Genomic DNA, 72089 nt, shown 5'->3' on the forward strand with positions numbered 1-72089 from the left:
TTTTGCATTAGCGTCAACCAGGCTGTCAGCATTCTATACCTCCTAGGGCAGTATCTCCCAAAGTCACAACCATCTGAAGGGGAGGGGAGGAGGTTCTGGTAAAAATTCAGATTCCTGGACCCACCCCATATCTACCAAAATAGACAATCTGGGTGATGGGAACCTGTAAGGTATATTTTTAACTAGTACCCTGGATGATTCTTTTGAAAAACAAATTTTGAGAACCATTGTCCTATGAGCTAGGAAAGAGTTGTCAGGGCAAAGGAGGAATCATCAAGGTGACTAAGAGGCTGGTTTCTGGCCAAATAAAAGTCCAGCCTTCTGGCTTCCATCCCCAGTAAGAGGTTCCACTTACTGACACTCTACTCTGTGTCATGATTTGTCCTAGTCACTGCATATGCATGGTTTCATTACTCTTCACAGCAACCCTGGGAAGTAGATATTGTTCCCATTTTACATATGAGAAATCTGAGGGTCCAATTAAATAACTGTCCCTGGGCTATGACCTTGCCTTTGACCCAAATTCCAGCTGAGTTCTGCTTGACTCCAAAGCCAGGCTCCTGTCTGGCCATCTCACCACTTCCAAATTGGAGCCTGCCGCTTCTCCAAATGATCATGGGGGCAATTACATAATCTGAGCTGGCTCTGTGTAGGGAATCCTAATCCTGTTCTCCAGAGGGTTCTGGGGTTTTCTTCTTCCTCGATTCTGAATTAGGCATCAATGAAGCTGCAAAGAGGGTGGGTGAATCACATTCCAACCTCCATTTAAAATTACTCGGGGAGAAGGAATTATGGCAGGCATGGTTTCTGTTGGTCTCTTGATTCTCCTCATTTTTCACAGAGGCTCTTGAAAGCTCTTCTGCCCCTGCACTTGGCTCAGAAGCTTCTGTTTTTGCCCCCAAACCAGTAGGAACCTATCAGAAAGCCTGCAACAAGAGATGCCTGCACTAATCCATCCAGGGAGGCCCTGACGGAAGCAGCCCGAGTGTTGTTCTTATCATAAATATTTTAAAAATTAATAGCTTGAATGAAAGGTGAACAAGCACATGGTGTTTCATATCTGGATGCTCTTGAATCATCTGGCAGCCATTTCTTTCTTTCTAATGGATTGCTTTTACATGTCCTGGTCATCATTCTTCTGTTGACAACCGTTGTTTGGATCAAATAGGCTAATGAAAACTGCTAGATAGAGACAGACCACGGCAGGGGTGGAGGAAGTCTCAGATCAGGCTGATCATTCAAAGGGTGCAGAGAGGGTGGCTGATCTTTTAGAAATATATGATGCTCCCCCACATCTTTTCTCTTTATCTTTCCCAGTAGCTGTTGGACCCCAACCTGCCCGTCTTAATTTCATATCCATGTCTCAGAGTGCATTTGTCACCCATGTGAGGCAGTCCTGGCTAGAAGGCAAAGACCTGAGTTCAAATCCCAGATCAATCACTCATAGCTTTGTCTCCTTGGGCAAGGTAAATAACTTCTCTGAGCCTCAGTTCCTGTTTTGGTTTGCTAAAGCAGCTGGAATACAATATATCAGAAATGGAGACTTATTAAGTTACAAATTTACAGTTCTAAGGCCATGAAAATGTCCAAATTAAGGCATCAAGAGGAAGATACCTTCTCAGAGGAAAGGCTGCTGGCATCCGGGGTCCTCTGTAACATGGGAAGGCACATGGCGATGTCTGCTGGTCCTTCTCTCCTGGGCTCTGGTTTCATTGCCTGTCTCCAAAACGTCCCTCCAAAATGTCTCTGTGCTTTCTGAGTTTCATCTGTCTTTCACCCTCTCATAAAGGACTCCAGCAAAGGAATTAAGAACCACCCTGAATGGGCTGGGTCACATCTCCATGGAAACAACCTAATCAAAAGGTCCCACCCAACAATAGATCTGTCCCCACAAGAATGGATTAAAAGAACATAGTCTTTTCTGGGGCACGTAACAGCTCCAAACCAGCACAGTTCCCTTATCTGTAAAATGGAGACAATAATGATACAGTAAATTTTTAGAACAGCTAAAGGTAAACAATTTTTTTTTTAATTTCACATAAGCAATCATCACAGGGCCTCACTCACAGTAAGTGCTCAACAAATATTTCTTGAGCGTGTACTATGTGCTAGACACTATTCAGGCACTGGAGATAATTGTGGTGACCAAAAACAGAGTCCCTGCCCTCAGAGAGCTTATAAATTAGTAGAAGAGACAGAAATGAACAAATAAGCATATATTTCCTATATACCACCCTTAGAGAAAAGTTCTATGAAGCAGAATAAAGCAAGGTGAGATGAAAGAGACTGTCAGGGAGGGGAGGTGAGAATGCTGTTATTAACAGGGTGATCAGAGATTTCTCTCCAAAAGTAACATTTGAGAAGACATGTAAATGAGACGAGGGAATAAGGCAGATGGATAACTGGGGGAAGAGAGTTCCAGGCATAAAGAAGAGCAAGTGCAAAAACCCTGAGGCTGGACCATGTTTCATTATTTGGAGAACAGCAAGGAATCCAGTGTGGTTCAAGGACAGTGAGCCGTGGGGAGAACCAAGAGGCCAAAAATAAGTCAGAGATAGAGATGATAGATGATAGATACATAGACAGATGAAGATAGAGAGATGATTGATAGATATGACATTATAGAAGATAATTAGATAGATATGATAGATTAGATAGACAGACAATAGATAGATAGATTAGATAGACAGATAGACAGAAAGGAGATAAACAGACTAAATCCATTCATTTATTCATAGCAACTTCACATCTTGGATGGAACTCTTCTAGATACTATGACAGATGCAAAGATGATCCAGACAGAGAATTTATCTTGAAATAAAGAAAAAATAGTTAAATGATAGCATATTAAATTTCACCAGGAAAAATAAGATTTGTTTTAAAAAAAAAAGAATATATCAGAAGAGCAAATCTTACATTTCAATAGTAGCTATCTCTAGATGATTAGATTACAGGCTGAATTAAGTCTTTTCTCCAAACATTCTACAATGCACATGGATCTCTTTCATATTAAGAGAGAAAAAAAATAAGAAGTTGTTGTTAGGTTTTGCTTGTTTGTCTATAATCAAGAAGAAACAGTCCACATGTTTAAGAAGGAGAACAAGAATTTTCTAGACCTCACTGGTACTTGGTTGTTAACCCAAAGGAAAGAACTTCTAGTGGTGGAATTTCAGGTATTGTGGCAGGTGGATGGAGGTGGCATTTGGTCTTCATCGTGGCCTTTCTTATGGACTTTTCCTTTCAGCTACTAGAACATCATCAAGGAAGCCTTAGGATCACTTTCAAAAAGGCTCTCTCTCTCTCTCTCTCTCGGCTCAGAGTCCCTATTCCGTAAGGGAGTTACATTTGGGAGATCTCCTTTCTCCTTCCATTTCTGGTCCCCTTTGTTTGGTAGGAAATACATTTCGACCCATGTCTTTCCCAAAGTTATCAGCCTTGGAGCCCTGGAGCCCCAGCCCAGTCCCAGGCAGATGTCTGTCTGGCTTCCTCATGGCAGACACTGGTGTGGAGGCTGAGGGTCATCCTAGAGACCATGATGAGCTGGTGAGCAGAAATGTCAGGGTCCCTGAGATTTTCAAATTGGGTTTTAGATGTGTTCTGAGATTCTAAAGCACCTTATGATAGTGTGATGGTTTGAAGCTGCATGTACCCCAGAAAAGATTATGTTCTTAAAATGAATCCATTTCCTTGGGTGTGGCTCCATTCTAAGTAGGATTTTTTGGTGGATAGGATCCTAAGTTAAGACGTGACTCACCTCATTCATGGAGTCTTTTATAAGAAGATAAAAGTCACAGGGAAGATACAGAAAAAAGCCATAAAGAAGCTGAGAGAGATAAGTAAGAAGCTGAGGCAATGAAACCTGAGAGAAAAGGACCAGCAGACGCCATGTGGCAGAGGAGCTGAGGATCGCCAGTAGCCAGTCTTCAGCACCTCTTGATGCCTTGATTTGGACATTTTCAGGGCCTCAGAACTCTAAGTTTATGAGTTAATAAATCCCCATTGTAAAAGCCAACTCATTTCCTGTGTATTGCATTTCAGCAACCTTAGCAAACTTATACGAATGGTCATAAAGAAGGATCTGGAGTAAGGGGTGGGCAGCAAGCTGGAAGAGGGCATTACTAACAACCATCATCCTCTTCCTCATTGGTATTTATTGAACACTTGCTATGTGCCAGAAACCATGCCAGGCACTTTACATACATTTTCCCATTTAACACTCACAACAACCCTGGGATGTAAATAATCTTATCCCCTTTTTGAAGATGAGGAAATTGAGACTCAGGAGAGGTTAGATAATTTTCCCAAGGTAACATGATTAGAGGGGGGTGTTTGTTGTTGAGCCAGAAATGCAAATCCGTCAGACTGGAAATCCTCATCTCTTTTTCTATGGCAGTCACTTCCAGTCTGGGCACTGATTGTTATTCATCTACATCCGAATAAGACATTCAGTTTCAATTTTACTCCCTTTGAATAAAACAGGAATCTTGGCTTCTGAAGACCATTTTTGTCTGGCATTAGTTTCTTTAGGATGACATCCTGTATTTGGTACGGAGTCATGGGCTGTTGTGAGACTCAAATGAAATGGTGCCCATAAAACGCTTTGCTCAGAGCTGGGCACATAGAAAGCTCGCTGTCTACTAGCTTCCACTATTATTTTGTTGCTCCCTCAGTCCCCAGGACTCACTGCTACTCCTTACCTTTGTAGGCAGTGGGAATAATTTTCAAAAAGATACATATTCTGATGGTTTCTTAGATTCTGGTGCTGCCAGTTTTTTTTGCAGGAGCATCTGTTGCCATTTCAGGTGACCACATTCTGAGTGTTCTGTAGGTGTGACACTGATGTCCCCAAGTCTCTAAGCTCTTGAGCCAGCTCGCTATCACTGAGCTTTCATGTCACAACACGAAAATGACAAGGTGGTGACTGGTGCTCCAGTAAGAAGCTCCAGCAAGTTTCTACATCAGATCCTCTAAATGGGAAAAGGTGCCAGGAAGAGCCATGGAGTTTAAGAGATCACATCTGGAGTCAGGCAAAGCAGGGTATGAATCTTGACTCTGCATTCCAGCTGTGTGACCTTGGGTGAGTTACCTAACATCTCTGAGCCTCTGTTGCATCTGTTTAACAGAGATAGTTACAGCTTTGTTAAGAGAGTTAGATGATACAATGGTTGTTAAGTGCTTAACGCAGAGCCTGGCCCATAGGAAACACTAAATTATTGTTAAATACAATATTGTATTGTTAAATACAAAAAACAATTAAAACTTCACTATTAAATTTGTTTTGCAGTTAATAAACAATGACTGTGTATGACATTTCTTCCCCCATGGATCAAGCTGACATTTAATGGATTTGATCAAATCAGTTGTTGGAGTCTGGTTCAGTTCAGGGTACCCTGGTAGACATAGAGACGGGGGCTTGGCTAGTCTGGAGGCCATCAAACTTAGGGATGTGTGCCAACAGAGCACACAAGATGAAATATCTGAAAAGTCTATTTGAAATGTTTAGATAGAAAGTAATTCGGCAAGGAGACAGAATCAGGAGAGCCAACCCCTTCTGTGCCTTGGTTTCCCCATCTGAAGGAGAAGGGAGCTGCACTGCATGCTGATCTCTTGCATCTCTGCCTTCCATGAGTTAGGGAGTCTGATTCTGCAAGGACCATCTGAGCAGCTCTGTGCGTGCCTCCTGCTACTCTTACTTCTGCATGGGCTGGAAAAAATGGCATCTGATGCCCCTCTTGGGGTAGAGTTTTGCAGGGGGCAGGGCTAATGCAGACCTACCAGCGAGGGCTCTGCTCCAACCCACCGTCAGCCTCCCTATGACCCACCAATTCCAACGTCTCCAGCCCCCACAGCACACAACCACAGAAGACAGACTTCCACCTGGGGATCCCAGGACTTGCAGAGAGGAGAAATCACTAACAGATTTCTGTCCTGTCAGCTTCCAGCATAAACTATCCGAAGTATTCCGAAGAAAAATTTTTTATTTCTCCCACAGCTTTGCAGGTTCCAGGGGAGAAAAAACTGACAATAAAATTTGGCTTTTATTCGCAGTGAAAACTAGTTTTGGGATTAAGGAAACATCGCCACCTGGTGGAACGATAGAGAAAAAAGATATAGAAATGGCTAGACTAGGAGTGATGACCCCAAACAGGTGAAGTTCGCAGAATCCCAAAAGGGAAGAAACTAGAGCTTGGACCCAATTCGCTAACTTCACTGAGTAATGGAAATGTGATGATTTGTGACCATCAGGACTGGAACCCAGATCTACTGGCCCCTTATATGAGTAGCTCACCCTTTCCCCTGTCTACAACCCCTGCCCCAACATATATACACCACATATTTTAGTCTATTAATAGTTGAGGCTGGCAGGATCAGGGTCATTTTCATCCTTAATGTTCCCCCTTGATTTTTTTAAAAAAACTAATTTTATGGGAGGCAGGAGAGGAAGAAGCTTTCAACCCCCTAAAGGATTTACAAGAATAAAGAGGAAGCAGAACAGAAACCAGAGGGAAAGAGCAGGGATTGTTTGGAGGATGGGAGAATTCTGTTTTAGGTTTGTTTATGTTTCCAGCCCAAGAGTAAGGGCCTGTGATGGGGCTTGGTTTAGTCATCTCATCCTCATTACTCTCAGGCCATCAAGAAATATTAGACACAATAGTGGGGGATGCTTTCACGTCTGTTCAGTGAGATGATTATAGAAAACCTCGTTATTTATGCATAGTGTGGAAAGCCATAATTGTGCAAATTGAACCTTATTATTAGCACAGCCATTTTCACCTCTTATATTTGCATAGCATTTGGCAGGCAGTTCACTGTGCACTTCAACATATTTTAAATTATTTAATCCTAACAAACATCCTTTGGTGGGAATTATTAGTCATCACAGATAAGGAAATAGGGGCTCAGAGAAGTCAAGTCAATTTCCTGAGATTCCACAGCTATAAATGGCAGCACTGAGACTTGAAAGAAGCCAGGAGACTTGATATTTAATCTACTGTGCACCAGGTAAAGGTACAAAGTGCTTCCAATGCAAAACATCATAGTTTCTCTCCTTGTGGGGAGCAGCAAGAGAGCATCCACTTGCTCCTTTGTTCTTCCACACTGATGACCCCAGAGGCACCCAGTCCTATTGTAATTTCATTGATGGCAAGAAATACCAGAGAGCCACATGACATAGGTTTTAATTTTAAATTGACATGGAGAAATTTTGACTCTGAGAACCACTGACATAGCAGGGTGCCTCACCACCACGGAGGCCCCCAGCATCTGCCAGGAAGGCCTTTTATCCACCCCCCGCCTAAATGATTTCTGAATTACCCTTTGGTAAGTACCCAGGCAGACAGGACTCCTCGTGCCATCTCATTTCATAAATGCTGCATCACCTTTGCTGAGTGCTCATCTCTAAACATCAGGGCCCAAAGCTGAGTTCTTGACCACTTCTTTTCTAATCTCATCTCCCTCCATTTGAGGGGTAATCTACTCTCATTCCTTTAAATGCATCTCTATATTGATAATTCCTACAATATATACGCACAACCCCAGCCTCTCCCTCTGCACTCATACTCATATGTGCAGCTCCCTACCCAACATCTGCACTTCAATATCTAATGCATCAAAACTAGCAGGTCCAACAGCCAAACTCTTGGTTTTCCTCTACCTCTAACCCCTCCATTCACAAGCTTTCCTATCTCAGTAAATGGAAATTCCCTCCCTTCAGTTTCGTGGGCCAAAAACTCTGTGAATGTCCCTGGATTCCTCTCTTTCTCTCACAACCCATGCCAACCCATCTGTAAATGCTGTTGGCTCTGCCATCGTGTCATATCTAGAATTTGACTACTTCTCATTGCCTCCGTTGCTACCCAGCCACCTTCTCCTGGACCCTTGCAATAGCCTCTTACCTGGTCTCCCTGCACAGCAACCAGAGTTTTCCTTTTAAGATGTAAGTCAGATCATAATATCCCTTGTTCAAAACCTTCCAAGGGATTCACATCCTCCCCCAGAACCACTACATGATGTAGCCGCACTCACCTCTCTAGCCCGACTCCTACCACTCCTGCTTTGCTCCCCACATTCCAGCCATATTGGTGTTTTTGGTCCCACCCCACCAGAAATGTAAGATCCATAAGAATAGGGGCTTCATTTTATTCCTTGCTATAGCCCTGTACCTAGACAAGGTCCAAAACATAGAAGATGCTCAATAAATACTTGATGAAATATGAGTGCCTTTTCCTTTGGCCTGGTCGCTCGTTAACACCGTCAGTCCAGAGCCTAAGCCGATTCCCTCCTGCTGCACTTTCACTCTACTCCTCCTTACACTGTGTTCCACGGCAAAGGAGCTCTGTGCTCACCAGGGGCTTCACAGGACCCCCTCCCAGCCCCACTCGAGGACTGTTATGCAAGTGCCCCTCCAGCCTCCCAGCCTTCTCCTCCAGGTACTGTTTCTCAATGTGTTATCTTCCCATTGGCAAGTCTGCTGCCACCACCCTTCCTGGTGGCAGATGGTAGAGCCATCCAGGAACTGCGAACACACTGACTGATGATACACCAGGTGTGCTCAAGTGTCAGCCAAGACCACACACAGCGGGAGCCAAAGGTTCTGGATATTTACCAACAGCCATAATGGGTTCTTGATCTTTCTCCCCAAAGTCTCTGAGACATCTGCCTCACCTCATGCACAACTGTGAGCTTTAGATAAGGGGAAGAGCAGGGGAGGTAGGAGCTAAAATGAAGAAGAGAGAAGAGGAGAAGGTTTGGGGAGAAATTAGAAGCACCTAGGTACAAGCCTGGGCTCATGTTGAACTGTAGGAGAAGACTAACCTCCTTGCGGGGACTGAGGTGTTGGCACCCTAGAAATCCAAAAGTACCCCTCACACCTACAATGTTACCAGATGTTCTCTGAGCTGAGCCTTGGGACAATGAGAACCCTTTTTCAAAATGCAAACATTCCCAGAAGTGACAAAATAATCAGCTATCAATCATTTATGCCTTACTGTAAATTATACAGCTGTTTGATACCAATTCTATTAAGGAAATAAGAGTATTGGTGGGAAGTCGAAGAAAGAGAACAAGATTGTTTCAAGAACAAGTAGGGCAAAAAATGGGGTCCCTAGAAAGCCAGAAGACCACTGAAAGGACACAGAATACTTTGGGAAGGGAGAGAGGGGCTGGGAAGAAAGGAGCTTTCTGCTGGAGATAGGAAAACAAGGTAAAAAAAAAAAAAAAAAAGAAAAGAAAAGAAAATGACTTTTCTAACTCATGAGAGCCAATTGTTGAATTTTCAGAAATTTTGTGAACCAGTTGTTATACCCCATTGTTAAACATTAAATTATATAAACTTACCCTGGGATAAAAGGGTGTACAGGCAACCTGCTCACCCTGACACAGAGAAAGAAGCAGCTTTTGTGTATTAGAAAGAACACTGGCATTGCCACCGTAAGACCTAATTTCAGAGCCCTCCTCTGCTCCGTGTGACCTTGAGCAAGCCTCTCAGCTACACACCTCCCAAGTCCCTCCACTCCTCTCCATCTCCGCTGCTGCCGTCTCACACAGGCAGCCGTCATCTTTGGTTCTGATGCCTAGAGCAGCCTTCTCTCGGTCTCCCCATGCCCACTCTTGTCCCCTCCAATGTAATCATTCCCCAAAATCCAAAATGAGTTTTTACAAAATAGATTTCATCACTTCGTTCCAACATTCAAAACCCTTCTTTGCCTTTGCATGTCCTTCAAGATAATGTGAGTACAACAGAGCATACAAACCCATCGTGATCTCGTCCCTGACCTGGTCACTGTCGAGATTTCTGCCACACCATTCCACTCTGCTCCACCCACCTTGGCCTTTCCATTCCCTCCTGCCTCTCAGCCTTCGCTTGTGATGTTCTCTCCCTCTCTCCCTTCCTTACCCTACAAGTGATCTGGATTACTCTTGCTTCATATCTTATAGCCTAACACATGGCGCCTCAAGAAAACCACTTCTGAGCACCCAGATCAGAGAAGCTGCCCTTTCTATCCAGAAGTATCTTATACTTCTTTTTTATGGCACTTATCTCAAATTTAATAAGCAATTTGTGAAATTATTTGTTTATCATCCGTTGCCCTTGACTAGACTGGAAGCGCCATGAGACCAGGGACACATTTGCCTGTCCCTGCAATAGTCCCACCAACTAGCACAGTGTCTGACACATAGTAGGTGTTCAGTAAATGTGTTTAATGAATAGCTAGAGATGCTTTATTTCTCTGAGATGGTTTCCTCACTTACACATAGCAATAATGCCCACTTCACAGGATTGTCATGAGGATTTAAGTCAGATAACCCATGGTAAAGCCCTAGCATGGTGTCTTGTGGTGGTAGGGGGGGGGAGGGGGGGGGACACAATAATAAATGTTTGTTGAATGACTATAAGCACTAAAGCTTCTAAGATGGCACCTCTTTTAATGTGTCTAATATAAGGACTAGGTTAGTAATTAACACCTGTGAAGGTTTCTTTATTAGGTGATTAATGCAATTTAAACCTTGGGGGTTGAGGCTAAGGTATTATTAAGACATGTGCTGTTGACTGACATTTGCTGGGCTAGGACCGTGGCCTGGTGCCAAACCAGGACACACAGTAATGTTGTCCCAAGGGAAGTGTTCACCCTGAGCTCGGGACACAGTCAGAAGGGAGGCTAACATAGAAAGTTGAGAAATTCAAGGAGAATTCTGGTTTGCAGATAACAGCACAACTGTGCTTCCAGCCTGGTAACTTCAGCCAAGGACTCAAAAAATTTATCTCCATTGTATTCTTTTTCAGTAAGTTACTAGGTGGTGTGCTCAATCACAGCAAGAGAATAAACCAGAAGATAGAAAGACATGGGATCCAGGACACAGTTGGTCCAAAATGGGAAATAGGAGACTAGAATTCCTGGGATGGTGGAGATGGGAAAACCCAGGGAGACAGCTGAAGATCCAGCCTGAATGGTCTCCACCTGGCCAGGTGGGAGGGCCCTGGGCGAGATGTCAACAGTGGAAAAGATAGACACAGTGGACTATCTGATGGGAGGGTCTTATTGAGATGTTTACAGTTCTGACTATAACTATAACTGGAGTTGGGAGGAAAATTGGTGACAGGCATTTAGAAAACCAAGCAAAGAAAAAATGAGGTAATTGTGAACTTTGTAGGGGGGCCACTGAGGAGTAGTAAAAGAAAGCAAATATAATCCTAACACATTATGTGGTTCAGTTGAGAACAATGTTTAGAGTATTTTGAGTATTTGTAATAGCTACAACATAAATACTAACTTAACCAAAAATGGTAACATCACTAACTAGAGAAAGAGGAAGGGGAATTGTGTGTATAGATGAAGAGGGCACCATAAGTGACGTAAGTTCTTATTTCAGTGGCCACAAACTCAATAGATAATGAATAAATAGTAATAGATGTATACATGAATAAATAATAGAAAAAGTCAGAAAAGCCATTTAAGCATATTATTAAGAAATAGGGAGATAAAGACCAGAAGCAACAACTAAAAGAATTGACGTACAGGCTGCTAAGGGAGGGAGTTACGACTACTGTTGTTCATTATAAGCCTATAGAACTATTTGAATTTTTTAAGCTACAAAAATACACTCCTTGATTAAAAAATTAAATACATTTAAAAGAAGCAAAGAAAGAGATGTGGTATAATGTTAACAGTGTTTAAGTGATTTTTTTTAATTTCAGTATTTCTCAAGATTTTTTTTTAAATGCTCACCTTTATATTTTATATGGGAAAAAAATAAAATCAGATTTTAAAGAACTTAAAAGAACATCAGACTTAAGCAGGAAAAGAAATCAGAAAATGTAGCCTGGAGAGAATTTGTGGAAGGAGAAAGGAAATTTGTCAGATGGGTTGCGTGTGGTTAATCCTCGGCAGTTCATCCCAGTCACGTGTTTGACATTGGTCCAGAGAACCCCTTTCCCTCTCCCACATCCCCACCAGCCACAGCCCCCATCCCCAAATCACATTAGCATCCACGTCTTCCAAATCACAGAGCCCCAGGTGTTGTCTGCCCCACCCACTCACTGTATCCCAGGGTGGAATCCATGGGTAGTGTGTGTATGTGTGCGTGTGTGTGTGCACGTGTGTGTGTTTCCTTTATTCTGACATGTTGCTATCAACAAGAGTCACAGCACATGTTGCACCTGTGTAGTTCTCCTTTACTGCACCCAGCACAAGTATTTAATAAACATTCGGAGGAAAAGGGAGTAAAACTGCATGGTTAAGCATGTGGGCCCTGACATCTCTTAGACATGATTCAAATCCTAGTTCTACACCTCCAAGCTCCTGGCTATAGGACCCCTGGGCAAGTTGCTGGGTTTCCTCTCCTATAAAACCAGGTGAGTAAAAGAACCCACCTCACCAGGTTGTAGTGAGGATTAATTGAGATAATGCAGAGTGCTTGGGACATCTTAATTGCCCAATAAATGCCAGCTGTTTTTATCATCTGCTCTTTCTTGGGGTACGCCATATAGGGAAGCCACCACAGTCAGTCAGTCTTGGCACGCACATCATTGACACACTCAACCCCATTTTCCCTAACTAATATTTATTTGGATTTCAACACTGTTGAAAACATAGTTAATGGCACTAAAAGGATTACAACAAAAAAACAGCAAGTCCCTGTTTCCCTACTCTCACCTCCCAATTCCCACCCCTAGAAGCAAACACTTTCACTTCTTTTAGTTTTTCTTCTTGTATTTGCATCCATATTTCTCAGTAATGCACATATACTGCTATTCTTTTACACGTCAGTTTTAAACATTAGAGCAAATGAAGATTTAAACTCTCTTACACCCCACCACCCCTATGCCTTCTTCCAAAAAATCACAACTTTGGGTTAAATCGGTAATCAGTGTTTGCACTTTAATGACTATACACACATTTAATATTCACCAATTAGTCAAGCAATACCATGATGGTATTTCCTTTCTTGAATGCTTTTTCTATTTCTCCAGGTATTAACAGTTGCCTTGTTTAGTTTTCATTTGCTTGGTTTTCTTTTGGCCTTTTACCATTTTTTAGAAATGTTTCAATGTCTCGGTTACACATATGTTTAGACTACTTTCCAAATGCTGAAGTCGATCAGCTATTCCTTTTGTTTCTTCTCCTGGTGCCTTCCCTCCTGGAATATCTGTCCCCTGTCATCCTGGGCATGTTCTCTGGGACCCTCTCTGGCTGTGCTCCTGTATCAGCATCCCTATTTCCCAAAATCCATTTCTTCCACTTTCATGATTTATGTCCTTGTTCCCCTACTCCATGAAATTGATTGCATAGGTGGTAAAATTTTGGAGATCTCATTTCCTAATAACATTTTAACTTCTCCCTCACATCCAGGGTTTCAGTGGAGCTGGGTATAGGATTTTAGGTTGAAAATCGTTAGAAATTTTAAGGTGTTACTCCTTTTCTTTTAGAATCCAACATTGCTATAGAGAAATCTGATGCCATTCTGAGTCCAAGTCCTTTTTATGTCGCTGTTTTTTCCCTCCAGAAGTCTTTAGGATCTTCTTTTTGTCCCTGCTGTTCTATAATTTCACAGGAAAGGGTCTCCATTATATTTTTTAAAATCCATTTTTCTGGGTACCTGATGGGCCTTTTCAATCTGGAGATGTGTGACCTTTTGTTCTGGAAATTTTTCTTATATTTCTCCCTTCCTTTCCTCGATCTTCTAGAACTTCTTTTGGTCAGACACAGAACCTCCTGTGGTGACTCTCTCTTGGATTTCTTTTTTTTAACTCCAATATCTTACTGTTTCAACTTTATCTTCCAAACTTCTGTTTTGATTTTTAATGTGCCTTTCATATATATTTTTAATTTCCAGGTACTCTTTCCTCTTCTCTGATTAACCTGTTTCCATGATCACTTGTACTTCTTTTAGGGATATGTGTTCCTTTATGTCTCTGAAGGATAATAATCATATGAAGGTTTTTATTTTTTAGGTTATTTTCTTCTCCCTGCCATTTCTCTGCTCTTCTCACGAACCACTTCCTTTTTGCTCTTTACTTGTTTTCTTCTCTCTTTCATGTTGGAAATGCCATCAACGGTGATCCTTGTCTTTTCATACGTGAGACCAAGGTCTATAAAACTGATTAAAACTCTGGGTGCACAGTGAGGGCCTGACCAGTGGGCTTCCCTGGAAACAATCAGGTGATGAGCTGTCTTCACTGGGGAGTTCTCAAAAATAAGGATCTGGGGATGTTTTCTCCTGGACAAGTCCACTTCCCCAGCAAGGAATCTTCCAGTTTCCTTCTGGAGCAGGGTATAGGGCCAGAGGGCGGGGGTCTGTCTCACCTGTAGACTTGCACTCTCAGGTTGGTATTGCATCCTGCACGGGCTGCCTGGAGGTCTCCCCACGCAACAGAGGGGGCAGGCAATAAAGTCTCCTGGTTGACTGCCATGGGACAAAAAGACCTTAGCATGCAAATCCTCAATATTCTGACTTTTGGCAAGTCCCCCTGTTTACTGCTACTTACTGTAGTACCTGGTATCTCCAAGCTTCTCCATTCTGAGCAGCAATGCAGCTTGTTTCTCGCTGGTCCAACCCACACCCCCTCCAGTCACTTAGGTTATTGCTCTCTCCACTCTGGGAAGTCCACTTCTCCATTAGTCCTCCGTATTCAAAAACGTCTTGAAATCTCTTACCCATTAATGGCTCCTGTTCCCTCTTACTCTAGGTCCTTGTCTGTTTCTACTTTCTTTAAAACTGAGGTAAAATTTACATAGCATACAACACACCATTTTTATCATTTAAAAGTGTACAGTGCAGTGGCATTTAGGACATTCACAATGTTGTGCAACCATCACGTCTGTGTAGTTCCAAATCATTTTCATCGTCCTCAAAGGAAATCTCATATCCGTTAAGCAGTTACTCCCCATTCCCTACTCCCCCTCAGCCAGCCCCTGGCAATCGCCGAGCTATATTCTGTCTCTATGGATTTGCCTATTCTGGATTTTTCATATAAATGGGATCATACCATAGATGAACTTCTATATCTGGCTTCATACACTTAGCATAATGTTTTTGAGGTTCATCCATGTTGTAACATGTATCAGTACTTCATTCTTATTATGACTGAATAACATTCTACTGTATGGAGATGCCACATTTTGTTTGTCCAGTCATCAGTTAATGGATGTGTTTCTACTCTTTCATTCCTTTCCTATCAGGAGGGTGGAGTGGGGTTGGGAAGGTGGGGGGGGCGGTGACAAATGTGGATGGTCAGTCTGCCAAGTTTAGCCAGAACAATGCTACCAAGCATTGATGCAAGCTTCATCTTACAAACCAGACAGCAGCCTTTCATTTTCCCCTCTGTTTTAAAAATAAGCTCCATGAAAGTCCTCGTTAGAGTGACCATAACAAGGATGCAGTCCATCCCATTAGTGTCATGAGTAGAAATGTCTTCTTCTTCCCTGGCCTGAGATCTCTCAGCCAGCTGAGAAGAAAACTTCCAAAAATGTGCCTGAGAAGGCAATCCCAAATTGTTTGGAATACCATGACTGGTTTCTTAATGGGTAAGTATGTATTGGCCCCAGGAATATTTAGAAGTAAGTTTAGAATGGATACAAAGTATTTTATATATATAGAATAATGTTTTTGCTTTAAAGAATAACTCTTGTACAGTTAGTATTTTAGGGATGTATAATCTTGTGCCGCAGATAGATTCCAACCCCTAAAATCAGAGCCAAGTAATTTTGAGACACAGGCAATGCCCACTTGGAGAATTGGCATGAAGAGGTGAGTGTTTATTCTTAGATGTTACTGCTCATTTTCAGACTGTCTTGGGTGGATATAATGTCATCTACAGAAGAATTTTAAAAATAAAAGGTTATGAGACACTACCGTGTTGGGAATGTGCTAAAGAGATTGATTCCCAAGTCAAGACCTAGAAAGAAAAAGATTGGGGAAGTTACATTGCAGTCCTAATATTAGACTCTTGAATTTCTTAAAAATATAAAATCTGAACTGCTCTAGGAGAAGGTGAGGCATATTCTCAAAAGTCTAGTCAACAGGGGTCATGGGAAGACACAAGCCCCTAGAAGAAGAGCTTAAGGCAAATTCTTATTGTAACTCAACTACCTTTTAACACCTCGAGAAACATCCCTAACCCTCCTTCATCCTGATCACAGAAAGGAGAGTCTTTTCTCTGCAGCTTACTTGGGATCACCACTCGAATAGGGATTGAGTTCTTCCAAAGAGCCCTCTGAGTTCATGTGGGGTGCAGAGGTAACAGAGCTGAGTGGCAGATTTCCTGGGCAAGTGCATTCCAAGCTCCTCTGCCTGACCAGGTGTGGGGATTAGCCCCAGTTCTGCACAAGCACGTGAGTGCTCTCCCTACAACATCTACCCCTGCTCACGACAAGAAGGGCATCGGCCTCATTTTGCATAAGGACTCAGAGGACCCCACTCTGTAGGTTTCTAGCACTCTGGCCCCAGTCCTCAGCGGCTGAAAGGCAGGTTACTTGGCATGAGCACCAAATAGCTACAGCCAGATGAGTGGCCCTGCAATAGGCAGAGCTCCAGTCTGTCTAATGGGCCTATGTGCAAGCAAGTAAACCTCCAGGGCCCACAGAAAGACAGGCTCAAGAGCCCAAGAAGATGGCACACCAGCAAAACAGATCAGCAAGGCAGAGGCCGGGAAGGGAGACAAGGCACAACAGGTTAATCAGCATTTTTGTCAGGTGGCTAAGGAAACAGAACGGCTCTTAGCAAAGGCAAACACAAGTATTGATGATGTAGTTCAGGTAAGTTCTGTAAAAAGATGGTATTCATCACCCCCAATATAACCAACCCTATAATCATCACCATAGTGTCACCATCATCACCAATACAAATAAAACTGGAATGGGTGACAATATGTACATCAAGCTATCCATCACCCCACCGTGACCATCCTCATATCATCACCATCACTGCCATCATCAGGACCAGTGACACTTGCATAACTGCCAATGTATGCATCATGCCGCGGTACTCTGTAAAAGGAAGAAGAAAAAAACTAGACCCATTCCAGCGTTCTAGGAATGCATTATTATCATTATTATTATTAGCTAAAATGTATTATATGCTTCCTATGTACCAGGTACTGTGTAAGGATTAAACCTTACAATACCCTATAAAATATTAATTACAGGTGAGAAAACACACTGAGAGAAGTTAAGCGACGTGTCCAAGATCACACAACTAAGGAGTGATGGAATTGGAATTTGAACCCACACTATTTTATAATAATTGCCTCCCATAGTCTTCCCCTGTGGTCTCCAAATTGGGGTACATGGAAGAGGATCTACTGAGAGCAAGAAATACTAGAACTGCTATTCATTTTTCTCCTCGTTTCATCTTTCTTGGTTTCTATTTTACATGTGTTTTATAATATACTTACCTTATCAGCATCATAGGACAGAATTTGTAAATAATTCATATTATGGATACAAGCTTAGTTCTCTGCAGATAGAGATGTGCAGTCAAAAAAGCTGAAAGACCACTTCTCTGGACAAAACTGGCATGACTAACCCCATCGCTAGGCAAATGGAAAATTATGCAAATTGGATGTGAGCTTACCTCTGGAGAAATACATTCAATGAGTATAATTCTGAAAAGTGATAATGATTGTGTTCTGCAGAATTAAAGTCTCAGTTCCAGCAAGTGACTAAATATTGAGGTGTTCTTTTTTCTGGACCCTCTTTGAGTTTTTCTAACAAATTGAGCTCACCTGTCTATGTATAACAGTATGATGCTATTACTAACACTCCTGTATTAGAAACAATAAATAAGAATTGTTTTAATCATATTTTTTAATCAAAGAGATGTAGTTTCATCCCATTCTAAGTTCCCTTTGAAAATGCCCCCTATTTTTCTTCATTTAAAAAGAGTGCTTATCTTTTAGAGATGCACAATATAGAAAATATATATAAATGCTATAATGTCTGAGATTTGCTTCAAAATAATCTGGAGTCAGGGAGTGGATGGGGGTCAGAAGAGTCAGAATTTGCCAAGGGCCAATCATTATTGGGGATCACAGATGGATGTCTAGGGTACATTATTTTTTTATCCCAATTTCTTTGTGTGTTTTAAGTTCTCTACCCAATAGCCCCAAATTTTTTAAAATGTAAAAAAAAAAAATCACAACTTGATTTTTTTCCTATTGAGCACTGAAAACCCACATTTCAGTTTAAAAAGGAGAACAACGATTGAGTGTGGATTTTATGCCCTTTTATAACTTCATGCAGTCCTGGCTTTAAGTAGTAAATGTTTCACCCATAATTTGCTATTGTATTAGAATCAGTCATACACTAGAAATACAATGAGGAGGGAAAAAAAGAGTGTCTGATAAAAACCATTTTATTAGCTCTAGAAGGAAAAACACTGAAAGGAAAAAAACCTTGTGAATCACTGAAATGAATGTCCTTCGAAAACATTTTTCAGTTCATATTATCGGTGTGGCTAACAACGATACGACATTTCTCCCACAGGGTCATGAATAATCCCTGCCTCCTACTGGGGTTCTAAAGGCTGAGAACTTCTGACGGGGACTCTGGTTGGAACCCCAGTGTCGTTACTCAGTGGGGCATGAAGCCATTTAAAGGACCCCAGACACACATCAAGGGAAACCCAGTTAGATGCAGACAGAGTTCCCACAGGGACAAGGAGAACCAACAAATGGGGAGCCCTCTACCATAGGAATGAAACCATGGAGCAATTTAACTGCATCAACTCATCAAATATGCCACAGAAGGCAGGTAAAGGTAGTGTTCACGTTGGCCCATTGCTACTGAACAAGCAAGAAAACACTCCCGAAGGGAACACCCACCTTTTGACCAAACCATGGCTCTAAGAAACAAGAACTATCCCTGCCAACAGGCCTCGGGGAGGAGCCCTGCTGGAGTTCAGCCTCCCAGTCTCCTCAATCTTGTGTTCTGAGTAAGAGTTTCCACACGGAGAGCTCAATTCCAAACACAACCCAAGATAGTATCGAAATGATAGGTAAAGATAGGAGCAGTGCTCTGGCCAGGCAGCCAAGGCACACAGTGCCATGGGGGAGAAAAAGACCTGATTCAGATCTCTCACAGTCCTGACGTCTCCTCAGAGTGCAGCTGAGGGCAGCTGGGGAGCAGCGTTCATCAGCTCGTGCTACCAAGAAGCACTGGGGAGACGCACAGGAGGGCCCATTGTGACATGGGTTTCCTTGGAAGGGAAAGCATGGGTCCACCTCTGGTGACTTTGAGGAAAAGCACAGGAGTGCCCACTGTGACATGGGTTTCCTTGGAAGGGAAAGCATGGGTCCACCTCTCAGTGACTTTGGGGATGATGCAAAAGAGAAGTGTGACAAGCAAGGCTAACGTGAGAAAGCTGAAGTCTTCGGTCCACCAGATGGTTTGTCCGGTGGCAGGGTACTGGAGTCACAAAAAAGCAGAGGTGGGAGAGGCTTAAAAGGTCCCTGGTGTCAACCCTCCTCCAGGTGGAGGAGCCAAGTGGTGGTTTGGGGGCCTTTAGACTCTCTGCATTCTCCATCAGCAAACCTACGAGTCACCCCAAATAAACACTTAATCCAAAGAAAAAACAGTGCTTGTTCTGCTTCAAGGAAAACCCCTATGACCCTTGTAAGAGATCACCTAAGCCTCTCCGATACAGGAATGTTGGAAACACCACTACCCTTCCTACCCTCCCTAGATAGTCAATCTACAAGTGGTCAACATTCTTAGATCTACAAATTCATAGCTCCCTGATGGAGCCCACCCCATCTGTGAATGACTGTACCTAAAATTATTCCTAGCCATTTGGAAATAGAGATTCTGAGCCTGAAAAATTCTCATTCCTTTTGAACCAGTAATTAACTTCTTGAATCTGCACAAAGAAAGTGTTAATAGGAAACGAATTCTACACAAAACCATGTGTTCTATAACATTGTTTAAATAACCAAAAATTGAAAACAATGGAAGAATAATAATGGATGATACATCCACTCAATAATGTTCAGCGTTTAAAATGCTGCTCAGATAGAGAAAGGAGCAAATGGAAAAGATGTTTATGAAGTTAAAATATTAAGAAAAGATGGGACACTGAATTCAGTACTCATTAGGCCCAATACATTTTTTAAAATCCATAAATAATGGCTGGAAGGAAATAATCAAAAAGTGAAGAGTGGCTGTATTTGAGTAGAAAGGCTTTGTCTGTTTGTTTATATAGAAGGAATATATTTAGTTGACCATGGAAAAATCACTAAACTTTATTTTACAAAAATAAATGTCAACATATTATTCAGTACAACTAAGTCTAATATCTTTCTACAAGTTTTCAGAGCAATCATAATGCGTTTTCCTCACTTAGGTTAAATATTTCACCTTGCCTTTATTCCCTGCCCGTTTTTACAGAGGAGGAAGTTGAGGCTCAGAGAGGGTAGGTGATCTAGAATTCCATGTGTGTTGGCAGTGATGATTCTGATGATAATGACCAGTGCAATCTCAGACCATTTTTGCTGAAGGCAGCCAGCCCCGATCGTCAGCATTAAACCATTTGCCTCAGAAACAAGCTGCTAGAATCATGGCAAAAAAAAGTGCATCCATTAACTGGAATTCCAACTAGCCTCCACTTTCATTAATTTTTCAGCTTTCATGAGAATCAACTGATTAAAAAAAGAAACAACCAACGACAATCATCTGGGATAGAATCCAAAAAGGACAATTTCTCAATGAATCCTAGAGCCAGCCGCTATTCAGCTAAATTCCCCACTCCCTGCCTCTCAGGACGAGGACCCTGAGAGCTTGGAACTCTGAATCATGAAGGATTCGGTTACGCTTAGGAGGTGGGACACCCTGAGGTAGGAAATTTAGACTCGTCTACTTTGGAACGGTTATGTACAGCAAGGGCTGTAAATTTAATTTCATCATTTTGTTCATTTCCATACATTAGGATATTAAGTGACCTGGAATCCACATTCTGGTTGTTTTGCTCTTGAAATAAGTCTGCCAAGTATCAAAATGTTTTGTATCAAATAATCTGAATGCTACAATGACTATTTAAGATGAATTTCTCATTGGTGGATGCTCAAGGCATCACTTCACAGACAGATGGCCATTCACTCTAATTCCCGACTAATTTTAATTTGACCTGATGGCCAGCTCAGTGACCTCTGCATTCATAAAGAAGGAAAAATGTCAAACACAAGAAATATTCATAAGCCCTTTGCTAAATCCATTGAAACAAAGGAAAGCAATTTGGGTCTCCAGCACCCAGTAATTAAGGAACAACGCCTCATTAGTAATAGAAGGAAAATGGAGCCACGAGAGTCTGAGCCAGAGCTCCTGCTGAGCCCAGAGAACCAGCTTGGTGGGTAGAAGAAACAAATAGATACCAGTGAGTCAGTCGAGGTTAGAACACACAGAGAGCTGTCAAGTCCAGAGAAAATCTGTGAACCAACACGGAATTGTCCTCTGGGTTTCCAAGTTCTGTGGAAATCATGACAATAAGATGGGACTCTTCAGGAATGAACAACTATAGAGAATTCATAGCAAAAGGTCAAAACAGGAAGAAGGAATGGGTGTCATCACAAAAGTCATCTCTGATGGTGGCGACAGGGAATGCTGCATGGAAAAAGATCTGAGGCTTCGATCACACTCAGCAGGGAAAACAATGTCTGTTCTAAGGCAAGGGGGAAACGGGGACGGGTGGCAGCAACTATGCCCAGCATTTGCCATCCGTGGCTCAAACTGTCATGAAAATTACTTTTCCGAAAGGAGGCTTCTAAGGCAAAACCAGTCCTCAGCAAAATCGAGAAGAGGATGAGGTTTGCTTTTAGCAAAACAGGCTTCCCTATGACATTCCCCCTCTCTTGGTCTCCAGCACCCAAATAACTTTCTAGGTAATAACTTTTTCTTGCTAATATCTCAGCCCTTCATTTCCTCCAAGGAGCTAATGACAAATAACAGTTTAAAGGATTTTCATTGTAACAGGAATCAAAATACCCATTGTGGAAATTGGGACCACAAGTTGTGGGGAGGAGGGAGGGAAGGAATTCTCCTGACACCTGAACTCACTTCTACCCTATAGGTGGCAATGAACTCTGACTCCTACAGAAGGAAGCCCTTAAATCTGAAAGAAAAGAGAAGAAATCAGCATGCCCACTGCTCAGTCCCACCAGCCCTAACTCCAACTCCCTTCCTCTGTTACAAGCACAAAATTAAAGACTCTCTCAGGAATTCTGGAGGAACTGGGGGGAAAGCCCCAGCATCCACATAAGCTGAAGTAGAAACATCGCACAGGGCCCAGGATAGACGTGATTGGTCTTTATTCAGGGTTGCTTGCCTTCTTCCAAATAGCCGTGACCACTTCACCCAAACAAGCCTTTCTCTCCCCCCTGCCCTGAGCTCCAATGAGGATGGGAGGACGCCCACCATGGAGGAAGGATGGGCATGTGCGGCCAGACTTAGATGTCAGCCTTCCAGGAGATGTGCATGTGTTCATTTTCATTCAGTCCTACAGAGAGAGATGCCCCTCGGAATCTCTTTTCCTCCTCAAAGTCCCGAGGACTGTCATTCCAAGGGGGCTAACATTTGCTCTCTGGAAGCCCTGTTGAGGTCCCGGAAGCCCAGCCCACAGGTGCTTCTGGGGGTGAGAGAAGGGAGACATGGCGAAGAGCAGGGGAAGGTCAACCAGGCTCTATCTTCCTTTCTTCCTTCCTCAAGATGGAAGCTTGGGGGGAAGGCAGAAGAATTAGAAACAGCTCTCTCCCTTCCACACCTGGAGGTAGTAGCGTGTCTGGCCTGAAGACAAGACTCAAGTTCATTGCAACGAAAACTAGATCCAACTGGAGCAGGGGGAGCTCACCAGAGGAGATCGCCATCTCTGCCTTGCTGCATGTGCTCACTCTATTCAGGAAACCGACCCAAGGGCACCTAACAACCCTTTTTATTCTGTTCTGAACCAAAGGAGTTTGGAGGCACGGCTCCGAAAACCTTTAGGTGCCTGGAACAACTGTTCTGCCCCCCAAACATAGCTAGGACATTTAATAGATGATAAATACGAGTGAATGAACAAATAGCTGACTCCAGCCCTTCAAAGCAATAAGGATAACCCCAGGATAGATCTCTCTGCGTAAAGAGGCTAAAAAGCTGGTCCTCCCAACCTCTCCACGGAAGCAGCTGCTATCACCAAGCTTCCCTATAGCTAAATTAGCCTCACAGAGGGAATCCCTGTTATCTATGACCCTGTTCCAGTCCACCCAGTTAGGACATGGTAACTTTTACTAGGTTAACCAACCACCTCTGACTTCGCCAACCTGTCTATTCTCTCTTCCCTGTACCCACCTGTGACGGAATGGCAGGTACCTGGCACAGGTGAAGAGCAAAGGATTTAGATCAGGCACACTCTTGATTTGGATCCCTGCACAGTCATTTTTTTTTGTAAATAGCTCTACAGCAAGTCACTTAATCCCTCTGTGTCTCCTTTCCCAGATTGTACTAGGGGAATAGTAACACTTACCTCATTGGTATTATATCACCTCCACTGGAATGGGAGCCTCCCAAAGAGGGGCTGTCAGGCTGCTCAACTCCAGGGCACCTCTATTCAAAAAGTACCCTGTGTGTGTGGTGCCCCATAGGGTTGTATATTATTAATGGTGTGTAATGGTCCTACCACAAGGGGAAGGGATTTGTCTGTCATGTCCCTTGATCTACCTTCAGTGCCTAGAATAGTGCCTGTCTCATAGTAACATAATAGATGTGTTGATTGAATGAATAGGACCTTGTAAGAACTTTAATAAATACATTAAATAAAGGGCCTAACTTTTGAGCAAATGCTCAATAAATAGTAGTCATTATTGTTGATGATGATGTTACTAGTACAGTGGGAAAAGCCCTTCTCTCCAGCATGGCTTTTATAAATCCATGGGGTGCACTTTGAGGGGGTATTCTCCACCAAGCCTTCAGCTCCTGACCAGAGTCGCTTTTCTCACATCCTTCTCCCAGGTTGCTGGAGGCTTTGCCATTCTCTCCAGCTTGGCCTGGCCTGACCCTTTCTTGCCAAAGCCCAGTTCTGGCCACAGCCAACCCTAAGGCTCCTGCAGAACATTGGGGCTGCCATCTGGCTGGTGCGGGGTGGCTTTCTCATCTTCGTGTAAAAGTCTGGACTTTCCTCTTCTCTGCCTATTCTTGGCTCCCTCACTTGGCACCAGGGCCCCAGTTATACTCAAAGGCCACAGCTCCTTCCTGGAAGTAGCACAGACCTGAAAACAAGGGGCCCAAACACCTCTGCCAACAGGGACATTGCACAATGACCATACCATGTTCCAAGTGAAGGGAACCCAGTTTCAGAGAGAAGAGTAGCAATTCCTCCCTACACTCAGGGAAGCTGGGTGTATTTTTAAGCCACTTCTCATTTGAAGGAACATATTTGGTTTTGAAAATCAGACAACCCTGGCTTCAGCCTGGAGATGCCTCTCCCCACCCTCTACCACCACACCCACAGGGACAATCTTCTTCAGGGGGACAATAGGTGGCTGCCACCTTTGTATGATACCAACAGTCTCAGGAAGTAGCCCACCCCAGAAATATGACCTCCCTGAATGCCTGGGATTCCACTATTAGTGATTCACTCCTTTGGCTTCAGCACCACCCACTTTCTGGCTGCCTTGGAAAACACAAATTCTCCTGGGAGGGGCAACGCATTAAGTTCCTAATGCTCTGAGTGAATAGATTCATTAGAAGTTTTCTTTCCTCCCGATAGGAGAGATATCTGGGTGCTTGGCCCATGGGGTGGAGTGGGTCTCACAGGAATCAGGGAGGAAGGGAGGCTTAGTCAAACTTTGTGACTGTCACCAGGTCTCCTAGAGCCAGGCCTGCCTACACCCTCCAAAGACAACTGACTCTGGAGTTGTTTGTTTTCATGAGTTAGTCAACAAAGGATTAGAGGAAAGAACATCCACAAAGGGCCTACCTCAGTACCCCACATGTAATCGATACTCCACAAATGTTAGTCCGCCGCACCCCTCCCATGGATGCAGGAAATATATTTGTACTGGGGGAGAGGCTGGGTCCACACCTATCCCTCGTCATCAGGGAGAAGGCAGATCCAAGAAATCAGGTTTCTCCTCTACTGCCACGTAGAGTATGGGTGTCCTCTACCCAGCTAACCACTTGGGTCCATGGCTCCTTTACTGCTCTTGTGGGAGAGGAAGGAACAGAGAGCCGGGTGCACATTTCTAAACAACTGTTCAATCAGAACCTAGTTCCTTGGGTTCCAAGGCTGTGAGAATCCGAAGAGCCTCCTGTTTTGCATTGATTCTGCACAGCAAATTCCTTCTAATAGACCCAAGACAAAGGGTCTACTTTTGCATTGATACTGCATAGCAAATTCCTTCTAATAGACCCAAGACAAAAAGTAGGGCATTTCGTATTCCCTTTCCTAGCTCCTCAGCCCTGAATTAGGGGCCCCAGCAGTGTCCATCATGTATTTCTTTCTAAAGTACCATTTATCATCCTGAATTCTAATGGCTTGTTTGCTTTCTCTCTGCCTCACTTATCAGTGAGGTCCTTGAGGGCTGGGACATGATCTTGTTTATCACAATGCCCCCAGGTCCTGGCTCAGGACCTAGTACATAAAGATGTAGCAGGTAGGGATAAATTTTACACACTGCAGACTTGGAGTGTCCAAATTTAGTGACTTTACTTTCCTAGGACTGGAAGTCTCAGGTTGGATGCCCCAGAAGCAGAGCCTGAGATGAGGATTTGCGTGGACCTAGTTTCTCAGGGAAGATGGGTAAGGGATGAGCGGAGCAAGGTGGTGAAGGGGAGGAGACCAAGTGAGGGTGCACTGGCAGACCAGGTCCAACAGAGGGGAGCATCACTCTGAGCCCTCAGGGTTCTCCCGCACAGAATCAAGGGAGCTGGGATTTCATATACCTGCCCCTGTCAGCCATCGGAAAGGACAGCCCCAGGGACATCCGTGGATGCAGGCAGAGTGGGCCCCAGAAGTCCAGGGCCAGTCAGTCCTCCAAAAAAGAGCCTCAGTTCCCAGCTGTTGGAAGTGAAAGCACACCAAAGCCAGAGAGTACACAAAAATGGCCATAAAGGGACGCAAGGGGATATGCGCAGAGCTTCAACATTGTGCACTGCACTGCACTTAATGTCTACTCCAAACCAGGTATTTCTAGGTAAATTCAGCCAACAGTGGGGATGGTGTCTGGGCCATGATCTTCCTAGGCTGGTGTTCATGGGGACTTACAATTGTCCCACCTGATCACTGTGGCTGGCCTCACCACCTTCAGAGAGCATCTTCTGCTATCTGAAATTTTACCATGCTCTCAACTGGCAGTCCCATATAATCACTCTGTGTGGTGAATATCTCTGATTTTGATAGTTCTTGAAAGTCTTGCCTTCCAAATGAAGAATTGGAAAAAAAAAAATTACCTCCATCCCAGCCCTCCTTGCTGCTAAGGTTCGGACGTTTGATTTAGGTTCCATCTATCATGTAAGAGGTTGCTTTGGAACTGAGTTACATGGCGGAAAGAGGCAAGTCATGGGCTTCATTTTGCTGGTGCGGATCGCAGCCGAGAGTGCGACTAAGCAGTGGGCAGTAGCCTCCTGGTGGGGCAGGTTCCTCCCAGTATGTGTTCTGGGAGTCTTTCCCAGCTGCTCAGTCTAGAGTCTGTACCTTTAGCTCTCCCAGCAATTATGTGATCTCTCTTAGATCCCTTATAAATCTTTTTCAACCTAACTGATCTCATGAGTGGTGGTTCCCAAATTTACATCTCCCACTGCTGTGAACTACAGACTCAGACATCTAACTACCTTCCCGACAGCTCTACTTGTGCTCTATTTGGGCAAAGTCACCATGTCCAAAACTGAACTCCTGATCTCACCCCATGCTGGTTATTCTCTATTTGTCCCTCAGTGTCAGTCCTTGGCTTTTCCACGCCCTGCTCTTTGTCTCAAGGGGCTTACCTCTGTGAACTGCATCACCAATCTCTTTTTCCCTCTGGCTTCTAGTTACACTCAGCCAATGGAAGGCACCAGCTGGAGACTGAAGGACAGGAGGAGAGAAATGTAAGCCATTTATTTCCCCCACTCGCTCCCCACTGAGCCAGTTTGGGGCAGGATCTGTATCCCCCAGCTATGGCCACAGTTCCGGTAAACTAGCCTCTCTCCTCTGGCTCCAGCACCCACTAGGTTCAACTAACCTAGGGGTGGTAAAGTCTTTCTGCTCCTCCTTGTCCCTGGGTGCTCTGCCATCTCTTACTGGTCACCACGCCGTTCACTTCCACCCACCAGGGTTGTTGTAAAGACCAAACGAAATGACAGATGCAGCTTCTTTGCAAATACCTGCTGAAAAATGGAACATCCATGAGAAAAATCTTCCCTGTGGGAAGCCATGTAGATCATGACCAGAATTTACCTGGAGAGGTCACCCTATTCTGCATGCACAGTAACATTTCATCCATTTGTGGTACAGGGATTTTAAAGAAAATTCATTCTCCTTTTGGTTTTTTAATAGTCATTTTAGTCATCTCTCCAAGCAGTGAGCATTTCCTCTGGAAGTCTCCATGTTAACTAAATCAATGATTATTCAATCAAAGATGAGTTATACTTTCCCAAAGAAGGATAAAAAATTAACAAAAACAAACATCCTATTTAAGCCCTTTCCTTTTTGAAATATCTGAGTCACACTTTGAGCCAGAATGCTCATTGTTCTCCCCAATCCTGACAGAAGAAAGGGAGGGAGGAAGGGAGGGAGGGAGAGAGAAACAGAGAGAGAAACAGAGAGAGAGAGACAGAAAGAGAGAGAGAGAGAGAGAATGTGAGAGTTGAAAGGACCTAAAGAGTACAACATCAAGTGCAAGTCTTCCATTTACAGATGGGAAAACAGAAGCCCAGAAGTCAAAAGAGATCTGCCCAAGGTCACACCAGTTGCAGACCCTGAACCAAAACCCCCAGGTCTCTTGGCATGCAGGTACAGTTGCCTTCTCACCTCTCCAAGGACATGTGCAGCTCAGCCCTCATTTACCCAACTAGAGCCCTTATTCTACTGAATTTACCAGTAAGCTCTGTGAAGGCAGGAGCCATGCCTCGTTCTTCATTTTACCCCAGTCTCTGCTTCTCTGTATGGAGCACCAATTCTTTCTTGAATAAATGAATATTCTGTGTACAGATTTGTACATTGTCAGATGTCAGACGTTTTAAAACATGTTCACTTCTACCAGCCCTTCTCTGCAGCACCAAGTAGCTATTCAAAGTCACAAGCCCTTAGAAAAAGCCCCAGCAAGGCACTCTTTGTGCAAACTCCACAGAGGGAAGATTTACCCTTGAAATTTGTATACTGGGTCAAATGAACATCCTCATAAGCCTTGAAACAAAAAATGGAGAGAGATGGCTCCAAAAAGCATGTTGGTGGGTCTGTTTTCATAGAGGGCAGTGCTTTTCAGTGATGCCTAGTTATTCATGGCTGCCGTTTATTGAGCACTTACTATCTACCAAGCCTGGGTTGCATCTCTACATGAACCATCTCAGTTGATCCTTATAACAATCCTGCAAGTTAGGTGTTATGACCCCTGATTTATAAATGGGTAAAATCAGGCTCAGAAAGCTTAAGCAGCTCCCCGAAAGTCACGCCACTATGCCACTGGATGTCCCATTCCATTACATGATAGTGCCCTTTCCAAGAATTGCCCTGGATTTTCTTAAAGCATCACTTTGTAATACCACTTGCCTTCCTCTTCCCCTCCCCCACCGCAACTTCAGCCCTAAGATGACATGAGTTGTTGGCAAAGTACAGGACTTAAGGCAATCAATCTCCTTTGGTCTAACTGAGGTGACTTTGAGTTGGGTTATGGGGGATAAGGGGATTGCTTGCAAGAAATGGGATGAGTCCAGCCCTTGGAATTCTCCTTTTTTAGTTCCTGCCTCCTTGTCTATAGAACACTATCTGGACTCATAATAAAAGCTCATAAAAAAAAGGCTTTCAATTCATTATATCATTTGAGCAGCTCAACAACCCTGAGGTGAGAAGAAATTACTATCACCATTTTAAGATGAGAAAGCAGATCTGGAAGATTAAGTTACTTGCCCAAGTTTACACAGCTAGTAAGTAAGGAGACAATTTCAAACCCAAGTCTTCTTGTACCAGGATGAGTACTTGTTCCCCTATACTGAGCCTTGAGGAAAGAAAATGTGAAGGGCAAGGACAGCATGAAGCCAAAGTATCCTTGGCATTCACCCAGCTTTCTTGGAACCACAACCTTAGCCTCCACCGCTGAGCTTCGTAGGATGACTTAATTACTCTTTGTTAACACCAAGCAAGATGGCTGCCAAGATCAGGCCACACCTGGTTGTTCTATGCCTCTCACTGCCCACGGGCATTCTGGGAAAGGCAAGCGGCATTTGTCAGCAGGGTTTGAGAGCAAGCTTAGCTCCCTTCTGGCAATAGAAAGTCATGAGGCACATTGACTGGCCACAGAGCGGAGTTGGGGCAACACTATACTAACTCATGGAGCCCAAGGCCAAGTGTGCACACAGCACCCTGCGGTGTTGAGGTCAACACTGTAATGTCCCTCTGGTCCTGGATGTCTGGAGGACACAAAGGAGGCAAAAGAGAGGGAAATATAGGTGAGAGGTAAATTCCATTTTACAGTTCCTCTAGGGCTCAGTTTGAGAAAGAGAAAAAGAGTGGTGTTTGGGTTCAAATCTCAATAACCCCATTTTCCATTTCTGACCTGTCTGAATCTGCTTCCTCATCTGAAAATGGTGGTAGTAACACCTTCTTCCTAGGGTTGTTGGGCAGATCCAAAATAGTGTGTGCATGTGTCTTTGGGCACTTGTAGTCCAGGCACTCAGTGCTATAAATTGATTTCCCCGTTTAATCTTCATAAGGACTCTGTGAGGTACAAATTGTTTTGTCCCCATTTTATGATGAGGACACTGTCTGAGAGAAGGTGAGTAGCTTGCTCAAGCACATAGCCAAAAAATGATGGGGCTAGGATAACAAATGTTAGCTAGTATTTTCTATCCTAGCTCTAGCTGGTGAGTTCCTTGAAGGCAGACATCAGTACTTGGGCTGAGTTTTTAAATTATGAACTATTTCAAACATTAAAAAGTATGTAATATTACAAATATCCATGTAACAAGCACTCAGCCTGAGAAATAAAACATTAACATTGAAATCCCTGCACACCTCCTTAATCTCTTACCTCCAGAGAGAACTAGTTGTTCATTAGTTCTGTTCAACATTAGTCATCCATTCATTATTGATTACTTGGCAGTTTCTAGATGCTGAATCATTTTAAGTATTTTCCTAAATTGGGGTTCATCATTACCATACCTGTTTTTATCCTTTTACCATGTATTTAGATATCTGCTAGCAATATTGGTATTTATGGCACGTTTTGAGACCTTATATACAAGGTAAAATATTTACAAATCTTACTGAAACATCAGGTCTTGATGATCTTTTTTTTTTTTCCTATGAAACAGAAACATATGGAAACAGACAGAGAGACACAGGGAGAGAAGACTCTATCACTGTATTAGACACAGTACATCAATAAATAAAAAATAAGTGCTGAGTTGAATTGCAAAAGCATACCCTTTCCCAAGAAAAGAAAAGATAGGAGTTTCTTGCCTTATGAATGAACCATATCATTTTAAATGGGCTTCTTAAGAATTTGGTGGGGCTATTGGGAAGGGTTATTGAAGTTGATACTTCCACCTGTTCTGATTAAAATTAAAGCCAAGATCACAGTGAAAAAATGATCATGATTATAATACAGCTTCACATTCGTATAGCGTGTTGTTATTTTTAAAGGAATTTTTGCAAGCATTACTCTCTCTCAGAATCATAATGTGTCAGTGGGAAGAGATTCAAGGGCTCACCCAGTCCAAAGAATTTGAGAGATCATTTTAACAGCAGAACACATTTTATTCCCCCAAACCAAATCCTACCTGGGATGGCCCTGGTTTAAACTAGAATGGAGAATCCAGAGCCTACCCCTCAACTCAGCATCTTCCTCATCCTCTCTGAGCCTTGCAGCAACTTCAGAGGCTTGCGGGCTTCAGAGCTGGTCCAACACTTTATTTCACGGAGAGAGAGACCACAGTGAGTAGAAAGGAGAAAAAGGAGCTTGGGTCCACTGATCACATACCATGAGCCTAACATGTATTTTCTCATTTAACCCACCCAACACAGTACAGAAACACGAAGTACCTTGCCCAAGATCACGCAGATGTCCTTTATAGGTCCTTGATAGTGCTTCTTTTACTGTTGGGTTTGATCACAGCCCACAAAGAGGGCAGAAATCTCAGGTACCAAGATGCCCTGCCTTGCCCAACCTCACCCAACCATCCCCCAGGTCTTTACTTTGGCCTTCCAGCCTGACAAGATCTGGAACCTGGCTTCCTCCTCAACCCCAACTTCTAGAGCTCTCCCATGTCTCCCTACACTGCAGCCACACTGACCTTTGCAATCCTCAAACCCTCGGCTCCTTCCCACCTCAGCACCTCTGCACATGACGTTCCCACTGCCAGGTATACACTGCCCTGGACCTGCACACAGCAGGCTCCTTCTCATCCAGCAGGTCTCAGCCCAGATGCTGGTTCCTTGGGAAGGATCTTCCATGAGATCTACAGTGGTGCCCACCTCATGCGCTCTGCATCCCATCACCCTACTGGAGAGCCTTCATAGCACTTATCACAATCTCCATTATCTTACGCAGTTATTTGTTCACTTGCATACTTTTGTTTACTTGCATTTCTTTACTGCTTTGCTCTCCAGAATGTAAGCATCAGGAGATCAGATGCTTTCCCTGTGTTATTCTCCACTGTCTTCCCAGTACCTACCATCATTCCCGGCAATAAATGAATGAGCGAATGAATGAATGAAACTGACAGAGGAGAAAAGAGGGCAGAGACATCCCAAGTCTCCCAGATGGCAAAAGTCTTTGCACGAGCATGCCAAGAAAGCAGAATAGACCCCCATTAAAACAGAAAATCATACATTCATTCTAGTGAAGATTCCACACAGAACAGAAAATAGTGTTTTTTTTTTAACCGACGAGAGATATATTTTCCAAGTTCTGTGTATGCTCTTGCTTAGTTTCTAGACTATGCAAAACGTCTTTATTCTTTTGCCAACCATGATCTCTTTCATTCTTCCCCTGAAGCACACTGTGGAGGTAGTGTAAGTCCCACTTTATAAAACAAGAAATTAAGGCTCAGATCAGTTACACAGCCTGCCCAGGATCCCACAGCCAGTGAGTATGTGGCAGAGTCAGGATTCAAAATCAATCTTCAGACTCCAAGTCCATAGCTGCTGGCCTCAAGCCAGGAAAGGATAGTCAACCACTCCTCTCCTATAGGTTAGACAGACCTTTCTGAGTTTATCTTTCAAAAGTGGGCTCAGCCCAAAGAGACATCTGTGACTCTGTCCTGACTAATCCATCACATAAGACAGCATTTGAACAAAGTGATTTTGCTGAATATGACTGTTGGAATGGATTTCTCATTCCCTGTACTTCAAGATCTAGAAACAGGAGCTCAACATTTCCCAGATGTCTTTGAAGTCATGGTTCTGGAAGCAAGCCAACAGTGCCCTTGAATGATGCAGCAATATAATAGAGACATGAGTATTTATGGGCATGTCAGCAGCTGGGCTCCTCATTCCAGTGTCCAGTCACTAGCTCCAGGGGTGGTGAAAGTAGTAGAGGTAGCAGCCTCCTGATCAATATATCTCAGCTACAGTGGTATGGCTTTGAAATAGTGCAGGGATTCCCTCCCAACTTCCACTCCTCCAGCCTTACAACAGTTGTCAAAGCTCCTAATTCCCCGAACTGAATCCCTTTCTGCTTGAAATACCTAGAGTAGTGTCTATGTCCTTCAGTGAACTCTGACCGAATCCATGTTGTTTGAAAAAGTTTGAAAACCTTGGGGGAAAAGGATAACATAGAATCATTTAAAAAAAAAAAAACAAGAAGTTTATTTAAACAACAAGATGCTTGACTTGAAGGGAAAATTATCTAGGGTTCATTTCTTTTATAGTAATTTTTCCCTACTTAAAGACAGATTGCCCTACATGTAACAGCTATGTACAAAAAAGTTATAAAAATGTCCTTGGTTTTATAATGATAAATGAAAAACATTAAAGTTCTCCAATCAAACAAGGTATGCAAGGATTTTTTATGTTGTTGGTTTTTGTTAAACAGTGAGAGCAAAGTAACTTACTGGAATATAAAGATAAGAGTTGAATGAGCATGCCACTAATGGAGAAAGGGTGTATTTTCTCAGAACCAATATTTTCCCCCATCCTATTTCCATTTGATGTCAATCAAAACATACCATCGGCCATTTAGTTAAAAAAAAAAAAAGGGCAATATGATTGTGCACATACACCAATTACTTTATGTACAATAAAGGAACAGGGAAGGGTAAAAGGAAAGAACAGAGAAAACTATACTGCAGTAGTCAGGATGCGGTGGAACCAAATTGCGGTTTTTCCAATTGAGAATGTACTCTTGGTCTGTAGGAACAGAGTTCTGGAATGAAGTAGCAGGCTCCCTTTTTAATAGACACCTCCCGTCTGCTGCTAGAACACATCATCAATTGTATCTTCAGCCTCCATTTCCAACTGTGCAGGTGCATCTATTTCATTGATTGGCTACCCATCAAATCGGAATCTGATCTGCCTCATTGACAAACCCTGTCATTCACATTATGCTTTCATTAGTTTACTAAGTGGTGTATGCTTCTTAATCTTAAACTGTACCACAGAACCATCCTGCCCTGCCACCTTCAAATTAATATGATTGTTGTTCTCCGTCTTGACTCCTTCCTTGGGTTTTTCGTCAGCCATGTCAAGAACCCGGGTCTCCTCAGCTGCCACTTCACAAAAGAGGTACTAGGTACACACCAAACAAGCACACAAGCAGCACCAGGAACAGCAGAAGGAGGCGGCAGTGGTGGAGGAGGGAGAGCAGAAACAATTAAAATTATATGGTATATTCTCAGACCTGGAAAAAAGGCAGATTCTCTGAGACATCAGCAATTTGGATAAAAATTGTGGTAGGATGGATTTTCACAAAACCATGAATCCGTTTTAAAAACATGATATCCATGATTGGATGCAAATCCCCCACATCAAAGTTGAAGATGTGGAAGAGGCCCAGAGAAGCCACGTCCCTTCCCTAAGGTGGCACAGCCAAGCCGAGCTATTGTCCAAATTGAGATCCCCTGAGACTCTGACCAATGTTCCTTCTGTCATATACAGTGCCAGCTTGGAGTCTTGGTAGATGTTATGGATTTAATCATATGCTCCATGAAGACATATCCAAGTTCTAACACCTGGTCCTTTGGATGTAAACTCATTTGTAAATAGGATCTTCGAAGATCCTATTAGTTAAGATGAGGATAAACTGAATCAGGGTGGGCTTTAAGACTGGAGTCCTCGCAAGCAGAGGAAATTTGAACACAGAGAGGAGGAGACAGAAGGAGACTTACAGCCTCCGGTGAAGGAGATACAGACTGTTACCATGCCAGCAAGTCACCACCAGAACACTGCAAACTTCTGAGAAAGCATGATCCCATGATAGCTTGATTTTGGACTTCTAGCCTCCCAAACTGTGAGACAATAAATTCCTGTAGTTTAAGCCAACTAGCCTGTGGTATTTCTCACAGCAGCCCTGGCAAACCAGGACAGTGGAGGAAGGTTAGGCCAACTCCCTGAGTCATCAGAGGCCTCCCTCGGTGTTGAGAGGACTGTAGAATCAGCTACTCAGAGCAGGGGAGTGTCTGCCCCATTCTCACAGCATTTCCAGATTATGAAAGACATGCTTGAAATGAAGTCTAATGATCGGTACTCACTTTTATGGCAGGGTTTATAAAAATATACAGCCCTCATAAAGAGCAGTCATTGCCAGTCAAAAGCCTGTTAAGTGCCTAGAGATTTTATTTCAGAGCCAGCAACCTGAGTTCCTCACATGTCCCCAGTAATGATGCCCTGCCTGACCTTGAGCTTCTGGCTTGAACTTCTTGGGCCTCATTTTCTCCATCCGTAAAAGGGAGATAATGACACTAGCCACTGGATCGTGTGGGTAACATGCTTGCAGCATCCTAGATCAAAGGTGCACGGCCCAGACCAAACAACATGATGAGGCTGCTCAGCCTCATTCTATTGTTATTATTATTGTTGTTGTTTGGGGTGGCCATGCTGCAGCCCAGGAAGTGAGACATGACTCCCATGGCTGAGTCAGCGTCGGAACAGACTGAGGAAGCATTTTAGCTCCAGAAACCATTGAGGTACACTCTGCCCCCTTCGTAGACATCACATGACAGCACATCTCTAGACTCCCCAGGAGGTGCCAGGCTTCCCCTCCCTAGAGGTAGGACCATGCTAGAGCATCTCTATTAGATCAAAAACTTTCATTGGGAGAAGGGGGCCGGTGAGAAAGACACCATCATTTCTTTGGCGATGTGGTTTCCAACATCACAGAGACAACCACAGAGCCCCAGGATCATAGCCAGGAAATTCCATGTTCAAGTCCCGGCGCCGCCAGCTACAGCTTGTGGTCTTGAGCATAACCCATAATTTCTCAGGATCTCCATTCCCTCATTGTAAAATAGCATGTTTCATTAAATCGATGATCCCTTGGTCTCCTTGTTCTGATATGCAGAGTTACCCTCTTGTTTCCTGTGAAAGTCACAACAAGGGATTCTGCCCAGGGAGGTCTTATCAGACACGTCTCTCCATGGCTTAGTGGCAGGATCAGTCGTACCCACTGCTCTTCCAATAGGCTGTTGGCCTCTGGCCCACACTCAAGCAGAAATGTCCTAAGTCTGGGACAAGGAACGGTACTGAACTTGTTTTGAAATTTACCAACAAACTGGGGACTCAGAATAGAAAGCCAAATTCTAGGTCCTGGTAAACATGATTGATTTGCCCATGGTTTTCAAAGTATATTCGTGCAGGACCATCCCCTGCTTTTATGAGACCTGTGTACAAAAGGTGTCCCATCTGGGTGGATGAATTTGAAAAGAAACTTCCTCTGGGTGAATGATGTTCTGTGAGTACATGGTTTATAAGCAGAATGCACCTTTGTGCAAAGAAAAGGACATCCTTTCCCCAGTTGGGCATAGCTCTGTGCCAGAGGCTGAGACTTAATAGAAAAACATGGGGTAGATTTCAATGTCCAAGGGACCCCTTGGCCAACAATGGCAGCCCCAGATCAGGTGAGCCCCAGGAGTTCCAGGAAGCCCCATCAGGAACTTCAGAGTGTTGGTGGAAAGCCTCCTCCTCACCCCGCCAAACGCTTTTTACTTGCGTTGCATAATATTGGTGATTCTTGAAATTTTTTCTTTAAACAAAATGGGACTTGAAAAAGTTTGATAACCACTGTACATGTAAAATATAGACATAGTAAAATGAAGTTTCATTTGGAGATATGCAAAGGTTCAATTCTGAAAAACATATTTTCTGAAGCATAGCCAGTAAGAATTTTCACAGTCACATGACCTCACAAGAGCAAAACTTTCTCTCTTTTTTTCCCCCCTTTCTCTCTAATTGAATATAGTTTCTATCTGCAACCCCCCCTACTCAAGCCAGTGCAGAATAATTAACCTGGCTCTTATTAGTAAACTAAGTCAAAATCAGTATTTTTTTCTCACCATTTTAGCTCAGTATGTGTGTGTGGAAGGGGGTGTGATATGTGTTCTATGTATAGTGCGATGAGGAAGCTACCTCTTTCTGCATCTGTCTTGTCCCATGCTGGTATCTAGCTTCAAATGTATCCCACCTGATCTTAGAACATTGCTGGCAAATCTCTGAGATGTAGTGATGTCCTCATCGGATGCCTAGAAGCATAGCCCACCCTCCATCTTCTACCATGGGGTCCACATACATCCAGGCATGGGGCTTACATGCTTTCCAACTCTCACATTCTCTCTCAATCTCTCTCTCTATCTCTATCTCACACACACACACACACACACACACACACACACACACACACACACAAAATTCCTTTTCTTCTTCCTCCTCCACTATACACCAAGTTGAGGTCACAGGCACATTTGGATGCCCAACCCTTGGCATTCTGAGGCCTCGGGGAAATTGGAAGACTGCCTCTGCACCTCCTTCTCTCCATTAGACACACCACACTGGCTTTGCTACTTATGGCAGACTCTCTATGGGGAATAGAGAACTTACTGAGGCTTGATGACTCCCCACACTGCACCCCTGGAAGCTTGACACAGATCTTTTGACTTCAAGACAGATCCTTTCATACCCTGTGAGCCAAGATTCATCTCAGAGATGGCGGGAGGCACAAAGTAGGGCCACTCAAATCACAACATCTTAATTCATCTCCATCTCTCTTCTTTCCCAGCCCAGAGAGTCATTACCTAGTCTAGAGGATCAGAAGTTAATGGTGGGGGAAGGAACTGGCTGATCACGTCTACTGCTTGAATCTTACTGTCTTACATCTGGACCCTCAGCATTTGATCTTGAAAATAAAACATTTGCCACTTCCGTTCTGAAGTTCCACCATGACTTGAATGGGAAGAGGCCCTCAGGATGCAATCAAGTGGAATATGAAGGGGTGGCAATACATGCATTAATTCATCATGTCATCCTACCACAAGCTAGAACCTGTGGACAGAGAGAAGAAGGCTAGAGGTGGGACACCATTAGTACTCTGTGAATGAGGTCACTTTGGAGTGGAATGAGAGCCAAGAAATGTGACCAGGACAAAAAGCTGCATGAGAAGTCTATGTAATGATATGTATCAAAAATTTTTTAGAAATGTACATCCCCTGCAACTCAGTAACTCCATCCCTAGGGGGTTATCTTAAGATAATCAGAAAAATGTGCAATGATTATCTATGAAGTTGTTCCATGCAGCATTGTTTACAATGAAAAAAAATGGGAATAATCTACATGTTCTACAGTGGGGAACAAGTATATAAATAACTATAACCTTCAAGTAGAACATTCTGTAATCATTAAAAAGTGGTGATCTAAAACTCTATTTATTGGAGGGGAAGAAATTAAAGTATTTGATTAAGTGAAAAGATGGGCTGCTAAACCAAAAATACAGCATAATCACATTTTTATTAAATTTACAATGTATATAAATATTATCAGTAGCTATTCTGGTATGGAATACAATCTGTTGTACTTATCTGTATTTCTACTAGGAACAGTATTACTTTTGTAATAGAAAACATACTGAAAAATTTTTGGTTATGATCAGAAGACAAGGCATGTGGTTTGAATAAAATAGGGAAAAAACATTTGTAGGCAAAGCAGAGATCTCCCAATTCAGGAAACTTGTTGACAAGACCACTGAGCCCAACTTCAGGGGATAGCTCTTCTCTGTCCCTGTCCTCTAATAAGGGACAGTGTGTCAGTGTTCTCTGCAAACAACAGAGCACCCTGTGGCTAGTTTCAGCAGAAATGGAATTTATTAAAGGATATTAGGACTTCTGCATCTGGAAAGATGGAGCAAACATACTTTCTATTACTGTTCCCACTGAGTAAAACTAAAAACCAGAGACATTATGTATAAACAAACATAAGAAGACCAGCTAGGGCCCTGGGGCTCAAGAAACAGCATGGTGATGAGTTTCCATAGTTTTGTTTTTGCATCATATATCCCAGACTTGTAGTTGATGAATCCCACAATCCAGAAACTCCAATAAACACAAACTACAAAAGCCCCAACCAAAGCCTGTTCTCTCTAGCCAAAGGACCAGGAAAGGGGCAGTGCAAGAAGACCAAAAACTCTTAGATGATAATGGATAAAACAGTGTCCAAATGGGAAACCAAGACCTCCAACCTGACCAAGCTGTGGCAAGGCTCCCCAGCTCCCCTCCCCTGACAGATAGTATCGGAGTATGGAGCTGGGACTTTCATCTCTAGCAAACAATGGAGACCACATGGGGAGCCTGGACTTCAACCTCCACTTAGCAGTAATGAGGGGCCCTATCCCCGCCCCACGGGGGTGATATCAAAGGAGGCCTAGGGGAGAGTTAGGACTTCTCCACCACCTGGTGGCCACCTCCCTTCACTGTGATGTCAGTGGCAGCAATAATGGGACCCTCCCACCCCTTCCAGCCAGATGAAGGCCTAGTGGGGAACCAGAGCTCCCATCTCCACACAGCAGTGGTGAGGAGCCCTCCCCTCCTCGGGTGCTACTATAGGCCAATGGGGAACCTGAACTTCTACCCCCATCTAGCAGGAAAAAGGGAGCTCCCCTGCTGGAGCAGTGTCAAAAAAATTCAGCTAAAACAGGTTTAAATAAGATCCAGAGTATTATAACAGAATACCCCAAATGTCCAGATCTCAACAGAAAATAACTCTTCATACAAAGAATCAAGAAAAATCTCAACTGGAATGAAAAAGTGACAATCAATAGATGCTAACACTGAGATGACAGAAGTGTTAGAATTACCTAATGAAGATTTTAAAGCAGCTATCAAAAAAAGGTTTCAACACAAAATTCCAAATGCACTTGAGACAAATGAAAAAATATCAAGTTTCAGAAAAGAAGTAGAAAGTCTCAGCAAATAAATAGAAGATATAAAGAAGAACCAAATGGAAATTTTAGAACTGCAAATTACATTAACCAAAATAAACCCAGTGCATGGGCTCAACAATGGAATGGTTGGGACAGAGGAATCAGTGGACTAGAAGATAGAACAGTAGGAATAACCTGGTCTGAACAATGGTGAAAAAGTAGACTGGAATGAAAAAATGAAAAGAGCCTCAGGAACCTGCTAGATCAAAAGAGCTAACATTCACATTAGTCCCAGAAGGAGAGGAGAAAGAGGAAGGAGCTGAAAAATATTTGAGGAAATACTAGATAAAAACCTCTCAAATTTGGCAAAAAGACATAAACCTACAGATCAAAGAAGGTGGCCAGCAAACCCCAAACAGGACACATAGCACAAGGGAATTCATTCTAAGACACATCACAGTCAAACTTAAGATTTTAAAAATCTTAAAAGCAGTGAGAGAGAAATAGGATCTTACTTATAATGGAAAAAACAATTCAAATTACAGCGGATTTCTTATCAGAAACTACTCAGTACACAAGAAAGTGGCAAAGCATTATTCAAGTGCTGAAAGAAAAGAACTGTCAACTCAGAATACAATATTCAGCAAAAAGTACATTCTCAGTTGAAGGAAACTAAGAGACAATGTCATCAGCAGTCCTACCCTGAAAGAATTGCTAAAGGAAGTTATCTAAAGAGAAAGAAAACGTTAAATAAGGAATCTTGGAACATCAGGAAAGAACACAGTAAAAGCAAAAATGTGGATAAATAACAATAGTCTTTCAGTTTTCTAAATTATTTTTTATGGTTGAAGCAAAAATTATAACACTGTCTCATATGGTTCCAAATGTGTATGGAGTAAATATTTAAGTCAGTTATATTATAAGCAGGGACTGGTAAAGGGACATAACGAGATGTTTTTTACACTTCACTCGAACTGGTAAAATGTCAACACAAGCAGATAAGCTATGTATATATAATGTTATAAGTTCTGTATATACAATGTAACATTTAGAGCAGCTATTTTAAAAAGCTGTCAAAGATATACAGTCAAAAACATAGTAAATAAATAAAAATACCATTCTAAAAATTGTTCAAGTAACCCCACAAAAAAGGCAGAATCAAGGAAAATGGAGAAGTGAAAAACAAAACAAACAGAAAATAAAAAGATGGAAAAATATGTATGATTCAAACTTTAGGCAGAAGAAGGAAGGGCCACTATATTAATTTCATATAAAGTAAATTTCAGAACAAAGAAAATGACCAAAAGCTGAGAAGGCCATTACATAATACTAAAAAGAATCAATCTACCAGGAAGACATAGCAACCCTGAATGTGTATACACCAAGCAATGGAGCTGCAAAATATGTGAATTGAAAACTGATAGAGCCATATATTTGGTGGTGTGGTGGTTTGAAGCTGTAGGTACCCCAGAAAAGATCATCTTCTTTTAATCCATTCCTGTGTGTGTAGACCTATTGTAGATGGGACCTTTTGTTTAGGTCATTTCAATTGAGGTGTGACTCACCTCATTCAAGGTAGGTCTTAATCCTTTTACTGGAGTCCTTTATAAGAGGATAAAAGACAGAAAAAAGCCACAGAGAAACGAGAGAGGAAGTCACTAAAGCTAGAAACCGAAAGCACTGAAACCCAGGAGAGAAGGACCAGCAGAAGTTGCCATGAGTCTTGCTATCTGACAGTCGACCCTGAGTTTGCTGGTAGCTAGTCTTCAGGTAGAAAATATCACTGGTTGATATCTTGAGTTGGACATTTTCATGGCATAAGAACTGTAAGCTTGTAAGTTAATAAATCCTCATTGTAAAAGCCAACCCATTTCCGGTATATTGCATTTCCTCAGCTTTAGCAAACTAAAACAGGTGGATATAGAATGTGTTAGATAAAAAATTTTTGTTTAAAAAAAGATAGAACTGAAAGGAGAAATAGACAAATTCACAATTACAATTGAAGACTTTAACATCCCTCTCTCAACAATCGATAGAACAAGTAAACAGTATATCAACAAGAATATATAACTCAAACACACCATCAACAAACATAATCTAATCAACTTTTATAGAACTCCACCCAGAAATTGAAGAATGCACATTCTTCCAAGCATCCATGGACCAAATGCCAAGATGGACCATATCTTGGACTCTTAAACAAACCTCAACAAATTTAAAGGCAAACAGGTAGCTCACAAATCTCCAAAAGAGTCAAGGAGTCAGACATGGAAGTTCTGTAGTAACACTCAAGCCATACTGCAGACCTGCCCCTGCAAAGATTCCACTGCTGCCACCACTGGGCACTGAGAATGCAGGTTGCCCACAGTGACTGCCAGGACCCTGAAAATGGATCCCTTGCAGCACCAGCTTCCTCATATTGCCTTCTTCATAATCAAAATCTGTTTTGGAGGTGTCTCACTGAAGCAGCCTAGGCCATAACCCCCCACTCAGGTGCAAGGGACGCTGAGAAAGCAGGTGTCTGGCTCTTCCACTGGGAGAATCAAGTCTCAGATTGCAGAAGCAACCCTAAGAAGAGTATCCAAAGAAACTAGATGGCCACAAACATGGGAAATGCTCACTACAGAATGGATGGCCCCTGAGACTAGCACCAGCAGCCCCATCTCACTCTCTGCTCCTGGCAGACGGTCTGCATTGGGAAGGCCTAGGCTCTCCCTAGAGGTCTCGGCTGCTTTTCCAGCTTCCCCTGCAAGCCTCCCCAGACTGAGTCTCACCTCTTACACATGAGAACTCCTGGGTGCAATAAGTCACCAGTTTAAATGAACTCATTTCAAGCTGCACGTTATCTCACCTTGCAATCTTGCTTGAGTGAATTCTTATCTTCAAGTTGGGATTGTTTTTCTCTAGAAATGAATCAAACTCAGGCACAGGACCAGCTATCTGTCAGGAGAAGCAAGTAAGGGCAGGCAAACCCACGTGTGTACATGCACATTCACACAGGACAGGGCTGTTCCCTTCAAGGAGAGAGAGAAAGAGAGAGAGAGACTGAGACTTCTTTAACACTCTCCCAAGATGCACTATGCAGGATTACCCTTGGTCTCAGATTTAAGAGATAAGAGGGCACATAGTCTGGGCAGAGAGAAACTAGCAACTAGAATAGTTCCCCTTCTCACACAAATGGCATACGTTCCTACCCACCCACCTGAAACTTCAGGCTTCTGGACAAAGAGAGAAGTGGGAAGTCACATGGGATAGTGGTTAAGAGCTTTGGTGTCAAACTGCCCTGGGTTCAAATCCTACTCCTCCACATTTTAGCTACATGCCTTTGAGCAAGTTAATCTCGCCACACTCATTTTATTCAGCCATAAAAATAGAATAATCAAGGCTGATCCTTCAAAATTGCTAAGAGGATTAAAACGAGAGGATGTTTGTAAAGTTTGGCACATAGTAAGTGCTCAATAAGTCACTGTTGCTCTTCTTGTTATTAAGACAGTGTGCCAGTTTGAATATATTGTGTCCCCCAAATGCCATTATCTTTGATGTACTCTTGTGTGGGCAGATGTTATCAGTGTTGATAAGATTGTAGTTCTTTGAGTGTTTCTCACTTACCCAGCTGTGGGTGATGACTCTGATTGGATAATTTCCATGGAGGTGTTGCTCCACCCACTCGTGGTGGGTCTAAGTTGATCAGTGGAGCCATATAAATGAGCTGACATAACAGAAGGAACTCAGTGCAGCTGTGAGTAATGTTTTGAAGAGGCGCTACAGCCAAGAGGGACACTTTGAAGAAAGCACAGATGCTGCAGATGAGAGACAGTTTGAAGACAGCCGTTGAAAGCAGACTTTTGCTCCAGAGAAGCTAAGAGAGGACAAATACCCCAAGTGTAACTAAGAGTGACATTTTTGAGGAACTGCAGCCTAGAGAGGAACGTCCTGGGAGAAAGCCATTTTGAAACCAGAACTTTGGAGCAGACACGAGCCACGTGCCTTCCCAGCTAACGGAGGTTTTCCAGGCACCATTGGCCATCCTCCAGTGAAGGTACCCGATTGCTGATGTGTTATCTTGGACACTTTATGGCCTTAAAACTGTAACTGTGTAACCAAATAAACCCCCTTTTATAAAAGCCAATCCGTCTCTGGTGTTTTGCATTCTGGCAGCATTAGCAAACTAGAACAGACAGAAATATTTTTAAAGTAGAGAACATAAAGGGCAGAAAGAATGCTACTTGAAAGTAAGAGGACTGAATACCCTTTAGGTCTCCCTCCCCCAAAATGTCAGCCCCTCGTGCATGGCGGTGCATGCCACACAGCACAGAACCTCATGCTGCTGTGCTGCACCCACGATGACTAAGCTCTCTGGGGCAAGAGTCATGTCAGGCTCCCTCCTTGGCCAGAGCCACACAGGGGTTCTCCAGCCACCCAGGGCCGGATCTGAGTCCAGCTGCCAGACCCAAAGTCTGGAAAGGCAAGGCCTGCAGAGGCAGGTGGTACCTGAGAAAGAGCCGAGAGAGCACAGGGGACCACCTGCTCCCGAGGGAGCTCCCACCTCATTAAAGGAGGGCAGCAAACTCTGCTCTGGGACCCTGAGAGGCCGGGCAGGACTCAGGAGGCCTGAGAACCCAGCCAAGTGTGCAGGTCAGGGCCAAGTTAAACAAGGACCAATTCCATGGAAACCTACAGCAGGAGGGAGTAAGAGCCCTCTCACATTCTCTCTGAAACACCGCAAACCAGGAACAACTGTGGCCTCAAAATAAAGTGGAAAAAGAGTCATTCCCCAGAGAAATTTCCCCACAGAACACCTCATGTGGCAGCGGCCAGTTGGAAGCCAGGCTAAGAGGCACAAGGACCACAGCATCCTCCAGCAAGTTCTGCCAAGTGGCTCCTGGGTCCAACTGCACAGTTCAAATGCTGGATCCACCATGACTAGCTGTGGGACCTCAGGTAGGTTGCTGAACTGATCTGTGCTGCAGTTTCCCATCTGCAAAAACAGAAAGAGTATCCCAACCATACAGGAGCCCCACTGGGGATTAAATGAGATAATGTATGTCAAGTTCTTGCAATGGTGTTCAGAACATATTGAGCACTTGGAATGCTGTGTCCAATCAGCGTAGTTATAATTGTCAGTGCCACTTCCCTCCCAATGTGGCTGCCAAGGACACAGCCTACTTTTGTAGGACCTAGAGAGTTTCCTGACTTTTGTAGGACCTAGAGAGTTGGGATGAAACCCTGAAGGAAGTGAACAAGTAAACCGCACACACCGAAGTGACCTCATTTTTCAGGGTCAACAAGACACAAATAAAAAGGCCCAGGCAAAAAGGTCAGAGCTTTCAGGTCAGACAGACCTCAGTTCAAAGTCTGACTTCAACACCTACTCTGATGTTGGGCATTTTGCTTAACTTCTCTGAACTACTGCATCCTCGTGCCCAAATAGGGATATAAATGTATAACACCCTTGCAGATTCATTCCTGTGGATTAAATAATGCATACAAAAGAGGCTTTGCACACAGTAGGTCCCTGGCAAAAATGAATTCCTTCTCCCCTATTCCCAGTATGGAACTCCACAGCTGCTGGCTTAAAAACCATGGTTCTGACTATAACTTCCAAAGTAATAAGAAAAGCCTCCCCCACTCCCTGTGCCATCTTTCCTCCCCTCACATCTGAATTCTAAACATGTCTAGTAATATAGTTAAAGTTAATACGGTATTGACGTCTCACTGTGTGAGGCCTTAGTTCAAAGTCCAGCTCTTTCCATAACTGTGTGACATTGGACATGTTACTTTGCTTCTCTGGTCTTCATTTTTAAACTAGGGAAATAACCTATAAGATCTGATTTGCTGATTTAGTTCTATAGATTAACATATATACTATGTATAAGGGACCTTAGCCTAATACTTGGTACATAATGGGTGCACCATACTTGACATACATTATGTCATTTCATCCTCACCACAATCCTATATCCCCAATTTCTCAGCCTGAAATTAGGGCTCAGGGAGGTTATGCCACTAATCCAAGGTCACACAGCTACCTCCACTGCCCTTCTCAGCTTAAACAGCGGTTAAACAGCAGCCGCTTTGGGGCAGCCGGATAGAGAAAGGGCCTCAACAGCCTCTTGTGGGACTGCTACTCCCAGAAACCCAAGTGAGAGCTCCGAGCCCTCCCAGAGGCTGTCCTGCTGTCGGTTCTCACCTCCGGGTGTCAGAGCAGCCCCAGCTCTCAGGAAGCCCACCGCACTATGTGGGGCCTCCATCTCTCCAGGCGTCAGTGCTTGCCGTTCATTGTCAGAAGCAGGTGCATGCCAGTTTCACAAGGAGATTGCTGGCAGGTACTGCCGTCTCTGTTACTAGAGACTGAATTGCCCGTGAAAGAGGCCCATTGTGCGTCCTCTGAATGAAGAATACCCTATTTAGAGAAAGAATTCAGCTGCTTTTCACACAGAAAGAAGACAGCCCCAGTGAAAAGCGAGAACAATGCAGATCATTCACTGGATTTTTACTTAACATCAAAGCCGTGTGACCAACCAGGTTAAGGGCCAGCGGCTCCCAGCGGCTGCTGAGGCCACTGGGGGAGCAGGAAGTGAGGACACTGGCCCGGGAGCCATGAGACAGAGGCCCTAAGCCCAGCTCAGTCACTGTCCACCTTAGCCAAGTCCACCCCTCTGGGCTCCAGGACTCTCATGGATAAAACAAGGTGACGGAACTGGCTCAAGGTTTCTGACATTTGGGTTCAGGGGAAATACTCTAGTTCATTAGATTGTCTATGTGTAGCTGGTTCTCAAATGGGGGCTGCACATTTAAATCACCTGGGGAGGTTTTTAAATTACTGATGCTGGTTCCCCACTGCCAGGGATTCTTATTTCATTGAATGGGGTGCAGCTTGGGCACTGGGATTTTTTGAAAGCTCCCTGGGTGGTTTTAAGGAATAGCCAAGATCAAGAAACACTGAGATTCAGGGGCAGGGACTATTTTTCATACACAACAATATTCAGAGCTGAGCCCAGGATCTGGCATACATTTATTTGATGCCCAATAAATATTTGTTGGGTGAATCGGTGCATGGGCTGCTGCTAGAAGTTTGGGAGAAGCCACCCAGCCCCAGCTTCAACAACGGCAGCTCTGTGTTTATCATTTTATCATCTGTTGGGACTTGACACCAGGTTTCGCTTTTTTAATGGGTTGTCTGCTTTAAACCCTTTTTTTTTCCTGAAAACTACTGGACCATAAAATCTCTGAGATTCTTTCCAATTCCAAAGCACTCTGATTCCAAGATCATAAATCCCTTCTTGCCCTTTGCAAGCAACAATATTCTTCAGATAGATTATCAGGCGGTAAGTCCAGGAGGGGCCCTCTGAAGGCTGCTCCGCATTCCGTTTGCTCAAGCCATGGTCTGGGCTCACCTCGTCAACCCCTGCCCATCCCTGTGTCGACCCCCTTCCTCTGTGGGCCCCTTACTGTCGATGCTTCCCAGCATTCCACTCTTGTTCCTCTTCTCCTATCACTTCACACTCATTCCCTGAGTGAACTCAACCACTTACACAGTGCAGCTCTCGCTTACAAGGAGGAAACTTCAGATCGGTAAGGCCAGCCCTGCCCTTTCCTCTGAGCTAGACTCATCCATCCACTGCCTTCACTACCTCTGCCTCAACCTCCCTGAGGCACCTCAAACTCAGCCTGTCCCAGAAATGAACTCATTACCTACCCCCAGCCAAACCTGTTCCTCCTCCTGCCTTCCTATCTTAATGAATGCCAGCACAGCCACCCAGGTGCCCAAACCAGGAAATCACCAGAATCGTCTTCAGCCTTGCCTTCTCCTTTGCCTCGCACTCCACCCTGTGACTTTAATCTCAACAACAGTCTTGATCCATCCCTCTCTCTTTCCCTTCTAATCTCTGTATCCTCCATAGCATTGCCAGGGTGCCCTTTTTTTTTTTTAATATTCATTTTATTGAGATATATTCACATACCACGCAGTCATACAAAACAAATCGTACATTCGATTGTTCACAGTACCATTACATAGTTGTACATTCATCACCAAAATCAATCCCTGACACCTTCATTAGCACACACACAAAAATAACAAGAATAATAATTAAAGTGAAAAAGAGCAATTAAAGTAAAAAAGAACACTGGGTACCTTTGTCTGTTTGTTTCCTTCCCCTATTTTTCTACTCATCCATCCATAAACTAGACAAAGGGGAGTGTGGTCCTTATGGCTTTCCCAATCCCATTGTCACCCCTCATAAGCTACATTTTTATACAATTGTCTTCAAGATTCATGGGTTCTGGGTTGTAGTTTGATAGTTTCAGGTATCTACCACCAACTACCCCAATTCTTTAGAACTTAAAAAGGGTTGTCCATATTGTGCGTAAGAGTGCCCACCAGAGTGACCTCTCGGCTCCTTTTGGAATCTCTCTGCTACTGAAGCTTATTTCATTTCCTTTCACATCCCCCTTTTGGTCAAGAAGATGTTCTCCGTCCCACGATGCCAGGTCTACATTCCTCCCCAGGCGTCATATTCCACGTTGCCAGGGAGATTCACTCCCCTGGGTGTCTGATCCCACATAGTGGAGAGGGCAGTGATTTCACCTTTCAAGTTGGCTTAGCTAGAGAGAGGGCCACATCTGAGCAACAAAGAAGCATTTGGGAGGAGGCTCCTGGGCACAACCATAGGGAGGCCTAGCCTCTCCTTTGCAGCAACCGTCTTCCCAAGGGTAAAACTTATGGTAGAGGGCTCAACCCATCAAACCACCAGTCCCCTATGTCTGTGGTCATGTTAGCAACCATTGAGGTGGGGCAGGCCAATAACCCTGCATTCTCCACAAGGTGCCCTTCTAAAACCCAGATCCAGAGACGTCACTAAGAATAAAATTCTGGTTCCTTAGCATGTTGCACTCTCCACTGCAGTCATTCCATGTCACTGCCCTCCCACCATTGCATTCTGACCACACTGGCTGATGTAAAACACTACTTAATAATAACATATTGCCCATTTATTGTACATCTGCTGTGTGTGAGATCCTGGCTAATAACCCAAACATCTGGTCTTTCACCCTCTTGGCCTTGTTCTTCCAACCAAAATGTCCTGCCCTCTCCACATGGCAAGCATCTACTTATTCTTCAAAGCCAAGCTCAGATGGCACCAGTTTTCAAAGCTTTGCCTTACACCTTACAGGGCATGCTTGATCACAGAGATTCTTAAATAATAAAGAGCAAACGGTTGTACAGCATTTATTTTCTAGGCTCTTTTCTAAGCACCTTCCATATTTAAATTACTTTCTCACAAAAGCCCTGTGATACGGGTACTATCATCCAAGTTTAGAAAAAGAGATAAGGAGACAAGAAGTAATTATACCACCATGGTATAAGCCCCATGACAACAGTATCTACAAAGCCCAAAAACACTTAATTCTGCCTTGGGAATGAGTGGTAGTCAGGGAGGGCTTCCCAGAGGAGGTGGCATGTGAGTCAATTTCTGAAACATCTACCAATAGGCATTTCTCCCACCCCACCAGGCAAACGCTGGGAAGAGTGCCTGCTGGACAAGGCACGCGCAAAGGCAGAGACAAGGAAGTATGACAGAGTCCGATGAGCCTAGGAAACTCCAAATACTTCAGTAAGGCTGAGATACCTGTGTGTTGGTGAGAAGGAATGGGAATGGCAGCTGAATCTAAAAAGAAAATTAGGCAAGTAAATTGCTAATGTATTTTAAATGCTCGAAGGAAAGAATGCAAAGTTTCCAGGGCAGATTAGTAAGAGTTCAACGAGCCAAGTTAACTTGCTGCAAGGGAAAAAAAGAAATAATAATGAACCTTGAGCAATTACCATTTGCCAAATGCTGCGGTAAGTGTTTTGCATGTATAATCTCATTTAATTCTCCTAATGAGGTGGGAATTAATGTTACATTTACAAACGAGGAAAGTGAGGCAAGGAGAGGTTTAACTTCCTCAAGGACCCAGACAGAGTAAGAAAGCATCTGTCTGACTACAGAGAAGGAAGCATTTTTGTTCCCATTCAGTTGAAGCAAGTGCACTGACAAGGTCCAGGGCTAAGGATGTAAAGAAAGAAAGGGACAGGGGCATAGAGAGTGTAGAGAGAGGAAAAGAGAAAGAATGAAAGAATGAAAGAAAGAAAGAAAGAAAGAAAGAAAGAAAGAAAGAAAGAAAGAAAGAAAAGGAAAGGAAAGAAAAGAAAAGAAAGAAGGAAGGAAGGAAAGAAAGAAAGGGAAAGAGAGAGGGAGAGAGGGAGGGAGGGAGGCAGACAGAGAGAGAGAGAAGGAAAGAAAGAAAGAAAAAGAAAGGAAGAAAGGAAGAAAGGAAGAAAGGAAGGAAGGAAGGGAAAGAAAGAGAGAGAGAGAGAGAGAAAGAAAGAAGTGGAAGAGAAGGAGGAAAGAAGGAGACATTGCCGTGCTTTCCTATGGGTGACACCTGAGCGAAGGTCCAGGGCTGGAGGTCCCCACTCCTTGGAAGTTCCTCTAGCTAAAGCCAAGGGAGAGTGGAGCCAGCCCAGGATTCCCATGGGCAGGGTCAAGGGCGCCAGCCGTGGAGGCGAGAGGAAAGCCACACACAGCCAAAGCAGTGAGCATGGGACTGAAATAGGAACACACCTTCCACCTCCACAACCCAGGAGAACATCAAACAAGACAAAACCAAAGGATTCTGGGTCTGGAGAGCAGTCAGTGCAGACCCCTCCTTTCACGGTTGATGTAACCTAATGTGTGCTTTTTCTCTACTTGCCTAAAATTACCCAGCTGCGGAGAAGGCAAGACTAAAACCCAGGTTTCCTGATCCCCTGAAGCCTAAACATTTGCCATGAACCCTTCCTTCCTACTGGGTTAATTGCTCAGCCTAGAAGAATTGGAAAGCAGAATACCAGCAGACTCAGTGAAGAATTATTACTTTGGGCTTTAGGACTTCAAGGCAGGAGAAAAGGAGGCTGGAAGGCATCATCAGAGGAAGTGGCATTTGTCTGTGAATTACTTCCGTGAAACACAAGATGAACATCAATGTTCCTTTTCACTCTTTTATTGAATACTCTGGACTACAATTGACTAAGCAAGAGGAAGAGAGACTTATGGAAAAATATGTGAGAAAGCCTGGAAGCCAGAAGAGGACCATTTATAAAGACATTGCACCATATTTGGTCAAGGAATGAATAGTGTGCTGGTTAGGTTCATGTGTCAACTTGGCCAGGTGATGGTACCCAGCTGTCTGGTCAAGTAAGCACTGGCCTAACCATTGCTGCTAGGATGTTTGTGGCCAGTTAATAAACCAGAAGGCTGGTTTATTAAATCATCAGTCAATTGGCTGTAGCTGTGACTGATGACGTCAACGAAGGGTGTGTCTTCCACAGTGAGAGAATGCAGTTGGCTGGATTTAATTCAATCAGTTGAAGACTTTTAAGCGAGACAGATAGAGGACCTTCACTTCTTCTTTGGCTGACCAGAGAAGCATTTCCTGAGGAGTTCGTTGAAGTTGCCAGTTTGTTTCCTGAGGAGTTCATCGAACATCTTCATTGGAGTTGCCAGTTTGCTACCTGCCCTATGGAATTTGGAGTCATGCATACCCACAGCTGCATGAGACGCTTTTATAAATCTTATATTCATAGATATCTCTCATTGATTCTGTTTCCCTAGAGAGCCCTAACTAATACTAATAGTTTACAGGGGGTTGTAAAAAAGCTAAATTGCACCCTGCACAATAGCCCCTGGGCCATTCAGAAGTGTGTTCTAGTCTCACATTACTGGTTGTTAAAATTTGGTTGATCAATAGACGCTACCCCGTACCCCCTGCTGTTCCCTGTCTCCTTGATCCTTATCCCTGGGATGCCCTGGACTTCCCTATCAGTCAGTGACTAAAGATTACTGGGATATCGGGGGACCTCCAGAACCTCCAAGTTAAGTTCTGATAGGTCAGTGCTTGTGAAAGTACTATTTGTTAAATATTTTGAATATGACCCTGTGTACAACAAACTCTGCAGTGCAGTTTAACTAAGTTATGAAAAATTAATGCTGTATTAAAGTCTTTCCAACAACTCACTGCAGATGTCTATTAAGAATTGACCAATATCAAGCCTTGTCCCAAGCCCTAGGAGACAACAGGGAAGAAAACCAGACATGGTTCTGTACAGGGTCCATGGAGCTTCCAGGCTAGTGGGAGACACTCAACTCTGTACCATCGTTAAACAAGGAGAACTTCTAGAGGCATGCTGTGCCCCATGTTGGCTCGTGGTTCTCAAGGATGGATGGTGCAGTTTGCCTACCAGACAGTTTCCATCATCATAATAGGAGGAGGGTTCTACTGGCTTTTTTTTTTTTTTTTTTTTTTTTTAATCATCATTTTATTGAGATATATTCACATACCACGCAGTCATACAAAACAAATTGTACTTTCGATTGTTTACAGTACCATTACATAGTTGTACATTCATCACCTAAATCAATCCCTGACACCTTCATTAGCACACACACAAAAATAACAAGAATAATAATTAGAGTGAAAAAGAGCAATTGAAGTAAAAAAGAACACTGGGTACCTTTGTCTGTTTGTTTCCTTCCCCTACTTTTCTACACATCCATCCATAAACTAGACAAAGTGGAGTTTGGTCCTTATGGCTTTCCCAATCCCACTGTCACCCCTCATAAGCTACATTTTTATACAACTGTCTTCGAGATTCATGGGTTCTGGGTTGTAGTTTAATAGTTTCAGGTATCCACCACCAGCTACCCCAATTCTTTAGAACCTAAAAAAGGTTGTCTAAAGTGTGTGTAAGAGTGCCCACCAGAGTGATCTCTCGGCTCGTTTTGGAATCTCTCTGCCACTGAAGCTTATTTCATTTCCTTTCACATCCCCCTTTTGGTCATGAAGATGTTCTCCATCCCACGATGCCGGGTCTACATTCCTCCCCGGGAGTCATATTCCACGTTGCCAGGGAGATTTACTTCCCTGGGTGTCTGATCCCACGTAGGGGGGAGGGCAGTGATTTCACCTTTCAAGTTGGCTTAGCCAGAGAGAGAGGGCCACATCTGAGCAACAAAGAGGCATTCAGGAGGAGACTCTTAGGCACAAATACAGGGAGGCCTAGCCTCTCCTTTGCAGCAACCGTCTTCCCAAGGGTAAAACTTATGGTAGAGGGCTAAACCCATCAAACCACCAGTCCCCTATGTCTGTGGTCATGTTAGCAACCATGGAGGTGGGGTAGGCGAATACCCCTGCATTCTCCACAGGCTCCTCAAGGGGGCACTACATCTTTTTTTTTTTTTTCCTTGTTTGTCTTTTTTCTTTTTTTTCCTTTTTTTTTTTTTAACTTTCCCTTCTTTTTTAAATCAACTGTATGAAAAAAAAGTTAAGAAGAAAACAAACATACAATAAAAGAACATTTCAAAGAGACCATAACAAGGGAGTAAGAAAAAGACAACTAACCTAAGATAACTGCTTAACTTCCAACATGTTCCTACTTTACCCCAAGAAAGTTACATAATATAGCAACATTTCAGTGAACTTGTTCCTACTACATCCATCAGAAATTAACAGACCATAGTCATTTCTGGGCATCCCCAGAACGTTAAGTAGCTTATCTGTTCTTCTTGGATTATTGTTCCCCCTTCCTTAATTGCTCTCTACTGCTAGTTCCCCTACATTCTACATTATAAACCATTTGTTTTACATTTTTCAAAGTTCACATTAGTGGTAGCATATAATATTTCTCTTTTTGTGCCTGGCTTATTTCGCTCAGCATTATGTCTTCAAGGTTCATCCATGTTGTCATATGTTTTACCAGATCGTTCCTTCTTACTGCCGCGTAGTATTCCATCGTGTGTATATACCACAATTTATTTATCCACTCATCTGTTGAAGGACATTTGGGTTGTTTCCATCTCTTGGCAATTGTGAATAATGCTGCTATGAACATTGGCGTGCAGATATCTGTTCGTGTCACTGCTTTCCGATCTTCCGGGTATATACCGAGAAGTGCAACCGCTGGATCGAATGGTAGCTCTATCTCTAGTTTTCTAAGGAACTGCCAGACTGACTTCCAGAGTGGCTGAACCATTATACAGTCCCACCAACAATGAATAAGAGTTCCAATTTCTCCACATCCCCTCCAGCATTTGTAGTTTCCTGTTTGTTTAATGGCAGCCATTCTAACCGGTGTTAGATGGTATCTCATTGTGGTCTTAATTTGCATCTCTCTAATAGCTAGTGAAGCTGAACATTTTTTCATGTGTTTCTTGGCCATTTGTATTTCCTCTTCAGAGAACTGTCTTTTCATATCTTTTGCCCATTTTATAATTGGGCTGTCTGTACTATTGTCATTGAGTTGTAGGATTTCTTTGTATATGCACGATATCAGTCTTTTGTCAGATACATGGTTTCCAAAAATTTTTTCCCATTGAGTTGGCTGCCTCTTTACCTTTTTGAGAAATTCCTTTGAGGTGCAGAAACTTCTAAGCTTGAGGAGTTCCCATTTATCTCTTTTCTCTTTTGTTGCTTGTGCTTTGGGTGTAAAGTCTAGGAAGTGGCCTCCTAATACAAGGTCTTGAAGATGTTTTCCTACATTATCTTCTAGGAGTTTAATGGTACTTTCTTTTATATTGAGATCTTTGGTCCATTTTGAGTTAATTTTTGTGTAGGGGGTGAGGTAGGGGTCCTCTTTCATTCTTTTGGATATGGATATCCAACTCTCCCAGCCCCATTTGTTGAAAAGACCATTATGGCTCAGTTCGGTGACTTTGGGGGCCTTATCAAAGATCAGTCGGCCATAGATCTGAGGGTCTATCTCTGAATTCTCAATTCGATTCCATTGATCTATATGTCTATCTTTGTGCCAGTACCATGCTGTTTTGGCAACTGTGGCTTTATAATAAGCTTCAAAGTCAGGGAGTGTAAGTCCTCCCACTTCGTTTTTTTTTTTTTAGAGTGTCTTTGGCAATTCGAGGCATCTTCCCTTTCCAAATAAATTTGATAACTAGCTTTTCCAAGTCTGCAAAGTAGGTTGTTGGAATTTTGATTGGGATTGCATTGAATCTGTAGATGAGTTTGGGTAGAATTGACATCTTAATGACATCTAGCCTTCCTATCCATGAACATGGAATATTTTTCCATCTTTTAAGGTCCCCTTCTATTTCTTTTAGTAGAGTTATGTAGTTTTCTTTGTATAGGTCTTTTACATCTTTGGTTAAGTTTATTCCTAGGTACTTAATTTTTTTAGTTGCTATTGAAAATGGTATCTTTTTCTTGAGTGTCTCTTCAGTTTGTTCATTTCTAGCATATAGAAACATTACTGACTTATGTGCATTAATCTTGTATCCCGCTACTTTGCTAAATTTGTTTATTAGCTCTAGTAGGTGTATTGTTGATTTCTCAGGGTTTTCTAGATATAAGATCATATCATCTGCAAACAATGACAGTTTTACTTCTTCTTTTCCAATTTGGATGCCTTTTATTTCTTTGTCTTGCCGGATTGCCCTGGCTAGCACTTCCAGCACAATGTTGAATAACAGTGGTGACAGCGGGCATCCTTGTCTTGTTCCTGATCTTAGAGGGAAGGCTTTCAGTCTCTCACCATTGAGTACTATGCTGGCTGTGGGTTTTTCATATATGCTCTTTATCATGTTGAGGAAGTTTCCTTCAATTCCTACCTTTTGAAGTGTTTTAATCAAAAAGGGATGTTGGATTTTGTCAAATGCTTTTTCAGCATCTATTGAGATGATCAATTGATTTTTCCCTTTCGAGTTTTTAATGTGTTGTAATACATTGATTGTTTTTCTTATGTTGAACCATCCTTGCATGCCTGGAATGAACCCCACTTGGTCATGGTGTATGATTTTTTTAATGTGTCTTTGGATTCAATTTGCAAGTATTTTGTTGAGGATTTTTGCATCTATATTCATTAGGGAGATTGGCCGGTAGTTTTCCTTTTTTGTAGCATCTTTGCCTGGTTTTGGTATTAGATTGATGTTAGCTTCATAAAATGAGTTAGGTAGTGTTCCATTTTCTTCAATGTTTTGAAAGAGTTTGAGTAAGATTGGTGTCAGTTCTTTCTGGAAAGTTTGGTAGAATTCCCCTGTGAAGCCATCTGGCCCTGGGCATTTATTTGTGGGAAGATTTTTGATGACTGATTGGATCTCTTTGCTTGTGATGGGTTGGTTGAGGTCTTCTATTTCTTCTCTGGTCAGTCTAGGTTGTTCATATGTTTCCAGGAAATTGTCCATTTCTTCTACATTATCCAGTTTGTTGCCATACAGTTGTTCATAATATCCTCTTATAATTTTTTTAATTTCTTCAGGATCTGCAGTTATGTCACCTTTTTCATTCATTATTTTGTTTATATGGGTCTTCTCTCTTTTTGATTTTGTCAGTCTAGCTAGGGGCTTGTCAATCTTGTTGATCTTCTCAAAGAACCAACTTTTGGTGATATTTATCCTCTCTATTGTTTTTTTGTTCTCTATGTCATTTATTTCTGCTTTAATCCTTGTTATTTCTTTTCTTCTACTTGGTTTGGGATTGGTTTGCTGTTCATTTTCTAGCTTCTTCAGTTGATCCATTAGTTCTTTGATTTTGGCTCTTTCTTCCTTTTTAATATATGCGTTTAGTGCTATAAATTTCCCCCTTAGCACTGCTTTTGCTGCATCCCATAGGTTTTGGTATGTTGTGTTCTCATTTTCATTCGTCTCTATATATTTAGCAATTTCTCTTGCTATTTCTTCTTTAACCCACTGATTGTTTAGGAGTGTGTTGTTTAACCTCCAGGTATTTGTGAATTTTCTAAGTCTCAGATGGTTATTGACTTCTAATTGTATTCCATTGTGGTCAGAGAATGTGCTTTGAATAATTTCAATCTTTTTAAATTTATTGAGGCTTGTTTTATGTCCCAGCATATGATCTATTCTGGAGAAAGTTCCGTGAGCACTAGAAAAGTATGTGTATCCTGGTGATTTGGGATGTAATGTCCTGTATATTTCTGTTAAATCTAATTCATTTATCAGATTGTTTAGGTTTTCAATTTCCTTATTGGTCTTCTGTCTGGTTGATCTATCTATTGGAGAGAGTGATGTGTTGAAGTCTCCCACAATTATTGTGGAAACATCAATTGCTTCCTTTAGTTTTGCCAGTGTTTCTCTCATGTATTTTGTGGCACCTTGATTGGGTGCATAGACATTTACGATTGTTATTTCTTCTTGCTGAATTGCCCCTTTTATTAGTATGTAGTGGCCTTCTTTGTCTCTCAAAACATCCCTGCATTTGAAGTCTATTTTATCTGAGATTAATATTGCTACACCTGCTTTCTTTTGGCTGTAGCTTGCATGAAATATTTTTTTCCATCCTTTCACTTTCAGTTTCTTTGTGTCCCTGTGTCTAAGATGAGTCTCTTGTATGCAACATATTGATGGTTCATTTTTTTTGATCCATTCTGCGAATCTATATCTTTTAATTGGGGAGTTTAATCCATTTACATTCAACGTTAAAAACCGTGAAGGCATTTCTTGAATCGGCCATCTTATCCTTTGGATTATGTTTACCATATTTTTCCCTCTCTCTATTAATATCCTTTATTGTACCCGTACCGAATCTCTTTAGTACTGAACCTTTCTCCAAGTCTCTCTGTCCTGTCTTTGTTTCTCTGTCTGTAGGGCTCCCTTTAGTATCTCCAGTAGGGCAGGTCTCTTGTTAGCAAATTCTCTCAGCATTTCTTTGTCTGTGAAAAATTTAAGCTCTCCCTCAAATTTGAAGGAGAGCTTTGCTGGATAAAGTATTCTTGGCTGGAAATTCCTCTCACTCAGAATTTTAAATATATCGTGCCACTGCCTTCTTGCCTCCATGGTGGCTGCTGAGTAGTCACTACTTAGTCTTATGCTGTTTCCTTTGTATGTGGTGAATTGCTTTTCTCTTGCTGCTTTCAGAACTTGCTCCTTCTCTTCTATGTTTGACAGTGTGATCAGTATATGTCTCGGAGTGGGTTTTTTTGGATTTATTCTATTTGGAGTTCGCTGAGCATTTATGATTTGTGTATTTATGTTGTTTAGAAGATTTGGGAAGTTTTCCCCAACAATTTCTTTGAATACTCTTCCTAGACCTTTACCCTTTTCTTCCCCTTCTGGGACACCAATGAGTCTTATATTCGGACGTTTCATATTATCTATCATATCCCTGAGGTCCATTTCGAGTTTTTCAATTTTTTTCCCCATTCTTTCTTTTATGCTTTCATTTTCCATTCTGTCATCTTCCAGGTCACTGATTCGTTGTTCAACTTCCTCTAGTTTTGTACTATGAGTGTCCAGAATCTTTTTAATTTGGTCAACAGTTTCTTTAATTTCCATAAGATCATCCATTTTTTTATTTAGTCTTGCAATGTCTTCTTTATGCTCTTCTAGGGTCTTCTTGATTTCCTTCATATCCCGTACTAGGGTCTCATTGTTCATCTTTAGTTCTTTGAGTAGCTGCTCTAGGTGCTGTGTCTCTTCTGGTCTTTTGATTTGGGTGCTTGGGCTTGGGTTATCCATATCGTCTGGTTTTTTCATATGCTTTATAATTTTCTGTTGTTTTTGGCCTCGTGGCATTTGTTGAACTTGATAGGGTTCTTTTAGGGTTTGTAGACCTATTGAAGTCCTTATCTCTAATTTATCAGATCTACAGCTTCATGGAGTACACTTTCTCTAACTAACCAGCAGGTGGCGTCCACGAGCCACCTGTTCTCCACAAGCCAGATCTCCCCTGCTTAGCCTTTTTGGTGAGTGGGGGAGTGTGTCTTGTGGGGCCCAATTGGTGTACCAAGCTTGCGTGTGTAGTTGGTGTTGCCTGCCCTGTATGTGGGGTGTGTTTCTGGGCAGTCGGGGAGGGGGGGTGGCCCTAACAATCAAATCTCCCTGATGATCCTAGAGTTTTAAAGCTGCTGCAATAGTCTAATCCTTCAGTTCAGTCCTGCCACAGTTTGTCTCTGCCACTGACCCACAAGTCTTTGGTATTGGCGTATGGCTCCTGAGACTTGCAAGTGGGCCCCTCTTCCAGGCTGTGCACCCCGGGTCCTCTGTTGAGGGATGACTGTGCTATGTCACAGGTGAGTGCCGTCCCCCCAGGGCAGTTCTGGGCTGCTGGGCTGTGTAGGGAGGCTCCCAGTCTGCTCAAATGATGGCTGAATGGGGCTTTGTTAATTCACACTGCTCCACCTTCCCAGCTCTGGGAGATTCAGCTGAGGTTGCAGGGAAGGCTAATGTCCACGCCCAGTTTTGTGGTGTGTGCCTGTTATTTGAAGCACTTCCGTCACACTGGGTTGTCTGTGGCAGCTCTGGGCTATGGGGCTGGCGATGGGCAGGAGTGTTTCCTGTCCACCAGGATGGTGGCTGTGAGCGGACACCCCCCTTTTCTTGGGAAGTTGTGTTGTTTAGTGAATTTTCTCAGCCACTGGATTATTGCCTTTTGTCTCAGAGCTCTCTTAGTTCTGCTCTTGACTTGACGTGCCCAAATTGCAATTCTTTGAAGCTTTCTGTATTGAGCTTCTTAGAGTAATTGTTTTAGAAAAGGCAAAAAGGATTTAAAAAAAAAAAAAAAAAAAAAAAAAACGGCCCTCCTCAGAGATCTAATGGGTCATTGAAATGCTAATAGACAAAGCAACCAGGGCCATTAAGGAAAGGTGCACAGGGCGGAGAGATCAGCTTTGCTTCGGGACCTGCACATGCGCCTCAAGGCCTGAGCTCCGCCCCCCCCCCCCCCCCCCCCCGTGTTCACCAGAACTCCAAAAATCCTCTGCTTTTATTTTGGAGTTTTCCGTGTTGTTTTTTTTCTATGCCTGTCTCCTCTCTGCTGGGCTGGCTGCTCTCAGAGTCTCTGGTGTCTGGTCTCAGTCTATCTATGGTTGGAGTTTGAATCAGTAGAATGAGTTTTCTATAAGAGCAGCCACTGCAGTTCTCCCTTCTCCTTCCCGGAGCTGACAGCCCCTCCTCCCCCGGGACTGAGCCTGGCAGGGAGGGGCGCGAGTCCCCTGGCCGCAAAAACTTACAGATTTCGCTGATCTCAGCAGTTCCACGTTTTCATGAGTGTTGTATGAAGTATGCCCAAAGACAGATTGCTCTGTGGTGTCCAGTCCACGCAGTTCCTGGCTTTTTACCTACTTTCCTGGAGGAGTAACTAAAACTTACAGCTCACCAGTCTCTCTACTGGCTTTTAGTAGCAATGCAGTGGACAGTATCACAAAAAGAAGAATCGTCTTGCCCAAAATGGTAGCGGCACTCATGTTTGATAGAGAGAAAGTTATGAACAATCAACACTAACACACTATCGGGCAATATGTTCTGCATGGTAAACTATAAAGCTTGCCAGAGTATATATGATGCTTGTCATTCAACAATTGGACAGAATCTAAGGGGCTTATAGAATCCGGCTGTACAGTCAGACAAAATGTTGCATATAACCCATGCTCCTCCACCCAACATCAGGCAAAGTGTTCTCTGTTCTGAACACCATACCTGCAGGACAAAAAAAAATGTGTTCACTGAAAGCTCTACTATGTCTAGCCAAGTGTAGATCATGAATACAGGTACAGGTACATGAAGGGTTAAGTCTCTAGTCTTGCTCCTGTTTAAAAAAAGAAAAGAAAAGGAAAGAAGAAAACTACAATGTACCTCCTAATCCTTGCGGTTTCATTCCTTACCAACCAAAAAGCATTGTCTGAACCCCACACTTCTCTCCTAAGCTTCTTTTACAGCCCCTTTATTTGAGAAATAGCAGAAACAGGAGTATTATTTTCACCCTCAGCATTCCCCTAAAGCAAAGCAAACAGGGCCAAGAGCTAGCAAAGTAAATTCTAGTGAAGAAATAAACAGTCTAGAATGCTAATCCATCATTCAGCCAAAACTACAAAATATTTTCCCAGCATGATCCTGATTCTCACAACATGACCACAGCGCTAGAGAAGCTTATGTATCATAGACAGGCAATGAGTATCTGGGGAGCAAATTAATAAGATGATGAAAAGAGTACAAGGGGTTGAGGTCCACATACAGTTTCATGTCACCCAAGGTCAATCCCGTGTGAGACTCAGCAGCTGGAATCTAAAACTCTGATCTGCTTCTTATTAGTCAATAGAGTTTTATCGACTTACAATAGTAACAACAGCTAACAGATACTGAATTTTTCTTATGTGCCAAACACCATGCAAAATGCTGCATCTGAGTCACTTTAGTTAATCTTCACAGCAACACTAAGTAGCAGAGCTCATCATTATCTCCACTTCATTGATAAGGAAAGTGAGGTAATGTGAAGTCAAGCTTCTTGCCCAAGATCACACAGCTAGGAAGTGATGAGCAGGTTTCAAATCCTCATCTTGTGTCTTCAGTTAGCCACACTGCTCTACAGGAAGGAAAGAAGGGGGGTCAGTTGCTGACTTCCCATTAGCTGGAGTCCATATAATTCCAACATATCCCACTTGGTGCCTAGTTTCTAGAGGCTGTCCCAGAGAAGCGAGAGTAGAAAAAGCTGTGTCTGAATCCTGAAGCATCACTGCCAAGCATTTAAGGAGCACTGTGCTAAACATTAGGCCAAAAGCTAATCACCCAAATGATATATAAAGAGTTGCAGAAGCTGCAAGGCTGTAGGAACTAAACAGTCCTTAGTGAGGGAGTGGGTTCATGGAGAAAGTAGCATTTGACAACCTTGGAAGGAGACTGGAATTTGGAGAGAGGAGAGAGGTACACAGGGAAGGACACTGCAGACAAAGGGAACAGCATATTCAAAAGAACAGCCTCTGACAAACCACTCCCTGCTAAAAGAAAGAAGAGACAGTCACCTCAAAGGAAAAATTTTATCTTCCTGGCTCCTCATTCCTGCTGTTAATACCAGGGGCCAGGTCTAAATGTACTAAAAGCAACCAGCAGAAGCCCAGGACCAAATCTCTGGAAGAATTCTTAAGAAGGCAATCCAAGGATGACAGGGAAGAGTCTGCAACTGACCACCCAAAAATGGGAGCAATTTTGTGCAGGCTAAGAGCCCAAGGGGCATGAGTAGGTGTGCACAGGTGCTCAGATCAGAGGAAGCTACTCTGCTGCCCTTTGAATTTAGGGGATTATACAACAGAAGCATATACGTCACTCCAGAGGTTCAGCTTTCACGGGATCCTTTAATCACTCCAAATTGGCACTGTGATCCAATTTATTTATTCATGCATACTCTAGAGTTTCTCACACAGCAACTCACCAGAGGTAACTAGGAAAACCTGGGGCTCTGTTCAAGATGAGTCACTTGGGAGCTCCAAGGGGTTTCCCTGAGTTGGGCATTTCCTGCCCTCTGCAAGGGATAATGGAGAAGGTATAGGATGTTTATTCTGGAGCCAGGGCAGCCTGGAAAACATCAGGGGCAATGGAAGGAAGAAGGCAGAAACACCCAATGAACGTTCCCAGATCATCAAAGGGCTGGCATTTCAGATGTGCCCATTAATAATAATTGATGGATAGACTCCTCAAGGATATTCTTAGGCAAGTAGGATTAGCAACATCCTTCTATTTTTATAGCACTGAACAGTTTTCAAAGACTAGTTTTCTAGACTCTGTGCATGCCAAGAATATTAGTCATGACTCTTCTGACTGCAGGTGACAGAAATTCAACTATAACTACTAGCTTTTTAAAAAATGGGAAGATGGTGGAGTGAAGAGCTTCAAGGCTCTGTCCCCCTACACAAGCTTTGAACAACCAGCAAGAACTGGTACAAACATCTTTCTCAAAGCCCCAGAAAACAGTAAAGGTCTATAGTAACAGGGCAAGTGTCAAATCAAGGAAAAGACTAATTGAAAGTGGTAGGACCCTGTGGCAACCTGGCTGGCCCCAACCCAGTCCCCACCTGCTCAGTGCAGGGCAAGCCCATGCTCCCAGTGGGGATCCCTGGTCCTAGTCCAAGAGGGAGCAGTTTAACACTTGTGCACTTTCTGGGAGCATGTGTGCCTGGCCCAATCCATCTGGTGATGTCCTCAGGGACTCTCTCTCCCAGGACCTGCCCTTCATGGAGAAGGCACTCACAGAGCTTTTCTACAGAATGCAGTGGGAGAGCAGTGAAGTGGATGCCTGGGGCAAAGGATTTCTGGCTGTGCCCCAGTAGGGAGGAAACTGTTTCCTAGGGAAGAGGAAGAGGGCATTCATATCTTTGTTAAAGGTTGGGGGGGGGCAATTCCTAGGGCCAAATGCACATGCCCAAGATAAGATGCATGTGCAGAATGACAAGAGAGGCCTCCTAGGCTTTAACCTTGATCTAGTCTCTAAATTCATTATATGGATAAACTCTGAAAGACAGCAATACCACAGGTCAAACTGCAAAGACTGGGAAAGGCATTTCCTTTTTTCCTTTTTTCTTTTTGTTAGATCCTGTCATTCAAAGAAAGCTCTGCCATAATACTAGCTGGATACAAGCTTAAGAAACAGATGTCTCAGAGTCTAAATTCTAGCAATAACACATTCAAATATCAAAATATCTAGGTTTCAGCAAAAGGTTACAAAACATAAAAAGAATTAAAATTAAAATTAAAAAACAAAACAAAAAACAGGAAACAATGGCCGAGGTAAAGGAGAAGACTAAAGTATCAGAAACTTTCAATAAGAAGGACTAGACCTGGGACATAACGGACAAAGGCTTAAAAATGGTCCTAAATATGCTCAAAGAGCTAAAGGAAAACATGGCCAAAGAACTAAAGGAAATCAGGAAAACGACCGATGAACACAAAGGGAATATCAATAGAGAGAAGGAAATTATGAAAAGGAACCAAACAGCACTGAAGACCACAGTAACAGAAATTAAAAATTCCCTGGAGAGGTTCAACACAGATTGGAGCTGGTAGAAGAAAGAATTAGTGAACTTGAAGATAACACAATTGAAACCATCCAGTCTGAGGGACAGAAAGAGGAAAGAATGAAGAAAAGTAAACAAAACTTAATGAACCTGTGGGACACCACCAAGCATACCAATATACACACTGTGGGAATCATAGAAGGTGAAGAAAGAGAGAATGAAAGAGAGATAATATTTAAAGACACAATGGCTGATAATTTCCCAAATTCAATGAGACTTGCATATACACATCCAAGATGCTCAATGAACTCCAAACAGAATAAACTCAAATAGATCCACACCATGCCATGTTGTAATCAACATGCCAAAAATAAAGACAGAATTCTAAAAGCTGCAAAAGAGAAGCAACATGTTAAATTCAAGGGAGCCTCAATAAGATTAAGTGCCAATTTCTCATCAGAAACTATGGAAGCAAGAAGATATATTTAAAGTGCTAAAAGCAAAATATTGCCAACCAAGAATTCTGAATCCATTACAACTGTCTTTCAAAGATGAGGGAGGGATTATGACATTCCCAGAGAAATCATAGCTGAGGAACTTGGTCACCACCAGATAGGCCCTACAAGAAATGCTGAAGGGAGTTCTGCAGGTTAAAAGAAAAGGACCCTAGAAAATTGACTACAACTACATGGAGAAATAAAGCTCTCTTATAAAGACAATGAAAAAATACAAATGCCAATACTACTGTATTTTGGTTTGTAACTCCAGTTTTTATTTTCTTCAGGACCTAAAAGGGAAATGCATAAATGTACTGATGAATCAGTGATTTGGGACTCGATGTATAAACATGCAACTTGTGACAAGAACTACAAAAAGGTGAGGGTATGGAGGCGTATAGGGACATGATTCGTGTATACTATTGTTTGGCATCAAAGCAAACAAAATTGTTATAGAACTAAGATGTTAAATTTAAGCCCTATGGTAGCTACAAAAAAAATGCCAGAGAATATGCAAGCTCACAGAGACAGAAATTAGAGCACAGGTTGCCAGGGAAAGGGAGCAGGGGGAATAAGGAGCTAATGCATGATGGGTATAGGGTTTCTGTTTGGAGAGATGTAAAGTTTTAGCAATGAAAGGTTATGAGGACATTGCAATATTGTGAATGTGATTAATCCCATTGAGTGGTATGGTTGAAATGGGAAAGTTTATATTATATATATTCCCACAATTTTAAAAAAATAGAAAGAGCAGCTAAAGAGACAATGACAATTAAATGCAATATGTGATCCCAGATAGGATTTAGCAAGGAGGAAGAAAGGGCTCAGAGTCATTATTGGGACATATGAAAAAATTGGAATATAGACCAAGCTTTATATCAATGTTAAATTTCTTGAACTTAATAACTGCACTTAAAGTGGTTACATAAGTGAGTATCCTTGTTCTTAGAAAATGTACATGGCAGAATTAAGTCTTCAAAGAGAATGATGTATATGACCTACATGTTCAGAAAATGGATTGATAGATAGACAGAATGATAGATGGATAGATGGATGGATGGGTAGAGAGAATGAAATGCAAATGTGGCAAAAAGTTAAAATCTGTGAATCTGGGTATCTGGGGGAGTAGGGCTACGTTGGATTTCTCTGTATTAGTTTTGTCTTATTTTTTAACTGTCCTGTAAGTTTGAATGCATTTCAAAATTAAAAGGTGAAAAAAAAAATTAACAGGGATCCCCTATACTACCCATTGGCTACTTGCCCTGGGGCAGAAGGCAAGAATCTAAGGGCTGGATTATGTCTTCTCTGGAACCAAGATTTCATTGCAAATGACAGGTCCATGAATCCCTCTTCCTCCACCTCCTCCCAATGACGTATGCTCCTCTGCCTTCATGCCTTAATTTGAACAATGTTGCCACCTCTGTGAAGCCTCACCTGATTCCCCTAGATCAAAGATGGTCATCCTTCCAGCCATTATTGAGCACTAACTATGTGGCAAGAACTGTGCTAAGCACTTTACTCGTATGGCCTCATCTGACCCTCACATCTCCATGAGACAGGATTATTGCTGCCTTCCCACATTCCCTCCCCTCATCTTAGCTTGCCAGGGCTGCTGTGACAATCACCACACACTGGGTGGCTTAAGCAACAGGAATTTATTGTCTCATGGTTTTGAAGGCTAGAAGTCCAAAATCAAAGTCCCAACAGGCCATGCTTTCTCCTGGAGTCTGTAGTGTCCCGGTGCTGGTTTGCTGCAATCCCTGGGATTCCTCGGTTTGCAACTCTGCCTCCGCACATGGTGGTCTGCCTTGAGTCTGCTCCTCTTGTCTCCTCTGACTTTTGGCTTCTATCAACTGTGTCCAATTTTCCTTTGTTTATAAGGACTCCAGTCATATGGATTCAGGCCCACGATGATTCAATGTGGCCTCTTCTAAATAGGATCTTTGAAGATCCTGTTCACAAATGGGTCCTTACCTTAACTAATAACAACAGTTACAAATGGCTTCACACCCATAGGACCAGGGGTTAAGATTTGAACATGTCTTTTGTGGGGGATAAGATTCAATCCCCAATACCCCCAACCCTTTTATTTTTTGCATGAGGAAACTGAGTCTCAGAGCATTTGAATAATTAGCCAGGGTCACATCCAGTGGCACTGGGCACCAAGGCCTGGGGTCTCTATTCTTGCCCTTCTCCAGAAGTACCATCTCTCTTCAGGACACTCTTCACTGTTTCTCTTAGGACCACTGTTCCAGGGATTTGTATATAATTTTGCATCATCTTTCTACAATGTAAGTTCCTTGAAAGCAGGAGTTGATCATTTATTTCCATTTCCCCTGTGCCTGACACCTAGCAAGGGCTCAGTGAATGCCTCTCTCTGATGAATAGAAGTGAACATGAAGGTCAAGGGGAAAAGCTGACCATTGTTCTTCATCCATACAACAGAGATGGCTTATCTTGAAGAGCTAATAAAAATCTTTCACTTGCCTCTCTGACTTTGTTCATCCATTCCTTCTACAATTATTTAATGAGCCCTTCCTATGAAATGAACCCAGTGCTAGGCATGGAGGAAAGAGATAAATCAGACAGAGTCTGTGCCCTCTTACAGCTTGTAACCTGGTAGATAAGACAGACAAGTGAATAACTCACTGTAATTCAATGTCTTGGGGTGCATTTATTTCTCAGGTAAAGGTTGTTTTGGTGTCAGAGGTCCTCAAAAAAATAATGAAGGCAGACAAGGTAGAGCTCACAGAACTTCCAAGAAGTTGTAGAAAAGATTCTATAAGCCAGGGACCATCATAAAATAAACAATATGGCAGAGAGCCAGACTGAAATGAGACTGCATGAGAAACTCTACCCTGAAGCTTGGCTAATCCAGTAGGTCATAGAAAAAAACCACCTTGGAAAGCTACCAGACCTCGCCAAACCTCAGGTTCCACCCCTGTAAAATAGGGAACATAGAAATTTTCCTCAGAGTTGTTGTGGTGATTCATGAGATTGAGATATAATAAATATATTGGTGTATATTAGGTACACACTGTCCTGGACATGTAGTTACATGCTCAGTAATTTGAATAGTTGTTCTCTTATTCCTGTCTGTGTGGCCATTTGCCTCCCCTATTACCCTCTGTTTGTTTCTCGCCTTCTCATCTAGAATTCCTAGAAGAGCTCTGACCACTTCTTTTTAAGCTCAAGTCAGTTTGCTGTTCCCTCCTCCACTTCAGGGCATCCCCTGACCCCAATGGAAACACAGGGTTGTGACAACACAGTGAGCATGGAAAAAGTAAACACAAATTGTCTTTTTCCTGACTACAAAAATAATGCCCATTCTTTAGTATGGGACACTCGGTGGTAACACAAAACTCTTCTGAAGTCCACATCCTTACCCACGGCCCCTTTGAGGAAGGATGCATTTCATGCAGGAAATGGCATTGCTAAACTTTGCATCTCACAGGGTGGGGCAGTGCTGAAGCAACAGACAGCCTCCTACCAACAATTTATTCCAACTGACACCATTGCATATCCACAAATCCACATTTGCTAGGGTTGCCTCTTTTTCTGCATCCAAAGTTGAAAACACCCTCCTGCTGTCTTCAGATGGGTCATAAATCTTTCCCTAATCCTATTCATATTAAAAAATAAATAAAAATTAAAAAGCTGTTGTGGGTTTTGAAGCCACTCCTTCTTGTTAATAAGCTTGGTGTGTCTGGCTCAGTCCCACCCGAGAGACTCCCTCCCATCACTATTTACAGGTCCTGCTCTGGGAGGGCCTTCTGAACTCCACATGGTGGAGAGATGCCCTGTCCTGCCCAGCCCCCAGGAGCTACCATCAAAGAGATCAGTCAGTGGTGTCTGTGACAGTAGAAAACTGGAAACAACCAAAGCATCTAGCATAAGGAAATAGCTAAATAAATTTACAGCTCATGCATAAGACAGAATAGGGGAAAATACATTAAAACCACATCGAAGAATAAAAAGATATGGGAAGATGTTCAGAATAATCCCATATTTGTAAAAAACTATTAACAATAAAAAAGCACACCTATTAGAAGGGTGCCTCCTGCTCCTGCGTATGTATTAACACATGTGCACACACACACACACACACACACATATAAATAGTGTGAGGTGGAATTACAGGTGCTTTTTTCTTCTTTGAGTTTGTCTGCATTTTCTAGAGAATAGGTATTATTTGGTGCATTCATTTCTTGAGGGTTACAATCTAGGTGTAGATTCTGGAAAGATGCTCAGAGAAGGCTGCTGGAGGAAGTCAGACTAGAGGGGACCATTGAAGGAATAATAAGACTCAGATAAGTGAAGAAAAATGAAGAGAAAAGTCCACTTTAATTACTACAAACTTGGTGACTGAAAACCACAGAAAGTTATTCTCCACAGTTCTGGTGGCCAGAAGTCTGGAATGGAGGTGTCAGACAGTCGTGGTCTCTCCAGAGGCTCCGGGGGATGTTTCATTTCTTGCCTCTTCCAGCTTTTGGTGGCTTCCAGCATTTCTTAGCTTGTGGCTGCATCACTCCAATCTCTGCCTCCACATTCACATCATGTTCTCCTCTTCTGTGTGTCTCTCCTCAGTGTATCTGTCTCTAAACTCTCTCTCTGCCTCTGTCTTATAAGGTCACATGTGGTGGCTTTTAGGACCCACCAAGAAAATCCAGGTTAAGCTACTTTTCTCAAGATCCTTAACTTACTCACATTTTTTTTGCCATATAAAGTAACGTTCACAGTTTCCAGGATTAGGACATGTACATATCTTGTGTGTGTGTAGGGGGGGTAACATTTAGCCCACCACATTTTGTAATCCAGAAAAAGATGTTTTATGTTTTCCTTTAATATGCTCATTGTTTTGTGTGTTATCTTAGCCTCAGTGCCCAGTGCTGGCCTCATGATAGACACACAGTAAATATTTGTTGAAAGAATGAATGACTTGCCCTGAGTAGTTACTGTGTTTGGCATGAGAAATTATAGGTGACTTCCTTCCTTTGCTATTTTTGTTACTATAGTTTGCAGATGGTACTAAAAGATATTTCCTTCTTTTTCACCCATATTCAAGTATTCATCCCTCTAAAGCTAGAACACTAAAAGCTTCCTATAACTAAACATTTTGGCACAGAAAGGAGTTCAAGATTTCATGGCTTGGATTTTTTCCAAAGTGGCAGAACGACTGAAGGACCCACACCCACACCCCCAGTGCCCTCAGGCAGCAGTTTCTTTTCTGCAGTCACCCAAGGCAATGTGAAGCCCAGAGGCTCACACTGTAAGAAAGGCTCTCTCCAATCCTTTTCCCCTTTTCCCTTCTGGCACTGGGAACATTGACAGAACCACACCTGGCAGCTGAATACCTGAGAGCGAGGTATATCACCTAGTCTCCCACCTGAGAACTACTGCATCCCTACACACCACGTAATCCCATTTAAACTGGTAACACTGAGTCTCTACAGGGTCTAGTCCAAGAATGGCAAATAGATGTGTTTATACTCTGCCTGCCAAACATACACACATCCACACACACAGAGAGAGAAAGAGAAAACATTGCTAAGTGAGTGTAGCACTCCTCCCATATAACTCCTTGGCAGCCATAGCCAATCAGTCCAATTGAGCATTGAGATAAAACCATCTGCCATCCTTCATCTAGCCTATGGTGAGAATATATCTTCATCATCAATGTTTATTGAGCTCCTAATGTGTGCAGGGGTTACAATCTAGGTGTAGATTCAGGAAAGATACTCAGAGAAGGCTGCTGGAGGAGGTTAGACTAGAGGGGACCGTTGAAGGAAAAGTAAGACTCAGATAGGTGTAGAAAAATGAAAAGTCCAGACTTGAAGAAGAATGTGACCTAAAGCTCAGGGATGACAGGAATGTAACCTAAAGCTCAGGGTGTGCAAGCCTTTCCCTGGGATGTCTTCAGGAAAGAAAGAGCAAGTCAAGAGCTAATACTGAGGGCATTCCAGTGCCTGCTCAAATGTCACCTCCTGAGAAAGGTCTTCCCTGAGCAATCCAGCCAAAACGTCCTCCGCCACCACCCCACCCGTCACTCTACTCCCTTATCTGTCTTCCTCTTTCTTCATGGAACTTATCACTGCTCATCTAGAATGTGAGCACCATGAGGACAGGGACTTTGTCCACTTAAAGAGCACCTGGCACATAGTAGGTACTCAAAAATATTTACAGAATGAACAAATGGATCAAGAGTTCCTATAGGGAAACTTGTGGGAGCTCAGTATGGAGAAATATGTGGAGCTAACTGTCATTTCTTTTGAATATCAAACTAAGAAATTTGGCCTATTGAAGAGTATTTCCGAAGTGTTTCCCATTGAATGCCATAGGATGTATGAGGTCAAAAACAGAAATTCCATGTTCAAATGCATTGATGGGACACTGAGTTAAACAAAGCTAAGCAGGTTTCTTTATTTTAGTTCTTTCTAACACCTTTATCATATCAGTGTTAATATCTAAGTGGTCCCCAAGTATTAATCCATTGAACTCTTTTCTTTTTGTTTTCTTTTTTTTTTTTCTCTTAACATCACACTGTATTAGTTTTCCCTGAAGACACACTGGGTAATGGACCTGCAGAAAATGGGAAGTTTTAAAGATGTGGGAGCAGGAGTATTATGCAGATATGAAGATATTTTAGGAGGATTAATCTGGTAGGATAAATCATCACAAGGGATTCCTTGAAGCCAGGAGCCTAATTTGGAGATTATAGCAGGAGTTGTTTTCTTAATGATTATACAACAAATATTATGTGCCAGGCCCTGTTCTAGGCACTGAGGATAAAAATAAACAAAACAAAGTCTACCCCCCATAGATAGGACAACCATATGTTCCAGTATACCCAGAACGGACCCAGTTTTTGTTTATTCTCCCACATAAATATTAAACAGTGCCATTTTTATTCTCAAAATTGTCCAGGTTTGGATAATAATTTAAATGGTCACTCTATTCATGGAACTTACCTTCTATGGAAGAAACCAGAAAGCTAGTTCCATATGGCACCACTGTGCAAATTAGACGAAGGCCCTCTCTAGGTGGACATAGACCACAAACGCACACTTGGACAAGTAGATCTCACTCTTGCGCAAACTAAATAAAGGCATCAGAACACTGAGCTTGGAAGGCAAGTCTCCATTTGGATTTCTGCTTCCACTCCCCACTGTATGCAAAGATTACATTCAGGAAAGATTCGGATAAGAGAATTAAGGCAATGCCTGGCCCAGCTCAATTGTGCAGTGAACAACTTGCACAAAAGGAGAGGATCAATGAACAAATAAATTAATGTATCGATAAAGACAATGTCAAGTAGCAAAAAGTACTGGAAGAAAAATAAAGCAAGGGGGGAGGATCAAGAGTAATGGGGCAGCCAACAGGCACCACTGACGATGCTGTCTGTGCAAATATCGCCCCCTGGAGTTGAGCAACATGGTTCTATTTTAGAAAGGGTGATCAGGAAAGATCTCTCCATGGCGGTTGTAGATAATTTGATACTAATCTTAAGGAAGGAGGAATAGAGATGAGAGAAATATCACTATGGGGGGGAAATAAGGCCAAAATGATATCATGGCTGGCTTCATGAAAGGGTTGGGGGGATAAGTGTTAAAAATGACTTCACGCTTTCACATACCATTCGATTGATTCGTTGATGGGGCTATTAAATTCTGCCCAGCTTATTAAGCACTTACGCCCATCATGGGTGACTGGCACAGAGAACACGCAGGTGAAAAAGGCACAGTCCCTTCTCTTGGGAGTCGATGCCCTGGAAATAGGATTTCCCAACATGTCTGATGGAACACTAGCTGGGTGGTATGCTAATTGGGGTTACTAGAAAAAAGTTGCTCAAGTAAGTTTGGGAAGTACCGGGTTAAGCAAAATTAAACAGGTTTCTCTACTGGAAGGCTTCTCAGAGACTTGAATAGGCTTGTGGGCTTTGTGGATCTCAAGCAGGGAATGTGGACAGCAACCTCTCCAAACTTAGCTGCCAAGGAAATCTTTCTTCGCACAATATTTCAGGAGACTACCATGTCCGCGGGGAGCAGCAGTGCTCTAGACAAATGCCAAATGGCCAGAACAGAAAGCAGAGTCAGCTGAGGCCTATGGGTTGGCATAGCTGGCAGGGATACGGAAGCCACTAGGAGCCTTTTGCACAACCCCCAAGGAGGGCAGTCGTCACAACCGTGGGCTCCCAACTGCCACGGGGCAGACCTGCCCGAGGCCTTCCCCACAGGTCTGGCTTCACCCAAGCTCCAGTGGTAACCTCTGAGTCAGCCCCCCTCAGGGCTAAGTTTAGCCTCGGACTGACTGGCTAAAGTGGCTGGTTGTC

General features: G+C 42.9%; 1 long non-coding RNA gene and 1 pseudogene across 1 annotated transcript; both read right to left on the reverse strand.

Annotated features, from left to right (window-relative positions):
• Nucleotides 1-26945: 26945 nt before the first annotated feature.
• Nucleotides 26946-45789, reverse strand: LOC119537846. Its single transcript, XR_005217471.1, has 3 exons — nucleotides 45687-45789; nucleotides 27182-27323; nucleotides 26946-27024 (listed from the first exon to the last, which is right to left on the reverse strand). It is a non-coding gene; the product is annotated as an uncharacterized LOC119537846 (long non-coding RNA).
• On the reverse strand, nucleotides 33547-33837 carry LOC119537845 (annotated as a pseudogene).
• Nucleotides 45790-72089: the final 26300 nt, after the last annotated feature.

The sequence above is a fragment of the Choloepus didactylus genome, chromosome 6 (genome assembly GCF_015220235.1).
Source record: "Choloepus didactylus isolate mChoDid1 chromosome 6, mChoDid1.pri, whole genome shotgun sequence".
Classification (NCBI taxonomy): Eukaryota; Metazoa; Chordata; class Mammalia; order Pilosa; family Megalonychidae; genus Choloepus; species Choloepus didactylus.